The 72,089-nt window shown below is 36.1% G+C and overlaps 1 protein-coding gene across 5 annotated transcripts; it reads left to right on the top strand.

Moving 5' to 3' along the window:
• Window positions 1-12,054: 12,054 nt before the first annotated feature.
• PARP11 (poly(ADP-ribose) polymerase family member 11) lies at window positions 12,055-66,797 on the top strand. 5 transcript variants are annotated; one of them, XM_079142010.1, is made up of 9 exons: window positions 12,055-12,258; window positions 37,873-37,993; window positions 39,523-39,651; window positions 40,523-40,643; window positions 43,480-43,555; window positions 46,588-46,660; window positions 46,741-46,871; window positions 61,990-62,141; window positions 63,885-66,797. In XM_079142010.1, the coding sequence occupies exons 3-9, from the start codon at window positions 39,526-39,528 to the stop codon at window positions 64,199-64,201; spliced, it is 996 nt and encodes a 331-aa protein (XP_078998136.1). In that variant the 5' UTR covers window positions 12,055-12,258; window positions 37,873-37,993; window positions 39,523-39,525; the 3' UTR covers window positions 64,202-66,797. The 5 variants fall into 5 exon arrangements, with proteins under 5 accessions (XP_078998136.1, XP_078998135.1, XP_078998134.1 ...); XM_079142009.1 differs by having other exon boundaries at window positions 37,870-37,993; XM_079142008.1 differs by lacking the exon at window positions 37,873-37,993.
• Window positions 66,798-72,089: the final 5,292 nt, after the last annotated feature.

Genomic DNA, 72,089 nt, shown 5'->3' with positions numbered 1-72,089 from the left:
TCACTTCATAGACAGGGAACAAAAGAGAGAAAGAAGAAGAGGCTGGGGTCCCACAATCTCTGTCAGTGACCTGGAGACCTCCCACGAGGTCCTGTCTCTTAAAGATTGCACCACCTCTCAATAGCACCTATCTATGGACCAAGTCTTGAACCTACGGACCTTTGGAGTAGTACTACCTCATCGTCACAGCAACCATGATCAGGAGTTTCCCAGCCAGAGAATGATCCTTAAGAAGTCCTCTAACCCATCCCTTTTCTGCCTGACACTTCAATCCAGGGGATTTTGGGCCACCTTTGAAATTCCTCAGCCTTACTGAGAATCTCTGTGGTAGGAAGGAAGCTGAAGTGGAGCAATTGAGGCTCAGCCCTTGGCAGGGGGCAACTCTGAGACTAAGAAATTAGACCTGAGCCCTGCTTCTGAGCCCGAGTCCTACCAGGCCCTTTCTGAGACATGTGACCTTGGATAAGTGACTACATTTCTGTGGGCCTCAGTTTCTGAGGTTGAAGAAGAGGGTAGCCTCACCTTTGCTCCCCAGCCCCACGGGGATCACAACCTTGAGGGATTCAGCTGGGAAGTGAGACAGAAAGAAGTTCCTCCCAATCTTCAGGAGGTGACAAAGTAGGAGAAGACAAGAGATTGGTGGGGAAGCCATGGTCCAGTCAATGGGCTGACCTGGAACTGATTACCAGAGTAAGGCTGGGTATCATGGGTTCAGGCATACAAAGAATATGGTTGGCTTCCAAGGTATAAAATTTCCCCGGGAAATCGCTTTCCTTGACAAGGTTAGACAGTGCTCTTTGGGGAGGTATAGTTTAGGTGGATGATTGATGCTTAAGATGGGGCTACGAACTGAGAGTTGATGTTCCCACGCCTGATGATGGTCATGGCAGTCTAGGTGGCTGGGATGTTTCTTCACACATGTTTACAAGTTCCAGCGTTATCATGACATTTAATGGTCATATGCACTCCTATTTATTCTGAGCTTACTAAGTACCAGCTTTATTTATATTTGCCTGGGAAATTTGTGCTTATCACGGCCAACCAGAGCAACAAAGGGTCCAAATACACACTGCCGTATGGGCCTTGGACTGACTAGGTGGCTTTCAGTTTTTCCCTATAATGTCCACATCTTGGCCTTTTGACTTCATTTCCTGGCGATTGAAGATGGATGGCCTTGAAGGCAGAGGTAATGACCACAAAAAACAAAGCAAAACAACAACAACAAAAACTCAGTGTGCCTCTTTTGGGGAAGTGTCCAGAATAGGAAGAAGGATGAGAATTTGCAAATGCCAGGCAGGGCCTGGCCCATGAGAGGAGATATGCTCACGTAAATCATTGTAATAGCATTTCTCATACTACACAGTGTTCTGCATTTATTTGTCCCCCACCCCCACCAAGACTGAACTTTTTCTAAGCAAGGCTCATGTATCTTTTATATGTTTCCACTGCATAGGAGATAGTCAGCATATGTTAAACAAACAAAAAATTTCCTGTCTCAGCTGTTCCCGACATGTTTTGCAAGCTTATATGAAAGCGATTTCTGGAAAAGACTTTATATTTCCTGCATTAAAGTCTTATCACAAGTGTTTTCTCATGCTTTAGTACTTATGACACTTGTGCAATTCTGAGTGCTCTGTTAAGATTACTTATTCCACCTATCACAGATGTTGGGGGGGCACTAATTCTCCCTTTATATTCACTAACATTTTTGTACAATCTGTTTGCTGGGAGGTACACCTGGTATGATGTAGGGTGCACAAAAATAGTTTCCCCATTCCTAATAAATGTAACCATTCCTCTTACTAGTAAAATATAAATCTGGCTTCTAATCCAAAGATTTAGGCTGCTTTGGGACTGGAGTTGTAACTCAGTAGTAGAGCATTTGCTTATCATGCACAAGGCCCTGGGATCCATCCCCAGCATTGTCAAAAAAGAACCAAAAAAAGGAGGAAAAAGAGAAGAAGGAAAGGGTTGAAGCTTCTTTGGCCAATATAAGAAAGGTTAGGTTAGAATAGGCACCAATGAGTTGAACTAGCAATTTTGTGTATTCTGCAACTTTTCTCAGATCTCTCATCAATTGTATTCTCGTCTTATCTTTAAAGATGTTATTTTAGTATAAAGTTACCTGAGCAATGACCTACCTTTCTATGAATACTAAGATGAAAAAGAAACTTCCATGCATTAGATAATTACCCAAATGTTCTGATTAGGGAAGAAACTGATAATGGCTTCAAATCCATATCATTTTCCTCAAAGGTTTATTGAGCATCCCCAGAGGAGTGCTCAATAGGGAGAAGGTAGAAGGGCAGGGAGGGAGGGTCCCAAGCATTAAGTCAATAAAATACAACCCAACAGCACACTCACACCCAAATGCCACAGGACATTCTTTTTATTTAAGTATAAGATGATCTGCAGGGAATGCATTGGAAATATAGAAAAAGGAAGATCCTATCACTTGAAGTGGTTACAAAACAACTTCAGAAAGGAGAATTATTAACTACATGGGTCCCCCAAGAGGAGGTGGGGTGTGACTGAGAGATGTTTGGGCAGATTCTCCACTTGAGGCAGAGATGATCTAGTAAAAAAGCCCAAGGAGCATTCAGGAATGAAATAGGGAGACCAACTAGTTTTGTACCCTGATTGCCACAGTAAGGTGTTTGGATCCTAAATAAAATTAAAAAGGATGAAATTTTATGATGAGGATACTGAAAGCTAGGATAAAGGAGAAAAGTCAGTAAGGAAATATTCGGTTACAAGAGACATAGAGCAGAGGCTGCCTGTCAGACCTTGAAATGACCTTCAATTTCATTTGATCCAAATGTCTTATTTCACAGATGGGGAAATTCAGGCTAAAACAAAACTAAAAGCTGCCCATGCTCCCTCAGCTAGTAAATGGCAAAGCCAGAGCTAGAAACCAGAGTGGCGCTCTTTTCACCCCCTTAATAAATTCAAATTTCCAGACTTAGACAAATCACGTCCCAGGTTTGCTCAAAGAACTCCCAGAACCATTGTCAATAATCTTTGAAAAAGCATGGAGAATAGGAGAACTGTTAACAGACAAGAGAAGGACAAAGTTGTCCCCATTTTCAAAAGAGGGGAAAGGGGCATATTATAAAAACTATAAGCCAGTCAGCTTGACAATTATCCCTGGCAGAATTCTAGAACAGAATTTTAAAAAGCTATTTACTCCACAAACATTATTATAATAATAGAAACGAAGGGGGAAATAACCCACAATTTCACCACTTTAGCCCATCAACTGAACAGATTATTAAGTAGACTCTTTGTACGTCTTTAGAAAAGCAGAGATCACTCAGAGCCAACCCCAAATCTGAGAAACAAAACATGTCTTCATTTATTCCTTTTTTGATAGGGATATTAGATTGGTGGAAAGAGGAGGCATCAAAATCATCCTTGCTTTCAGCATGGCCTTTGACGAGATCTGTCATAATTACCCTGTGATAAGACAAACTGGCTGATGGCCCATGGGGACAACCAGGACTTGGGTAAGAATTACACCTACAGAGGGAGGTTTAATGTGCAGATCAGTCTGAGGGAAGAACTGTGGAGGTGAGCCAGGGAGAGCTCCCTTCGGACTAGTGTGTGAGGCTGTGTGTTAGAGAAGACGTTTGTCAGATTTTCCTATGACATAGACAAAGAAGGATGATTAATATAAAGGATGATAGGCCATTAATAATAGAAACAAACACTTACTGAGCACTAACGGTGTAACATCAATTGTTAAATATACTTTCCCCACAAAATTATCACATTTAACCTGAACCACCGGTGGAAGAGTAATAGCAAGTAATAGCATCTCCATTTTAGAGATGAGGAAACGGATGTTTTAAGAAATCTAGTGTTTTGCTTAAGATGATACACACGGCTTGTGAGGGGAGGAACAAAATTTTGGACCCACGTATGTCTGGCCTCAGAGGCAGACTGAAAGATTCTAAGTAATTTTGACAAAAAAGAGTTTAAAGCCTTTTAATTTCATAGGGCTGTGTTAAGCCCTGCATTTTAATTCTAAAAATTAATTGCATATACAAAGATGGGGAAGATCTTGCAGATCACACCGATGCCCTGGGAGTTTTAGTTGACCACAGGTTCCAAAGAGAAGGCACTATGTGACATAATTGTATGTAAAGTGAACGAAATTTTTGCTTTAGTCTTAGAAGTATAGTGGGTTTTGGTTTTGATTTGCTGTGCAGGAGATTAAACCAAGGATCTTGCACATCTAAGCACACATGCTCTACCACTGAGCTGCATCCCCAGCCCAAAGCTTTGTGTTTAAAGCAAGGCAACTAACAGAGGCCTGTTGGCTATGTGATCTGAACACATTTAACGGCAAAATTGCCACACTGTATCTCTAAGGAAGACTAGTCTACCTCTTGAAACTGCCTGATATGCTTCTCTAAGTCATTTTGCTGTTACTTTAAGAATTTAAAGAGACTGGGTCACCCCCTATAATGTGGAGAAGATTACTATGGGAGCAGAGAGGAAGTCAGAGGCTTTGTAAACTTTCCAAATCCCAAATTCTAACTTAAATATTAGCTTATCAGAACTTGCTTGGTGGTTAAAGTTCAAATAGTGAATTTCTCATCAAATGACCTAGAAAATAATCCTCAAATAATTACTCACAAACAATTAGTTTGTTAGAAAGTACAGAGTTCACTTAATTGTAAGCTACCTGAATCCACTTTGGCAATAACTAGCAAAGACCCATCTCATATCAGAATAATTTAAAACAGAATAAAATTTATAATTTACCATCTCAGTAAAGTTTCCTAACCTCTGCTTTGGACACTGCAAAGAGAGTTAAGGGATTGAAAGTTCCTATTAAATACCTTTACTCTAAAATATGCATTATGCCACTTTTTTTCAGCCTTGATCATTGGGTTGAGGCTAGAGTGGCACAATTTGATGATTGCTGGGACAGAAATACCTTCTTAACAAAAGGTGGTCTTGCCCATCTGACTTATTAGAAACTTTGTGCTCATGGTTTGTTTTTATTTATGTTTTGTTTTAATCGGAGTTGTTGCCTGTGCAACAGCGCCATCTTGTGTTGAAAATGAGCACATAGTTCAGTCCTGAAAGGGGAAAAAATTCCAGTTTGGGACAATGCTAGGGACCACTCCTCCTTTCTGCATCCTGTGATATTTAGAATGGATGAAACCCCCAGGGATCAAATTCTGAATGCCCCTGTGTCGCCTAAGCAAGAATTCCCCAAAACCCTACTAGAGGTGGAGATCTTTAGTCCCCACGACAAGCATAAATTTTGGAGGCTAGGGTTGAAAGAAATTCTCCCAGGACACATGAAAATGAAAGAGTTGATTGCAAGAAACTGCATCTTTTCTATTTCCTTTTAGTTTAACCTTCTTAGAACTGGCATGTTAAGGCTGGAGTGAAATGAAGGGATGACAGAAAATGCATTAAATGCCCTACAAGAGAAGAACAGAACTTTTTAGGGCAATGCTTTTTGAGAAGTGGTGACCATGCAAATCTTGTTCAACCCTGTACCAATGATAAGACTTGTATTTAAATTCATTCCATATATAATCCATTGGGCTTTGAAGAGTAGGATATTATATACATTCATGTTCCAGTTTCAGGATTATTTAGCATTTGGGATAATGTTAACAATCTTCTACCAAATAAAAATATTATAAGCTCGAGAGAAGCATTATCCCAAATTTTCCATGTGGATGAAGGCATTTGGATTGGATGATTGCTGAGATTTTTTTTTTTTTTTTTTTTTTTTTTTTTTTTTTTTTTTTTTTTTTTTTGCTCAGAGTGCTCCATCACTTGGGTCCATCCACACTATCCAGAAGGAGTGCCTCTGGGTCAGGGTGATCTAGCGCTAAGGATCTAGGGGTTGGCAGAGTAAACCTCCATATCACTTTAGTTGCACCAAAGCAAGCCTCAGGGATCTGATCATTCATTTTTCTGAGCTGCTTCTTACCCCTAGTGTTCTTCAGATGGCTTGTATATTTACTCTATATTGTTCCCAAGTCCTATGTGGTAATGACTTAATCTCCTTCAGGATACGGAAAATTCCTCAAAAAAAGGGACTGCATCTTTTGCTTCCCAACTTTCAGGGCATTTTGGTGCAGATGTATCTGAGCTTTGCATCTGATTGTATCTCAATATGATATTAAATTATGGACTTCAAGAGATGGCAGCAAACTTAGAGATCACCTGATCCAATTATCTCATTTTTAAAAGCTGGGAAATCAAGTTTCCAAAATGGGATGAAATTTGTTTGATACCATGCAGCTAATTATGGTCAGCAGCTACTGGGGCTCCTGACTGTTTTAGCCATAAACAGTGCATCTTAGCCTCTCTCCTCACTGTGGCAGAGACATGTGCCCTCCTCTCTAAACTACAGCAGCTAGCCACCTACTTTAAAATCTCATGTATGTGAATATTCTTTTTACTTCATAATAAGCACATTTGTATTAACATAAAAACAATATTATAATTTTTAAATTTTTTTTTCTTTTTTGACTACTGGGGATTGAGAGCAGGGGTTCTCTACCACTGAACCATATCCCCAGTCAGTTCTTTCTATTTTTTTTATGTGACAGGGTCTCACTGAGTTTCTGAGGCTGGTCTCAATCTTGCAATCTGCCTGCCTCAGTCTCCCAAGTATCTGGAATTATAGGTGTGCGCCACCACGTACAGGGAAAACTTTTTTTCTAATAAGGAAAATGGGTACTGAAGGTGTAATGGGAAAGAGTCATTTATTTTTCTTGGCATAATGGTGTAACCCTGCAGTCAATAAAAGGTTGTAACATGGGTGGAGCACTTAGAGCTTAGCAAAGGTGAACATCTTTCAGAGTATGGTTCTGCACCTCCTGAAGCTATGTGAAGGAGGACAGTGGTCAGAGGCAGGGTAAATAGGGCAGGAGAAAGTCAAGATTCCTATTTTTTAAAATGAATTGTTTCAACAGCTTTATTGAGGTAAAATTCACATGCCTTACAAAGCACCCATTTAACATATGCAGTTCATTGGCTTTCAATATAAAAGTGCAGTGTCTTAAGAGAACAGGTTAGAGAACATAAGAAGCCAGGAGTTGGGAGTTGGTAAGGGTTGTTATAAACACCCCACCACCACTTAGTACCTTCTGGATTTGAAGACAGAGCAATACCTACTTTCAAAATTCAACTTGTGTGATTCAAGTGATCTGTAGAGCATTATTAATTCACAGAAGGGCATCCCAATCCCACAAACAACCAAAGCTCTGCCTGTAGACCTTAGCTTGGTTTGCTAGGCAGAAGCAATAGACTCCAGGAATTAAACTGCAGAAAAGAGCAGTTCTTGAGTTGGGGGTTGGGAAAGAAACAAAGGGCCAGGGAAAGAGTCATTTAAAAAAATCATAAATTTATCATACAAGGGCACTTAAGTCTAAATGAGGTTGAGCACTCAGGGCTGGTAACAGAAGTAGATGGCTTAAAGTCACACTGAGAGATGACACAAGGTGGCAACTTAGGTACAGGTTCTGGAGTCAGGCACCAAAGCAAGGCTCCTTCACCTTAGGTGAGATGATTTATCTCTCTGTGCCTCAGTTCCCTTGCCTGTAATATGGGGCTAGCAAGAATAGTTACCTCATAGGGTGGTTGGGAGAATTTTATTTGTTAATATATACATATACATTTGTATATGTGTATGTATATGCACACTTACAACAGTATCAGGCACATACTTAGTGCCATGTAAGTATTTTCTAATACTGGCGTGTAATTTTCATGATAGCAGGGATTTTTTTTTATCTGTTTTGTTTAATGACCTATCCAAGAGACAGAAGACGGTGTCTGGAACATGGAGGGTGCTTGCTAAATATTTGTTCAATGAAGAATTGAAGAGCAATTCATATTAGATAATCTGCTGTAATTTCTTCACATCCCTGGGTGTGCTCATTAGGAAAGACTAACCTTCCAGATGCCTGGAGTGACCTAAGCCCAGGCGGTACACCCTCTGGCTGCCCTTTTCACCCACCAAGACTTTTATTTGCCTGCCTCTCTTCTAATTTTTAAAATATTTCTTATGGTAATGTTTTCCTGCTTTCTGCTTTTAACCTCAAAGCTTCTAACACTCTTTTCTAAGTCCTATCTGTTGTCCCCTGTTGGATCATTCCTATTAAGTCCTTTTTTTTCACAATGTGATGACCAAAACCCTAATGTGGCATTCCTGGAAGGAAAGCCCCAGCCAGGAATGTCACAGCTCCAGAGTCTTTTCAGAATTCTCCATCCTCTAATTAGGATGGCCACACATCTCAGCTGCTGCTTTTGACTGCTGCTGTGAGCTGAATGTTGATGCCCATCTTTGTGCTTAGATAATTTCCCTGAGCAGCTAAAACTAATAATCAGTGGTATTTTCAATAGAGCCTTTCCATTTAGTGTGGCTGAGTTATTTTGCACATTTTTTTAGGTTGAATTTAATTCCTTGTCATGTTTCCCAATTAAGAAGATTTGTGAGATTCATTTTGATTTTTTCGAAAAATTCCTTCCCAGGAATGCTTATCTCGGCTTCAGTCAGTGTTTCATCTGCTTATTCCACCTCTTAATTCCTGCTGGGGTTGTTAACGTGTCAGACTTCAACAGCAGGGCTGGTTCTGGGGCCGCCTCATTGTTGGCTCTTTTTCAGACAGAGGCTGGGTCTTTATATTCAAGGCTGATGGGCACAAATGCAGCTTTCTCTCCCCTACTCCTTCACCCTCTTTTGGCCCCTAGTCTCTCTTTTTGCGCCTTCTTGAGGGTTCCTGCTTCTCCTTTCTGTCTAACCCAGCCTGTCTCTCATATCCATTCCTAGTGCTCCCCAATTGCTGGCTGTAAATGTGGCCTCTAAAAACAAAAACAATTATGATCATAACATTATGAAGTAATAGTTAATATTATATCCTGTCTCGCCATATCTTCTCTTTGGTTTTCTTCTACTGTCTTAGGGGAGATTGACCCTCCCTCTCCCCAAATTCAACTTGCCCTACTCTTCATTCATCAATCTGTTTTCTCCATCTGATTATTTTCATGTTTGCCAATGAGATGTTTCCTCTGCTCTTTTTCTTCTCCTCTCTCCTTACTCCTAAGGTATCTTCTCCTAACTCTCTTGGCATTGGAAGATCTAAAAAAAAAAACAAACAAACTTACAACCATCCAAAAATCCCTGGGCTGGGTTTAGCAGCACACAGAGAGAAAATGTGAAAGATAAAGCCAAATGTCTGATCTTCCTGAGAAAACTAGTGTCCAAGGTCAGTATACACAGTTTCCACTGATGTGGCACCCTGCCCGGAACAATGACACAGAGGGAAACGTTCCTGTCTAGGTGCTGTGTATCAGGGGGAACTGCAGGCATGACATACAGAAAGTAATCTTCTGAAAGACAGAGAGAGGTTAGGCTCAAATGATGAGGCCATCTTTGAGAAAGCTGGGGGAGAATGTGGGCCAAGTCATTTTCTATGAGGATAATTTGGAAAGTCCTAGATCCATTACATTTCCTCAGCAAGATGGGGTGGATCCATCATAGCTTTCAAATTAAGATACCTAAAATGGCCCAGGCAGGTAATTTTGAGAAACAGAGAGTCCATTCCTAGTGTAAAATGCTCAGCCTAGATCCATCCCGCTGTTGGCACAGGGGAATACAGTTCCAAGATGAAGCTGGAGTTGCATAAAGTGTGAAATTTTTCAGTTTCAAAATCATAGCCATTTATAAAAAAGATTTAAATATTCTCTGTGCATTCATTAAGGCTTAATAATTTGTGACCCTAGTACTAAGTAATCATTTGCACAATTCTTTCCTATACTTAACTCTTAAACCCATTAGTCTTAAATCAGTAATAATAAGAAAAAAGTTAACACTAGAATTTGTACTGCTATTTTTAGTTTCCTTCATGTTACTTTGGTATACAGTAGCATATTTTAAAGGTCTATCCACCTAATATATATTCATATTCTTTGCATTTTCTCCATCCCACGTTCCTATCACTAGCCCAGTCAACACCAACACCAAGTCTTCAAGGAAATGAAGTATAGTTCCAACCTCACAAAAAATAAAAAAAGAAGAAGAAAGAAAGAAAAAGAAAAAGATAGAGGACCTGCTCCTAATCTTACTAGATTTGCTTTGTAAAAATCCACTCCACCTTTAAAAAAGAGCTAATTTCTAAATTAAACTGCTGCTGTTCACTAGCATTATTCTAACACCAAAACTTGTTAAAGATAATCACAAAAATGACAGTAGTGATGGAAGATTTTCATTAACTGTTAGTAATTATTTTTCAGTGCTAGGGATTGAACCCAGGGATTCATGAGCACACTAAGCACATGTTCTGCCACTGAACTACACCCCCCAAAACAATTACAAATGCATTTTAATCCAAAATAAGAGATGACCAAATTGAACCAAGTGTGATATTCAAAATATAATACAACAGAGAATGAAATGTAAGGATGTAATGGAATGTAAAGATGGTTTGAACATTAGCTATATTAGTGTAATTCATTACATTTACTTAGAGTAAAAATATGAACATATTAATAGAGTCTAAGAGACAGTTGGTAACATTTAACGTCCTTTTCCAATTAGATGCTTATAGTAAACTAGGAATAGAAAGGAATTTCTTTAAAGATAATAACATATTTAAAGAAAAGATATCATCAAGTAGGGGCACAAGCTTGTTTTATTGCATCAAAACCGAGTGCCAATTATCTAGTTCTATATTATTCAAAATTTTTCTGGTGTTTTGGAGAATGCAATAGGAAGAGAGAAAACTACATTAATCGCAGGTAATATAATTACCTATATAAATTTAAGAGAAAAGCTGATAAGTTATTGAAATCAATAAGATATTTTCACAGTAGAAAATGCTAAGTACACAAAATCCAATGGTCTTCCTAAATTACAGCAGTGAAAAATATCTCATTCACAAAACTGTAAAATATTTAGGAACAAACTTCACAATAGTTGTGCAAACTTACCTGGAAAATATTTTTTAAAATACATTTAATGATATAAAAGAACTTGGGGCTGAGATGTAGCTCAGAGGTAGAGCACGTGCTTGGATGCATGGGCTGTAGGTTCATTTCCAAGTACTGAAACAAACAAACAAACATACAAACAAAAAACACCTAAATATGTGAAGGAATGTGTTCCTGAAAGGGAAGACTCATGATTTTGAAAAATCTGAAAAAGTCAGGAAAGGAATTCTTTAGGAAAGAGCAAATATATTACAAAGCTATAACAGTGTGGCATGGCATAGGAATAAGAAAATATTTAATAGAATAAACAATAAAAATGCCTAAATCAATAGGTATTCTTTGAACACTTTTAGAAATATGTTAAAAGTATAAAAATTTCCAGGAGGATATATCAAGTTGTTTCTTTTTCATTTTCTATGGGTAGATCCTAATTCTTTGCCTTTCTTTTAGCTCTCTTTACCCAGGTAACTTAAGCAGGAACACATACTTGTGGTAATAACTTCAACTTCTTGCAGGAGCTCTGAGACATTCTACCTTAGGTAAGAATATTCTCATAGAACCCTGAATTTGCCATACTACCTGTGAGCCATATTGTACCTTTTTGCTGCTTCTCTGGATTCCAAATCCATGAGGCAGTGACTGTACATTGGTCAGTGTCATTTGAGAGCCTAATAATATCTGGCCATTAATTGTCACTTTTTCAACTTTTACTATACGGCAAACATTGTGCTAATACTTTCAAGAATCTCAATACATTCTTATCTTCCAAACAGCCACTGGTCAAGCTGTGATTAATTCCTAGGCCTGTGTGACTCCTGGTCACTACACTCACTAAAAAGTGATCAATAAATATCGTTTCTACAGGAAAGAAACACAAGTAGCCACAGTTCGGTGGCGATGTAGCGGTGGAGGCCTAGCGTTGGAGGGCGGTGATTGATTTAAATACCTTCTAATCTTCTTCACAGCCCAGGTATTCCCAAGCCCCGCCCACGAAGACCCGCCCGAGGAAACCCGGAAAAGAGCGGCGGGGGCAGGGCTAGCTTCCGGGAGTGGGGCGGGGACATCGCTGATTGGCCAGTTTCGGGCGGAAGTCGGGATGTTCGGTGGTCTGAAGACGCTAGCTTGTGACAGGGAGGGGGAGAAGGCAGGCCTGCGTAAACTGTGCCTCTCGGTCCCTGCGCTCCTGGGGACCCTCGGAAAAATCACAACACCCCGGCCCCGCGATTAGCTCCTTCCCCCAGGCTCTCTCCGCTCGATTTCGCCACCGTTATGTGGGAAGCGAATCCAGTGAGTAGCCGGGCGGGATGGGGCGGACCCAGTGGGCGGGGTTGATGGGAGAGGGGCGGGAGGGGGTTCCCGGGAACTGCCCCCCTCATCCCTGTCAGGCTGGGTGTTTGAGTTCCGAAAGCGCCAAGGTCCCAGCCCTTGTGGAGGGGCTTTTGCCATCTTCAGTCCCTGCCTTTTTTAGTGGTAAAGATAGCTTTGTGGGTTCTTCAACGCTTTTTTTGCTTTCTTTATTCCAGTTATTTATTTTACTTCCGGTGGTTTTTCCACCTTCCTTCCTTCCTTCACGAGTCTTTACTTTTTGAAACTTTGTGTTTTGCTTTCTAATTGGAACCCGTTAGTAGTTCTTCCTTTTCCTCAGGAGTACCTTCCAGCCCCACCCAAAGAAAGCGAGGGAATTCGATCCCTGTATTTTGGATAGACCCAAGGAGAATAATCAGTACCCCTTTTCCCTTTTTGGCAGACAACCACTTAACACTCGGGGGAGCAACTGTTTTTTCTAAGCTTCTAGATGGTGAAGTTTTTAGATGTTTTCTTTCAATAGTTAGACTGATGATCTAGAACATTTCAACTACAAGTCTGTCTCCTTGTTTGACTCTGGCATTTGCATTATTCCTGCATGTGTTTTGTCTACTTTGCTTTTATCCATTTATTTTAAAGGTGCAGCCCTCAAGCAGTGGGATCTGTTTGCCAAGAGTATTCCGTTTCTCTCTTGTTAGGGTTGAAACCACCGAGTAATATGGCAAATATACACTTTACAACTTAGGAGTTGATTTGGAAATAACAATCACATTTCAACATGTTTCTGGACTCAATATGTGAAACTACCCCATATGCTGAGATAACTGCCAAAATTTACTTTAAAACCCCTCAATATCCATACTTGAATTCATTTACCATAAACAGTACTCCTCCCTTCTTTTTTCTGTAATGTATTTCCAGATAATTAGCTTATCAATACATTTCTTTATGTTTTTGTCCAGTAGATACTAGTGTGTTGATGTGGATTTGATAGTTGCCTGTTGTAGTTCTATCCCAGTCCATCATATACAAGTAGTCATCACTGAAGTTTGTTTTTTTTTTGATCCATATATATAATACTGTAATCAGGTCATATTAAAGGAAAATAATTGCTTGTATTTGAGTTAGCAAAAATAATTTGGAATTATGAGAATGTGCTCATATATACTTACATATTCAGTTTCACTGTCAACAATCTTCATTTTATATGCATACTCTATAAATCTATGTGTGTATATTATAGACATGTTCAATTTTTATTAGCAGTCATAACAACTTCTTTAGTCACCCTTGTAGAAGTCTTGCTCAAGGTTACAGGTTTTAAATTCTTCACTATATTGTAAGCTCCAGAGGAACATGAATTTTTTGTTATGTTTGCTATAGTACTTTCATCTAGAGAATAGATCCTGGCATTTAATAAATGAAGGTGATTGGATCAGTACTGTACTAGAGTTCTTTGCTCTTTAATTTTCTTCCTGTATCCCACACCCATCAAAATTTACAGATCATTTGTATGTCTGTGAGAATTATAAAGCATTTGTGAATGTTTCATGTTTGTTTTGTGAAATGATTATCCAATTTCTTTGTAAGAAATATTCAGTTTTCTCTGAAAATTACTTTTTTTTGAGCAGAAAAAGGTGACTTTTGCATAATAGTAGTGAACCTTCCACATTCTTCTTTTGAACTTTATAGCACCCTTCAATATAGCTTAATGCTACTGTGTTTTGTTACTTACTGGTAATGTTTTTCTTCCTGTGAGCATAGGAATGCTGTGAACAAATAAAGTTTACTTTTTTACTTTTTTTATCTTAGTTTTTAAAAGATAAATATTCTACTTTGGACTTTCTCTAGCAATTTGTTAGCTTCTTTTAATAGAAGGGGCATCTAGGTTGTCCAAATGTACTCATGGAATAAAAATTAATGGTACCCTAAGCCATACACAATTGTAAAGATTTCAAAAACACCACTGAAACAAAAGCCACAATGGATAAATGCAGATGACTTTTGCATCACAAACCAATATAAGTCACTGTTTATCATTTCCTTCCTTTGAATGAGATAAATGCTATTTTGTGAAGGAAGGCTATTGTTAACTACTTTAATTGAAGAATTTTGCATAGCTTCTTCCTTTATATTTTGGTAGCATCCATGAACTTACCACTGTGGCCTGCAGATATACCTCCTATTGCTCCTATTGCAAATATACCTACTGTATGATACTGCACTCCACTCACAAATATTCTGAGAAAATATTACATGGCCATGTTCCTACTCAGAATCAGCCTCCCTTTCCCTGTGAAAAGTTCCCAGGAAATGGTTTGAGCATGGAAAATCACCACTGACCTTGCAACATTTCCTTTGGGATTGTGGAGCCCTAAAGCAAGATAACCAAGGAACAATAAACCAAGGAATATATTTTAAATAAATAAATTTTATTTGAGTTCATGATTTTATTTTTGAAGACAGATATAAGGTCTGTGATGATACCTTTCACTGACTGGGAACTTTGAGGTAAGCATAACATTCTGCCCAAGGTAGGTCAGATTGACAGAAGCAGGAGGCAGTTCTCATGTGCGCTCTTGAGATTTCTCTATCCACCTGGGGGAGGGAGCCCATGACTAATATCTCCCAGTTTAGGAAAGTGATGTAATCTGTGGAAAGAAGTTGGAGGGGTTGCCCTCTCTGCTTTGACTCTATATACCCTGATTTTATCCTGTTTCTCTCTTTCTCTTTTCATTCTTCTCTGTTTTTGCTGGGATTGGAATAAGTAGTTCCCTGGAATTAAAATGAACAGAAGGGAGTTGGAGCTTTTTGTTATCACACTAATGAGGAGAACCATACAATTACAAACATTTGTTCATGAGTACAAACTGTCAATTTGAAAAATAGTTTCTTATTCCATAGAAAGTACTAAACTCTTCAAAAATTCTTTCTATTTATTAACTCATTATTAGAATAATTGGATAAATTAATTAAAGGAGAAGAATATGATTTTCCCAAAATCATGCTGCAAGTAAACAGTGTATTAATACCCAGGTCTTCTTTCCACTGCATTCTGACCCTTGCTAGTGGCAAGGATAACGTTCGTTTATAGCATCATGTTGTATTTGCAGAGCCAACTTTTGCCCTGTTATTTTATATTCATAGCTGCTTCTCACCTACCTTGGAGATATGACTCGATCTCTTTTTTTCTGTTAAACTGCTTGAAAAAATAATCTTTTGCTTTTGTCATTCTTACCCATACCTCAGGTCCTTCAGCCTAACTTCTTCCCCTAACACTTTACTTGCCAAAAGGTCACCAAGAACTTTGAATAGCCACATAAAACAGCAGCTTATTTTTATCTTTTTAGCAACTTGATGCCATTTCATGTTTCCTTAAAACTTTTCCTTTTGGTATTCTTGGTATTGTATTCCTTTGGGTTTCTTCTTTCTATGATTTGTCTTTGAATTATAATCCGGACTTAGCTGCATGCTCTCTGCCCCTGAAATATTCTAGCTTTTATCTTTTTTTTTTTTTCCTCAGCATATCCTCTTTTGGTCCTCTATAAGGCTTGAAAATATTACTATAGTAAATATTCCTGTTGGGTGTACATCTTTAGTCCTAATTTTTCTCCTGATCTAGATGGTGGACAACTCTATTGGATGTCACTCTGATAGTACAAACTTAGCATGTCACTTTGATAGTACAAACTTGGCATGTATAAACCAAACTGACTCAGTCATTAATTCCTTTATTCATTTCACTCAGCAAATAATTTAAGTATCTAACACATGGGAAAGAAACACTATTCTAGACTCTAGGAAGGGGAAATATAAATGTGGATCAAATCATATTTGGGGACTAGGAATGTTCATTGAAGTGAATTACATTTGATAACTCTTCAAGTTATAGAAATGGTCTTATGGGAAGGTCAAAGGATGCAGAATGACCAAGGCCTATGAAAGTAAAACAGAATTGCAAGTACACTTTGGATAAAGGAACGAAGTGGAGAAATTAAATGCCTAGTGTGAGAATCATTATAGAATGAAGATGAAAGGGTATGGGCAATGGTAACTGACATGGAATATCTCTCCTAGAGTCTGGCAGTATGTTTTACAGATTAATAAGCTGAGGTAAGAAGAGGTAGGATGTGTTCCTTGAAACAACAGTTCTTTAGGGAACATAGTATCTATGAAGATATGGTCCTGACTCTAATTTATTACGTAGAACCAATCAGTGGTTCCTTTAATCATATCTTTATTTTCTTGGGATTCTTTGTAATTGTTCTAACCATGATTAGCTAAGCTTAAAGTTTGCCCTATATCCATCTGAGGCTCAAAACAAATTATTTTCTGGGAAATAGAAATCCTTCACCAGGGAGTTAAGATGTCAGTGGCAGAAGAATGTCCACCCAGGAGTGAAATATTTGGTGGCTGGGGCAGCGCTAAATAAGGTTCCTCTGAACCTGAATCATCTAATACTTCTATTTTGGAGAAATTATTAAATATTCTTATTTTTCAGTGATGATACCAAGTTTCAAAGTTTGGTGAACTTTATGAATAAGACAGAGCCAAGTTTTAAATCTAGAACTTTACAGCTCTAGCATACATACTCTTTTTAGTCTAACATAGGATATAAGATATGTGGTAAGTAGAAAAGGATCTGAGGAAAATCACAGGTCATCAGAGACTAAAAGAAAATTCTTCAGCTGCAAAAAATACATGACTTATATATGTGGCACCAATGTTTGCATGTTTTTGGAACATGTTTTTCTAGTGGTACAGCACATGAACAAGAGTGGCAAGAATTGGCATGGCAGGTCCAGTGCAAGGCCAAGGAAATGAATCTAATAATTTTCAGTCAAGTAAGAACAGAATTTGGAATATAGGCTGAAGGCTCAGGTTTGTAACAGAAGTTTGAAGGGATCAGGGTGGGGGTATGAAAGATCAGCTGAGTGTAAACCACTAGACCTGAAATGCTGAAGTAGTTTGAGGTCTTTGGCTTATGCAGTAAACCTTCTAGGAGTTATACCTGCTGTTGTAATAACATCTTTGGCACTCATTTATTTACTTAGCATCTATTTACAGCAAGCCAGTTAGTGCTAAGTCCTGGAGTTTATTGTGGCAAATAGAACAGATTAGGCTTCAGCCCTCATGGGTTTCCTTTTTGATGCGGGCAGGCAGACATTACACAATAACTACATAAGTAAATTCAACTCCAACTGTGGCAAAAGTATGAAGGAAAAAGTACACTGACAATGTAGAAAGAGCTAACATAGATTGGAAAATCATAGAAGGCCACACCATGTGAAAGTAACTTACAGAGATTTGAAGGATCAATCAAAAGTTAGCCACATGATGATTGCATGGTGGGTGGGAAGATTGTTTAGACAGCAGAAACAGAGTGAACAAAGACCCTGAGGCCAAAAGGAGGCTGATGTGAGAGAATCAGGAGAAGCCTGTGTGACTGGAGCACAGTGAACCAGGGGACGCCCAGGAAGTGGAAACCAGGCCATGCTTGGTAAAAGAGAATTGAACAACTAATCAGTTTACTATAAAGTAGGGAGATTATTTTGTATTGTCTGGAGAGTTGGAGGGGACTGATCTAATCAAAAGGTCCTTAAAAGTAAAAAATGGGGGTAAAAGAACTAAAAGAAGTGACGTGACTTTGTAAAAATGGTCAAAGAGATATAACATTACTGCCTTGAAAGGGGTACAACAAGATTCTAGAAGTTTAAAAATTTGTGTTGTTTTAAGCCACTAATTTTGTGGTAATTTGTTCCAGCAGCAATAGAAAACTATTTTAGAGGAGTGTGAGAGGGTCTGGAAAGAGCAGTAAGGAGACTATAGCTTAGTTCCAACATAGAGGTGAAGAAGATTGAACTAAGTGGGTGGTATTGTGGAAGAGAGAAAGAAGTAGATCAATTCAACTGCACTTTAGATGATGAATGCCAGGTTTTTGGCACAGGCAGCAGAAAGTAGGAGGTGTTTTCACTGAGTGAGGGAGCCTGGAAAGGGGAAGATAGATTGAGGATATCAAGAGTTTGGTTTTGGATCCATTAGGTTCATTGTGCTCATATGGTTTGGATATGATCTAATTTTGTCCACCAAAGGCACATGTGTTAAAGGCTTGGTCCCCAGGATGACACTGTGAGATCATTTAAGAAATGGGACCTAGTGAGAGGTCCTTAGGTCATTGGGGTATAAGGAGTTCTTGCAACCTCTTAAGTTCTTGCAAGAGTGTTGTTATAAAAGGAGAGAGCCTGGCCCATTTCATCCTCTTTGTTCCTAGTTTGGGATATAATTCCTTGTACTTGAGTGCTCCCACTATTGCCATCTACCATCCACTATTGGTGAAGAAGCCCTCACCAGATCTGAACTGATATAGATGCCTTGCCCTTGAACCTCCAAAACTGTAAGCTTTTTCTTTTTAGGTTGAGGTATTTTGTTGCAGCAATGAAAAGCTAACTTATCTGTGCACCTATGAAACATCAAGTAATAAAGTGAGGAAGGTGATTGGATAGGTAGTTAAATGGAGAAGACTAGACAGTTGAAATTTAGACTTCAGCATCTATAGATGCCTTTAAAACCATCAGAGTAGATGAGATCGCTAGGAAGGTATTTTCCAAATGTTCAGCACCCATGGAGACTACAGATTCTAAATAATAAAGCAGTATTTAAAAAACTTAACTTTTTTATTATCATCAAAAATGGTCGGGCTGGGGTTGTAGCTCAGTGGTAGAGTGCTTGCTTAGCATGTATGAGGCTCTGGGTTCGATTCTCAGCACCACATACTAATAAATAAATAAATAAAGGTTCATCAACAACTAATAAAAATTTTAAAAAATGGTCTTTTTGTTGCCTTTTATGAAGTACCTATGTCTAATTTGATTATATTGAGATGTAGGTTAGACTCGGACATTTTGATTTTTTAATCCCATGTATCTACTAAATTAGGAAATCCCATGCCACAATTATAGGTTGTCAACATTTATAATTATAAATTATGATTTATAATTTTAATTTATATTTATTTTGTGTTTCCTGGCTTTGAGAGTTTTGAACTATCAAGATCAAACAGAGCCTGAGAAATTGAAGGATTTCTCCCTGAAGATGATTTCTAGTACTCTATCAGTTGCCAAATTGACAGACTTACAATGTTAAACTATAGGTATGAATGTTTTAACCAGCCAGAGTATTTGGAAAAAGGAGAAAATGGATTCTTAAGTCATTTTTGACTACTTCCTTTTCTGAAAACTGTTTCCTCATGTTGCAACATTTGGATGTATTCTTTATATATCCACAATAATGTTATTGGCCTCCCTCCCCGATGAGTGAAGAAAACCATTAGTTTGGGCGAAGGAATCACATTAGAGCAGTAGAACCATTTGTACCATAGTTTGGTGACTTTGAAAATCTTATCTCTTATCCTCAGCATTAAAAATTGGGGTATTTTAACCTCAAAGTAATAGTTTTGGGTTATTTACAATTCTAAATCTGTCTCCACTCTTCCTCCACATAAGCAAGTCTCTAAAAATCATAGAATGATTTTGTTGTTATTACCAGCATTATGAAGAAATGTGTTTATTATATCCCTCATTCCAGAAACTCATGTCAGCACTTTTTTTTTTGACAGCTAGCAAATTTAAGTGGGAAGAGGAGTGATCTTGCAAACATTGCCATTTCTTTCCATATCTGAGAGCACACACAGTTGTCAAGATTTGATGATGTTCAATTTCCATTATTTCTTTCAACACTCATTTATAATCAGGGGGCATATTTTTGTCTCCTGTTTCATATGTTTAAAGGTTCTTTTAGTAATAGCAGCACCTATCCTTGCTGTCTATATAGCTCATGCTCTGTTAGTTTTGAATGTGTTAGACCTTTACCAGCCTGTGCCATAGCTCATAAAAATGTTATTATCTAAATTAAAACTATCATCCCTTATACTATGGATTTTCACTGATAAGCAGAAAAAAAGTTGCACAGAACTTTTAACTCAATACATACTGTACATATATATGTCGTATTTTCTCCACAAATAGTTTGGTCATTTGTCAAACAGTACATATGCTGAAAAACTCATGTGAATAGTAATTGCTTTTCCATATCCTGTGTCATTGACAGTATATGACATCCAACAGAATCATTTAATAAAGAAATTTTTGCCAGTATCCCCCACCCCCGGCATTAAATTTGAATTTACAAGCTCCTCAGAAATATCAAACTCTTATCTATTTTGTCTGAGAAAGACTCCCTTTGTCTTGGTCTTTTTTCTGTCCTTGTTAACAAAACAAGTGGATTTTGTGCTTTGTGTGAAAATGATATGAAAGTTTACTTGGTTTTATTCCACCATATTTAGTGACTACTAGGTAACATGAACTGACCAACAAGACCAAACATAATGAAATTTTGTAGTGAGTGATATCTTTAAAGAAAATAGATTTTCATGAAAATCTTAATTAATTTTGCATTTAAACTGTGTGAAGTGTATGTGAACAATTTTCTTTCATTACTTTTGTGTCAGAAGATGCCCTTGAACTTTTTTATAATCCCTGAGGACTGCTTTTTAAATTAGCACAGTATAGTTGTGCATAATAGTGTTTTGACAAAATCACACATGTATGCAATTTAATTTATTTCATTTCAGTCCCTTGTCCTCCCCCCACTCCTACCATGTCCCTTCCCCTCCTCCCTTCCAGTATTTTCCTTCCTGAGGACTGTGTTTTAAGAGTGCTGAGAAAGAAAAAAAGAGGGGCTAGTCCTCAGGAGCTCTAAATATTACAGGCTAAATAGAAGTCAAGGTACAAAGGAGTTGAGAGTTTGTGAACAAAGATATAAAATAATCTGGAGAGCACTCTGTCATGGAAACCAAGAGAAGAGTAATTTAGGACAGAGGTTAAAATTGTAAAATGTTACTGAGAGATTAACATGAGGAGTGAAATTTTTACTTAGGATATAATTTCATGAAGCTTTTCACAAACCCTAGCAAGTAAACTTTTTTTGTTTGTTTGGTTTTTGTTTTGTTCATTTGTTTGTTTTAATTTTAAATGATGTTGGGGTTGAAAGAGGTTGGGCCAGAAGTTAGAAAAGTTAAATTGGAGTAGATGTGAGAGTGCATAGAAAGTGAAGAAATTAAATGTAGTATGTATGGACAAACAAGAGTTAGAGTTACTAAACCACCAAAGAAGATAAAATTGAATCCTGAAAGTACTCAGTCTGAAAGAAGAAAGCAAAAGATCAAACAGGGAACAAAGAGCAGGTGGTACCCAAACCAGCATATAGCAAGATGATAAACTTAAACCTAACCATATCAATAATATGTAAATGCTCTGAAGACCCCAATCAAAAGACAAACTGAATTAAAAATAAGACCTAAATATACATTGTTTATAAGAAGCACATTTTGAGTGTAACTAAACATATAGGCTAGAAGTAAATAAAGATATACAATGCTAACACTAGTCAAGAAAAAGCTTCAGTGATATTAGATTTCAGAGATAATATCATTAGATAATGACAAAAGATGTCATTTCCTCATCATAAACAGGTCAGTTAATCAATAAAAATCGTAAACATTTATATACCTAGTAATAGAACTTCAAATTATGTGACAGAACTAATAGAATATCAATAGAGAAGAATCATCAATTATGATAGATTTCAGTAGTTCTTTCTCACTGATTGATGGAGTAAATAGAAAGAAAATAAGAAATGCTAGAGAAAACTTGAACAACACTATCAAATAGCTTGACCTAATTGACATTTGTAGAACATTCTGTCCAGCAAAAATTGAATGTGTTTGTTTTACCAACTACAAAGAGAACATTTAACAAGATAGATCATATTCAGGGCCATAAACCATGTCTCAGATGTGAAAGAATCACATCATATAAGATGTGCTTTTGGACCAAAATTGAATTAAGTTAGGATCAATAACTGAAAAATACCTGTGAAATTTTCAAGTATTTTGCAAATAACACAGTTTAAACAATGGACCAAAGAAATCAAAAGGGGAAATATGAAAGTACAGCCTATCAAGTTTGCACAATGCTGAGAAAACAGTAATGAGAGGGAAATTTATAACTAAAAAAAGAAACCCCACAAATCAAATGACCACAGCTTCCTGTTGAAGGAATGAATAAAAGAACAACTCAAGGCCCCAGAACTAAAAAGTTAGAGTAGAAATCCTTGAAACTTAAAACAGTAGTGAAAATCAGTGAGATCAAACGCTGATTATTTGTGAGCATCAGTATTGTTGATGAACTTCTAAGCCAAGACATATCAGGAGGAAAAGAAGATACAAATTACCAATATTGAGAATAAGAGAGGTCACATCACACATACTCTAAAGACATTAAAAGAATAATAAGAATACATTATAAACAACTTTATGTCAATCAGTATGACAACTTGGATGAAGTGGACACAGTCCTAGAAAGACATGAACTAACAAAGCTCATTCAAGAAGTTTTCTTTTTTTAAAGAATTTAGATTTGTAGGAAAAACCTACTTTAAAAAAAAAAAAAAAAAAAAAAAAAAAAAAAAAAAACTCCAGGTCCAGGAAGTTTGACTGATTAATTCTACCAAATTTTTAAGGAAGAAGTTATACTGACTCTATACAAAGTTATGGAAAATTAAAGCACAGATAATATTTTGAAATGGGTTACAATATGTCAAACCAGTCAAAGAAAACTGCAGATGAAGACAAATGCAAAAATTTTAAGCAGAAATTTAGCAATTGAATCTTAACAGTATATAGAAGGATTAGTACATCATGACTCAGATGTTTATTTCAAGAATACAAGGTTGTTTTAATATTTGAACAACAATCGTGTAATTCACCATATAAAATAAAATGAAAAAACTATATGATTGTTTCAACACATGCAGAAAAAATATTTGACAAAATCTGTTTATTTATTTACTTTGGTACTAGGGATTGAATCCAGGCATACTTTACCACTAAGCTATAGCCCCAGACCTTTTTACTTTTTGTTTTGAGACAGAATTTCACTTGTTGCTCATACTGCCTTTGAACTTGCTATCCTTCTGCCTCAGTCTTCCCAGTAGCTGGGGTAACAGATGTGTGCCATCAGCACTTGGCCCAATGTCCATCCTTGAATAAAATTCCCAGTAACCTAGGAATAAAAGAGAATTTGCTCAACCTGATGAGGGATGTGCAGAGGGGCTTAACTCCAGCAAACCAGAATTGCCCAAACTGCACATTCTTGAGAAAATCTCATTTCCATCTTTGTCCTTTCCCCAACTCCAGGGAACTAAGCTATTAAAATGTTTTGTCTGATAAAAGTGTATTTGCATTCCCGAGGTCTTGAACCTTGTTATTCCAGTTTGTCCAGATAGTTTAGTTTTGTGATTTATGGTGGACATTTGCTTTTTCTCTGTAAATCTAGAGCTTCAGTAACAGATGAATCAAGTAGGTGCCATGTGCACATGTGTCTGATTCTTGGTAAAAATCTTGGACACCTAGGCTCAGGTGAGCTTCCTTGGTTGGCAACACTTTGGTTGTGTCGTCACACATGCTTTCTGGGAAAATTAAGTGAATCCTCTGACTCCATAGAAAAGGAACAATGAAGTTTGCACACGATTTCCTCTGGACTTTACCTCATTTTTAAAAAAAATTCTTTGTTAAATTTACTCTGTACCTTTTTACTATAATAAACTACAACTGTGAGTAGAAAATTTCTGAGTCCTGTGAGTTCTTCTAGCAAATCATTGACCCTGGGGGTTGTCTTAGGGATGCTAGGCACAGGGGGCATCTGCAAAACACCTATGTATAATATCAACTTAGTAGTGAAAGACTAAAAAATTTCTAAAATCAGGAATAAGGTGATGATTCCTGTTCTTTATTCATCATTGTACTGGAGATTCTAACCATCGCAGAAAAGAAAGAAAAAGAAATAACAGCCATTTAAATGCTAGAAGAAAAAATAAAAATTGTCTTTATTCTGATTACATGTATAGAAAAAATGATGAAATCTTCAGAAAGTTCCTAGAGTTAATAAATGAGTTTAGTAAGGTCATTGGATAATCAATACACAAAAATCAATGTAGCACTACATACTAGTAAAGAAGCCATCAGAAATTGACTTTTAAAATGTAATTCCATTTATAATAGTATAAAATATGAAATACTTAGGCATGAATCTTGCATTAAAGATGAGTAATATTTGTACATTGAAAACAAACATTACTGAAAAATTTAAGGAACACCTAACTCAAGAGATGTGACCCATTTATGGTTTGAATATTATTAGTTGGGTGTGGTGGCACATACCTGTAATTCCAGCTACTTGGGAGGCTGAAGCAGGGAGGTCACAAGTTCAAGGCCAGCCTCAGCAACTTAGTGAGACCCTGTCTCAAACAATAAAAAGGGCTAGGGATGTAGCTCAGTGGTACAGCACTTGTCTCTCCACACACATACAAAGGGGGAAAAAAAAAAAAAGAAATAGTAATTCCTTCCACATAGAGATAGATTGATAGATTTAGTGAAACCCCAATCAAAATTCAGAAGATAAAAATAGGGCATTTCTGAAAAAGAACAAATATGGAAAGCTACTACTATTGGAGCTAAAGATTCAGCATAAAACTACAATGCTTGGAACAGTGCACTCTTGGCATCAAGATGCTAAGATTTACTAGTGGAATCCAATAGAGAGCCAAGAAATAGATTCACAAACATATAAGCAATTTATTTTTTCAAAATGGTAAGATTTAGTGGAAAAAGTATCATTTCAACAAATGGTGTCAGAACAATAGGATACACATATGCAAAAAAAATGAACTTCATACTTTGCATCATATAAAAATGAACCAAAAATGGATAGTAGACCTAAATACAGAGTCTACAACTATAAATTTTAGTATAAACATCTTTGTAGCATAGGTAATAGTTTCTTAGCTACACCACAGCACCATGATGTACATAAGAAAAGAATTGGTAAATTAGAAATCACCACAATATTAAAATATTATTCTATTGAAAACACAGGAGAAAAGGCAAGTCACAGATGAGAAGATATTTATAAAGCATAAAAATCTTGGGCCTGGAAGGTATTAAGAACTCTCAAATTGCAAGAAAAAGAAAACAACCTAATTAAATTTAAAAATAACTAAAAACTTGAATAGACATTGCATCAGAAATGACAAGCAATAGGAAAAATAAGCACGTGAAAAGATACTCATCATCATTAATCATTAGGGAAGTGCAAATTAATTAAAATCAATAAAGTACTATGTATCAACCAATTAGCAAATACTGAAAAGACTATTTATACCAAGACTTGAGGATGTAGGGCAATTTATATTCTATAGTTTATTCAAAGAGTTACAGTTTGGGCTCTTACATTTTGAGTTAAGTTCTGTATATGATGTGAGATAGAGGTTCAACTTCTTTCTGTTTGTGTGACCTGCCATACACACTGATGGTGGGAATGTAATATGATACATCCACACTGTAGCAGTTTATCCATTTCTTAAATATATAAACATATCTTTGATATGGTCCAACCATTGATCTCCTAGGTATTTACTCAAGAAAGCATACATGTATACAAAAACTTGAACATAAATGTGATAGCTTTATTTGTAACAATAAAACCGGAAATAACTCATAGTATCCATCAATATATCCATATAATAGAATACTGCTCAGCAATAAAAAGAATTAACTCTTAATAGTAGCACGGATGAATCTCAAAGAAATCTTGCCAAATTAAGGAAACCAGAGGGAAAGAAACATACTATGCATATAAATCTATATAAGTCACTACAATATGCAAGCTAATTTATAGTGACTTATAGTGGTTGCTTGGAGGCAAGTGAGGAGGGGCATGAAGGAATTCAGTGGTTAACTTGATGGTGATGATGGCTTCACAGAGGTACATGTATCAAAATTTATCAAATTCTACATTTTCAGTTTATGCAGTTTCTTGTTTGTCAGTATAACTCAAACTGTTGCAGACACCTATTGTTTTCTAAAACTTTAAGCACCCTTCATGGTGTTTGGGGCTAAATAGAAGATTCTGTGGTTTCAGATGGAAGCACATTCCTGGCAGAACAGAATTTGGAGAGTGAATTTTTGAGACTTAACCCTTTGCTTTTTTCCTACATATTGACTGAATTTTATATCTATCTGGTGTATCCTTTCAAGTGATTTATTCATAATTTTGTAGGAGTTTTAATCAGTTATCTATTCACTCTAACCTATTGTTTCCTTCAGAATCTTTGCCTTCAAAGTATCTTTTCAGAATATTTATATTTTACTTCATTGTGAGAATCAAATTTTTGGTTTATTGGCTTTTAAATGAAATAGTTTTATTGATATGTAGTTCATGTACCATATAATTCACTCACCTGAATTTTACAATATAATATTTTAAAATATTTTCTTGGGGTGGTGTGTAACTATTACCAGTTTAATTTTAGACTGTTTTTACCACTTCAAAAAAAGAAACCCTGATTGTAGGACCATGCCTATAATCCTAGCAATTTGGGAGACTGAGGTGGGAAGATAGCAAGTTCAAGGCCAGCCTCAGCAATTTAGCAAGGCCCTAGGCAGTTTAGTGAGACCCTGTCTCAAAATAAAAAGTAAAAAATTCTGGTAATGTGATTCCATGGTTAAGCACCCCTGGGTTCAATACCCGGTAACCATCCTGTAAAAAATAAACCCTACCCATTAGCAGTTATTCCCCTTTGTCCCATTCCTTGCCAGCCCTAAACAATCATAATATACTTTCTGTCTGTATAGATTTGCCTATTCTAGATATTTGGTAGAATTACACAATTTGTAGTATTTTATATCTTGCATCATCAGTTAGAAAAAGTTCACAGGGTTCGACTATGTAGCATATATAAGTACTGCATTTATTTTTAAAGCTGAATGAACAGTACTCCACTGCATTGAAGTTCCATATCTTTATCCATTCATCAATTGATGAACATTTGGGTTGTTTCACTTTGGGGCTATTATGAATAATGTGTCCATGAACATTTGCATACGTATTTTCATGTGGATGTATGTTTTTGCTTCCTGGATATATACATGGGGTGGAATTGCTGGGTCATATAGCAATTCTGTGTTTAATTTTTTGAGAAACTGATAATCTTTTCTAAAGCAGCTACACCAATTTACATTTTATCAGTAGATAGCTTACAATATATGAGGGTTCCAGTTTCTCCACAACACTTGTTATTTTCTTCTTAAATTATAGTCACCTGGTAAGTGTGAAGTAGCAACTCATTGTGATTTTGATTTGTATTTCCCAGATGACTTGTAGAGTTGAATATCTTCTAATATGTTTATTGGCCACTTGTATTTCTTTGTTTGGGAAATATCTGTTCCTGTCATTTGACCATTTTGGGCCAATATGTCTACTTTCGATTGAGTTAATTTGCCTATTATTGAATTTAAGAATTCTTCATATATTCTTATGCAAGTATTTTATATTACAAGGGAATATTTGCAAATATCTTTATTTGGCTTGTCTTCCACTTTCTTAGGAATGTCATTTGTGGCACAGAAGTTGTAAATTTTGATGTAATCTAATTTATCTTCTTCTTTCGTTTCTTGTGTTTTTATGTTGTAGCTAAGACTACACTGCCTAATTAAAGATCACATAGATTTATTCAAAGAGTTACGGTTTTGGCTCTTACATTTTGAGTTAAGTTTTGTATATGATGCGAGATAGAGGTTCAACTTCTTTCTTTTTGCCTGTGGATATCTAGTTGAACCAAAGCTAATCTGAAAAGATTATTTTTTCCTCCATTAAATTGTATTGGCACTTTTGTTGAAAATCAGTTGACCATAAGTATAAAGCCTTATTTTTGAATCTCAGTTCCATTTAATTGATTTATATTTTTGTCCATATGCCAGTACCATACTATCTTTATTTACTGTAGCTCTAGTAAATTTTGAGATAAATAAGTGTAAATTCTTCAGGTTTATTCTTTTTCAAGAAAGAAAAAGAATTTTTCTTTTTGGTTTTTTTCCTTTTCTTTATGAATTTTAGGGTTGTCTTATCAATTGTAAATAGATGAGCAGGAATTTTGATAGGGATTGCATTAAATCTTTAGATCAATTTAGGTTATATTTCTTAATGCTAAATCTTTGCATCCATGAACATGGAATATCTTTTATTTATTTACATTTCCTTTCATTTTCAGCAGTTTGTGAAGTTTTTCATTTTACGTGTCTGGAATATCTTCTGTTAAATTTATACCTAAATATTCTGTTCTTCTTGGTGTGGTTTCAAATGGAATTTTCAAATTTTTGAATGTTCTTTGTTAATGTATGGATATATAATTGAGACAGTTTTATTGATCTTGTATGTTGATTAACTTGTTTAATAATTCTGTTTTTTAACTGGATTCTTAAGAAGTATCTACACAAAATTATGCTATGTGCCAAGGATGGTTTTACTCCTTCCTTTCTAGTCCAGATGCATTTTATTTCTTTTTCTTGAATAATTGCCCTGGTTAGCACTTTCAGTACAATGTTAAAGAGGGGTGATAAGAGCAGACATTCTTGTTTCTACTTTTAGGGGAAATATATTCAGTTTTTCAATAGTAAGTATGATGTTAGCTCAGGATTTTTGTAAATGCTTTTTATCAAGTTGAGGAAGTTTTATTTTGTTTCTAGTTTGATTATTTTCATTGTGAAATGGTGTTAGATTTTTGTTGAATTATTTTTCTGACTATATTTAGATGATAAGTTTTCTTGTTTTTTATTCCATTAATATACACATATCTTACTCTGCTCAGGCAGTCAGAACAGAATGCCATAGACTGGGTGGCTTATAAACATCAGAAATTTATTTCTTATTATTCTATAAGCTGAGAAATTAAGATCAAGGTGTTGACAAATCTGTATATGGCTGGAACCTTTTTTCTGGTTCATACATGGTTGTCTTTCATCCTTATGTACCAGAAGGGACAAGGGAGGGGAGCACTCTCTGGGGTGTGTGTGTGTGTGTGTGTGTGTGTGTGTGTGTACTGGACACTCTATCACTTGCCTGCATCCCCAGCATTTTTTATTTTTTATTTGAGACAGGTCTAATTTGTCAATGCTAGCCTCAAACTTTCAAATCCTCCTGCCTCAACCTCCCAAGTCATTGGTATTATAGGCCTGTGCCACCTTGCCTGACTGGGATGTGTTTTATATGGCCCTTAATCCCATTCATGAGGGCTTTGCCCTCTTAATCACTTCCTAAAGACCCTACTTCCAAATATCATTGAGGTGAAAATTGAGATTAAAACTTGATATTATAAGGGCCTGAACAGACAATGGTATTTAGTCTGTAGCAATTCTGCCCCTTGCCTCTCCAAAGTTCAGCTTACTCTGGCATGCAAAATGCATTCACTTCATCCCATTTACCCTTCAAAGTCTTAACTCATTCCACAAAGTTTGACTTCTCATCTAAATATCTTCTAAATCAGATATGGGTGAGACTCAAAGTAGTATTGATCCTGAGGCAAATTCTCTTCTAGCTAGGAACTCTGTGAAACCAAATATGTTATGTGCTTCCAAGTTGCAGTGGTATGATAGGATAAGTATTCCCATTCTAAAAGGGAGATTAAAAAAAAAAATGAACAAGGTAACAGATCTCAAGCAAGCTCCAGAGATCTTAAGACTGATGAATAATTCTCTTTGGCTTGATGCTGTGTCTTTCAAAGCCCATTGAGCTTTGGATAGTCCTGCCCTTGTGGTTTTGGGGAGAGGCCATCTGATCTTTTTAAAGTAAGATGATGGTTTCCCTTATGAGTGGAAGAAGCAGTCCTGATCTTTGAGTTGCCTTCCGGGTCATTCTTTGCTTGTCTTGAAATATAGTACATATTTGAAGCTGAGTAGATTTAGGGTTCTATCCTGTAAAATCCATGACCAACAGCCGTCCTTCAATCCCTTCTTGTCTCTTTCCTCTTCAGTTCAAACTGGCATTTTTCCTGTTGTGATGACTTTTTAAATCTGTTATGTCACACACATCCATACTAATCTTATCAAATGGATATTTGGCCATGTCATTAGTGTGATCTTCTGACCAGGCTTTCTTAATTCTTTTCTATGTGGATAGGTTAAGAATATTCTAAATCTTTAACTACCAGCTCCCTGTTGCTTAAAATTTTTTTAAGTTATTTCTGTCTTTTCAAATTTAACTATAAGCAATCATTAAAAGCTAGGCTGCTTCATCAACACTTTGCTTTGAGACTACTTCAATCAAATATCCAGTTTTACCACTTGAATATTCTTCCTTCTACAAAACAACTAGAACACCAATACAATTCAGCCAAATTCTTTGCCACTTTATAACAAAATGCACCTTTCTTTCCAGTGCCTAATAACATGGTCCCCATATTTATCTCAGACCTCATCAGAATGGCTTTTACTGTCCATATTCCTACCAATATTCTGTTCAGAATTACTTAGATATTCTCTGAGGAAATTGAAGCTTCCTTTACAGCTCTTTTCTTTGTTGGTCTTCACCAGAATCACCCTGATGGTCCAAACACAGTTAGTGTAGACTTTTTCGAGCATGCACCTCAAAACTCTTCCAGCTTCTACCTATCACCTTGCTTCAGAGCTGATTTTACATTTGTATGTATTTGTTGCAATAGCACCTCATTTCTAGTACCAATTTCTCTGTTAGCCATTTGGGCTGCTCTAACCATAGACTGGGTGGTTTATAAACAACAATTTAATGCTCACTGTTGTAGAGCTCTGGCATATTCAGTGTGTTGTGAGGACATGCTTCCTGATTCATAGATGGCGATGCATCCTCACATGGTAAAAGGAACAAGGAAATACTCTAGGGTGTGTTACACAAGTACTGTTCCAATTCATGAGGGCAAGCCCTCATGACTTAATCACCTCTCAAAGGCCCCATCTAAATACCATCAATTCGGGTTAGGATCTTAACATATGAATATAGGGTAGCACAATTTATAGCAGTATTATTTAATTTAATTAATTAATGTATTTGTGAGGGAGGGTATAGTAAACCAGTCTTGCAATCTCATTTGTGATATATATTCCAACTTATATGTTGCCAAATTCAGTTTGTTGAGGACCCTTTTGCCTCCAATATTCATAGGGATACTAGTCTCTAGTTTTGTTGTATTGTGATGTCTTTTTCTGGTTTTGTGTCAGGGCACTACTGTTCACCTCATAGAATGAGTAGAGAAGTGGTCCTTTCTGTTCTGTTTTTTGGGAGACTTTACGAAGCATTTGTATTGATTTTTTTCATGGAATATTTGACGGATTTTATCAGTGAAGCCATCTGCAACTAGATTTTTCTTATTTATTTATTTATTATTTGTTGCTTTTAGATATACATAACAGTAGAATGTATTTGACATATTATACATATGTGGAGTTTAACTTATTCTAATCAGGATCCCATTCTTGTGGTTAAACATGCTATGTAGTTACACTGATCATATATTCATATATGAACATAAGAAAGTTATGTCCAGTTCATTCTACTATCTTTCTATTCCCATCCCCCTCCCTTCCCTTCATCCCCTTTGTCTAATCCATCAAACTTCTATACGTCTTCTCCTTACTCTCCCTTGTTATGGGTTAGCATCCACATATTGGAGAGAATATTCAACCTTTGACTTTTCTTTGTGAAAACATTTAAACAACTAATTTGATTGCTTTATTTTCAATAAACCTATTCACATTTTCTTTTGTAAATCAGTTTTAATAGTAGTGTTCATCTAGAAATTTGTAGTTTTATGTGAACTGGCATTTGTGGCTTTATAATACAACTAGTATTAATTCATAGTATTCCTTTATAATTCTTTTTATTATGTAAGATCATTAGTATTGCCCCCTCTTTTTTCCTTATTTGAATTTTTTGAGTTTTCTGTTTTTGTTTCTGTTCAGTCTAGCCAAAGTGTCTTTTTTTTTTTTTCCCCAAATAAAGAAACTTTGGGATTTGTTGATTTGTTTTTCCTCTGTTTTTCTACTTCATTTTTTCTACTTCATTTTTTCTCCTAGCGCTAATACTTATTGTTTTCTTTCTTCTTCCTTTGGATTTAGTTTGCTCATCTTGTTAGGTTGTTTATTTGAAATTTTTCTTTCTTAGTATAGCCCTTTACAACTATAAATTTCCTTCTGCGCACTGTTTTAGCTGCATACTATAAGTTTGTTGTGTTATAATTTTATTTCATTCATCTCAACATATTTAAAAATTTCCCTCAAAATTTATCATTTTACCTTTTATTTATAGTGGTCATTTAATTTCATGCATTTGTGAATTTCTCTAGTTTCTTTTTATTATCAATTTGTAATTGAAATACATTTGGTTAGAAAACATATTTTGTATGATTTCATTCCTTTTAGATTTATTAAGACTTTTTTTTTTTTTTTTTTTTTTTTTTTGTGGTGCAGGGGACTGAACCCAGGGCCTTATGCATGCGAGGCAAGCACTCTATCAACTGAGCTATATCCCCAGCTCTAGTGTATGTTTTAACATGGAGAATGTTCCATGTGCAGTGAAGAATTTGTGTTCTGCCATGTGTAGAGTATTCCATACATGTCTGTACATCCTGTTGGTTTATAGATTTTTTTCCTTCAAGTCTCCTAATCTTGATAATCTTTTCCCTAGTTTTTCTCTCCGATGAAAACTGGGAGTTGAAGTCTTCAATATGTTTTGGAGGGTAAGATAGAACTTTCATCAAAATTAAGCTAACAAGTTTTTAATAAGAGGTATATCTATGGAAACAGAAGAAAAACAAAACAATAATTAGAGCTCTCTGTAAACTCGTTGAGTCTGAAGAGCAGTCAGCTAAAAAGATTTTTAGATTTCAGATGAGGTATCTTCAGTTGAAGTGGTAGAAAGCAGTGAAAATATAGGAGAATGTCCTGGATACAGTTTGTGTGATTTCCATGGAGTCTATATTTATTGATCTGCCTCAGCTTGTAGGGCTTCAGGAAAAGCAGTTTTAATTTCTTTGAGTCCAAGTCAGAAAATTTTGAAACATTATATTTATAGCTGGAAGGAATTGAGGATACAGCCCAAATGGCAGGAAAATAACAATTTAAAAAAGCAAGGCTGGAATATAGCAACAAATACACGATAGTTTTCTTCTGAAACATAATTTTCCTTTCTCCAGGCCCTTAACCCAATTTTACCATAGATAACCACAGTAAGATCAATTTGTAAAATAAGTTTAGTCTCATTAGTAGAGGTTTATTTGCATAGAGTATGGCAAGAAATGATTAACTATATAGGCTCTTTTAAAATTCGCTTTACTGGAACTTTTAATAAAGAATCTCAGATTAGACTTTTCAAAAAGGCAAGAACTTGTCATTAATTTTTACATGTAGTACCTCAATGAATTCTTTTCCCAAAGTTCCTGGTCTGTCAGAAATGACTTTATTTTTTTTTTAAATGGGGTCTTCCTAGATACCTAGGCTTGTCTTGGGTCTTGAACTCCTGGACTCAAATGATCCCCCTGCTTCAGCCCACCATAGTGCTAGGACTGTAGGCTTATGCTACACTATCTAGCTGAGGTGACTTATTTAATGAAAAGTCATGAAGCCTATAGGGGAAAATGTCCAGGGCATTTTTTCTGGGGCTCCTGTTGGCTCTGTAATAAAACTGTGATGTTCAGATTGTTCATTTCTTCCTTTAATTCTGTCGGTTTTTAGTTTCGTTTTATTTCTCTGTTGTTAGGTATATGCATGTTTTTAATTATATGTTTATGGTGGATTGACATGCTGATGATGAGGTGGTTCTGTTTATTTCTAGTAATTAGTTTTAGAATCAGTTTTGTCTGACTTTAATATTGACACTGTAGTTCTTTTATGATTGTTGTTTACATGGTATATAAACTTTCCATATTTTCATTTTCCACCTATTTGTATCTTTGGATCTAAAGTGTATTCCTGGAAATGGCTTATAGTTGGATCTTTTTAAAAAAACTAATCTGAACTCTGCCTTTGAATTGGATTAATTCATTTACATTAATTCTATTAATTGTTTGCATGTTATATTATTATTTACTTGTGCCATTTTGCTTTTGGTTTTCCATATTTTTATATTGTTTTGTTTCTCCATTTCTCCCTTATTTCTCTTTTTATATTCAGTAGATATTTTCTGATATAACATTTTGATTCTGTTTTTTAATTTTTAAAGTAATATTTGGAAGCATTTTCTTAGTGGTTGCTCTAGGACAAAATCTACATCTTAGCTTATTGGAATATTCTTCAGACTTATACTGACTTTAAATGAAATATAGGAATTGTACTCCTGAGACTTGAATTCCTTCTCTCCCTTTATAATGTTGTTACTTCTGTATCTATTATAGTCCTGGGTGATATAATGATGTTTTAGTCAAGAGTGAATCACATAGATGAGAGTGGACCCATAAGATTATAATGGATCTGAAAGTTCCTATCACCTACTTATGTAACCACTGTAACATAGTAGACATAACAACATTACTCATGTTTTTGTAGTAATTCTGGTGTAAAGAAGCCTACTGCACTTGGGTCATCATAAAAGTACAGCACAATTAATTATGTAGAATACATAATACTTGATAAGTGCCTGTACTGCTGTTTTGTTTACTACGCAATAGTTTTATCATTATTTTAGCGTGAAAACTACTACTTATAAAAAAGAGTTTACTGTAAAACAGTATTCTCCATTACCCCAGCAACAACCTCAAACATCTCATGTTTAATGTCTTTCTTAATTGCATCAAGAGGCCACATCAAGTGACTGACCTATACTATCTAGAGGTATATAAGTATACTCTATGATGTTTGCATAGCTATAAAATCACTTAATGACATTCTTAGAATGTACCTATGTCATTAAGCAATGCCTAACTATGTATATGCAACATAATACTTATTCATCTCTTCCAATTTTGCAACTTCCTTCTGAGAGCTCAAATCTAGTATTGAGCCTCTCTGGTAACATTTTTATATTGGCTATTGTATTTTTCAACTCCAGAATTTCTGTTTTAAAAATTTGTATTTATTTTTTGTTCTAATTACTTTTAAATGACAGTAGAATGCATTTTGACACATCATACAAAAATGGAGTATAATTCTCATTCTCCTGGTTGTATATGATATAGAGCTACACCAGTCATGTAATCATATGTGCACATAGGGTAATAATGTCTGATTTATTCTACTGTCATTCCTAGCCCCATTCACCCTCTACTCCCTTCACTCCTCTCTAATTCAAAGTACCTCTATTCTTCCCTAGCACCCCTCCCCACATTATGAATCAGCATCCACACATCAGAGAAAACATCCAGCTTTTGGTCTCCAGATTTCTATTTGGTTGTGTTTAATAATTTATATCTCTTTATTAATATTCTGTATTTTATGAAACACTGTCATCATTGATTTCCCTTAATCCTTGAAAAATGCTTTTAATTAGTCCTTTTAACATATTTGTAATAACTTTCTTTAAAGTCTTTGCTAAGTTCACTATCTGAGCAGCTTCTAGTAGCTACTTTTTTTTCTCAGTTTATTGGTCATATTTTGACTTGTTTTTTCTTTTTGTATGTCTTCTATTTTTTTTCTTTGAAAACTGAGTATTTTAGATTATATACTGTAGCAGCTTCCACCGTCTGGGAGGTGGAGGGAGAGAGAGCTGAATATGCCAGAGGTAACAGAGCTGGTGGAATGGGGCAGTGGTGCAGATCATAACTCAGATGTCACAGATGTTGATCTATTCTGAGATTGAGCCAGTTTTTTTGAATGGATGTTTCTCCATTTGTTGTATGTCCTTAGGACAATTTCCAGAGAGTTCAAATGTTTGCTTTCAAAATAATTTTCACCAGTTAAAAATAGATTTGATGGGGAGAGGGTCCACAGCACTCCTTACTTTGTTGTCCTGGGAATTACACTCCATTTTGCATCTTTTACTATGAGATTTTGGATCTTTATTTATATAGAGGCAAGGGCTTATTTTAGCACCAATTATGATTTCCTCAAGGTATTCTGTGTATGCTCTCAGAATAAATTATAGTTAGTTGTCAAAATCTTATCAGAAACTTATAGTCAGTTTGGAAAGCAGCATTATTTTTCTTATACTGATCAGCATTTTTACTTCTAAGCTAATTTTGCATATAGCTTTTCAATTTGATGATCCCAACTGATTGTATCCAGGTTTTATAAAGTTTCTTCTTAAAATAGATAAAATTATGGACAGGTTCTACCAGCATACCCATTGTATCTGAAAATTTGCAAAATGCTTTGTCAATTTATGTTAGCTTTTTTTTCCCTTCACACCCACTATGCAGGAAGTGTCATCTTCCAGTTAAAAGCAGGGAGATCAGGCAGAATATGATATTGTGACTGAAGTAACTCATTCATTTAACGTTTATTAGATGCCTACTCTATGACTGATAATTTGCACATATTATTTTTGTTACTCAAATGTTTTCTAATTAGAGCCATTATTACTGTGGTTACATTATTTAACATTTATTAAATAAAATTGAGTTTCTCTTTGAGTCTAATTTTACAAAATAGCCACTACTTTGGAGAGAAAACTATTGTGGAAAATTGCAAGGTTTTATATTATTAAATGAATCTTTTGAAAAAAAAGCACCAGCATACCTGTGAAGCTAAGCAATTAAATTAAGCTTTGGCAAAAGGAGAGAGAAAAAGTAAATATCAATCTGTGAAAGATAGACCAAGGGCATGGTGACCTAGGGAAGAAGCAGTGTTCAGGAAGCCTTGGGTGTTTCTTTAATCTTCTTGGTACTGTTAACTGTGATCATAGACAAAATAATTGTATTATTCTCGGCTTTGCTTTTTTTCTTGACTTTAATTGGAAAATAATGACTTCTCTTGCAGTTTGGGTTGTGGAAGAAAGAAGTAGTGTAAATTTGTGACAGGGAGTTCAGAAAGAATTTTGTTCACACTCCTTTTTTATGTATTCATTCATTTATTTTGTGTGTGTAAGAAGGAGTCTTACTATGTTGCCCAGACTAGCCTCAAACTCATGGTCTCAAGTGGTCCTCCAGCCTCTTGAGTATTTGGAACTGTAGGCATGCAGCATTGCACATGACTTGTTAAAACACTTCCAGTTTTAACCTAGACTAAAGTGAGCATAGGTACAATGTTATGTACCAAAACACTGACATTGTATGCCATATAAAGGATAATGTTCTATATTCCATTCCCTTTTCTAATAGAGAAAATATAGAATTCTTAAACCAAATATTAGCTTCTTAACTATTAGCTTCACGCTTATCTTTCCAAATTTTCTGATTCTTTTCAGAAGAAAAAAAAAAACTAAATTTAGGTCACTCTTACTTTCTTTCCCTCTCTCATAGTGAAATGGCCAAATGATTTGAACTAGAAGGAAGAACCAGGAATTGTAAATAGTTAACTGGATGAAGCTAGGGGAGTAACTCAGTAGTAGAGCACTTGCCTTGTGTGCTGGAGTTCCTGGGTTCTAACCCTATCACTAGAAAACAAAAAAAGAGTAGTTAATGTACGGTTTATCTTAAATTTTAAATCATTGTCTTTATTGTCTGGTTAAAATATTTAAGGAAAATAGTGAGCTCTAAACCTGAAGCTCTTGATCCTAGGGTCTTGTATTTTATCTTTCTTAGCAGCCAATCAACTTTAAAACATGAAGGAATAAAAACCAGGAAATAATCATAAGGCATTCCTTGGAGAGAGTTTTCAAACATGAATAAAAAATCAAAACTAAAGAGCCCCCTTCACTGAGCTCAGGTACTGTACTTGGTACTTTATTGCATTATCATTGTCATTCTAACATCCACCTAATGAGGAAGGAGCTTTGAATTTTGTGCTTTGCAAAGAGGAAACTGTGGCCTAGACAAATAAGGGAAAGTTACCTTGGATTGTACAACTTATAGAAACAGGATGGACATTTGATATATGAAATTAAAACCAAGTATTTCTCAGTTTATCCTGTAGTATATGTTTGTAGAAAAAAATCAAAGATACAAGAAATCAAGTTTTTAACAAATCAGTAATAACTGTATATGTTTGCATATGTATCTATGATCATACACAGTGCCCTCACACAGATCTGAAAAATACATAGTAAATTGATAGCATTTGGTGAGCCTGAAGATAGGGGTAAGAAGGTACCAGGAATAGAGTTGGTGGTCAAATAAGTCTTTATCTTTATTTTGAGTGTTTTGATTTTTTAAAGGAGAATGTTTTCCTGTATTAGTTTGCAAATTTAAAGTAATATTTTATAAATCCTCATAAAATGAGAATAGAAAGCCAAATTCCAGATAGTTTAAGCTTTTTTGACCAGCCTCTTTGTCCCCTCTCTAGTAGTTTCTTCTTCATCACAATATCCACCCAAAGATATTTAAAACCTTTATAATAATGTATACATGAATTGATTGGTATAATTAATTTTATTAAATCATTCATAATGAAGTATAAGGCAATATTACATGGTAGATAAGTGCACAGACCCTGGAGCCAGACTGCCTCAGTTTGAATCTTGGCTTTCCCATGGCATTACCTCTGTGCCTCAGTTTCCTCATTATACTAAGAGTACCTATCTTATACAGGTTGTTGTTAGGCCTAAATGAGTTATCATCTTCACAATTCTTAGAACAGTACTTGGTAGATAGGAAGAGCAATGTAAGAGCTGTTATATCATCATCATCATCATCATCATCTTAACACTTGCAAAAACTATGACAAGTTATATTTATCTGTGTATGTGTGCATATACACATATGCATGACTTCATGTGGATAAATAGACATATTTTTGTTAAAATTGGATCATACTATTTCTGCATTTTATAACCTTCTTTTGTATCCAACTCCATATCTTAGGAACACCTTTCCATGCCATTAAATAAAGTCATGAGCGTTTAAAACAAAAATCAGATGTACTGGGTCTTAAGTAGTTGTGATGGTATGGATCCTTTTGACAATATATAAACATATGAGAAAATAAAAATATCTTGGGGCTATACTGAAAAACTGAGGCGTTCATAAATGTTGATATAGCTTATTTAGAGGATTCAGTGGACACTGTTATATCTCGCCTCAGATGATGATTATTTGCCTGATTTGTTAAGCAGTAATATACAACGTTTTAAAATGCTTTTCTTCAGAGTCAGTATGCAAGATAGAATGCTGTTTTAAAGTGCCACTCTGGGAAAGGCATTGAAATACTGTTCTTTGTTAAGAAGTAAAATGATCCATGAAAAGGACATTGTTTATTAATAGAATTATTTCTTCTTCCACTTCTTCCTGGCTTTTCAGGAGATGTTTCACAAAGCAGAAGAGTTCTTATCCAAAACGACGGATAGTGAAATGGATGACATGGACACGTCAGATACCCAGTGGGGCTGGTTTTACCTGGCAGAATGTGGGAAGTGGCATATGTTTCAGGTATTTCCCACCCTTGAATTTTAGCAGAAGGGGTTTAGATTCACTTATAGCATCATCTTGCTGATGTATAAATGAGCATGAATGCATAACTTCAAATAAATCAAACATTAAGGAAATCAAATGTCTTAAATAAAACTTAGAAACTCTTCCAGTTCTTTTCCATTTATTGCTCCCAAGTTTCACAATATTTTATTTAGAAGAGACAGTATGTTTGCTGTATGTTCAGAGACTCAGTGTTATTAGAATTTCATGATATGCATACATCTGAGCCAACTCCACGCTTGACTTGGTAGACAGAGACAGGGAAAGGGAAGAGCAAGTTCACGTTAAACACCTTCTGTGTGCCAGTATTATGTTAGGTGCCATATACATATTTTTTCTCTTATTCTCACAACCCTAAAGGAGATGTTAAAACTCTTATCTTCTAGTCAAGAAAGTGAAACTCAGGAAAGTTAACACAACGTGTTCAAAGTCACAGAGGAATTAACTGAGATTTGAACCTGTACCTAAAAGCCTGCATGTGTGTGTGTCTTATTTTGCCTCACTAAGCTGTTTAAAGACTTAAAATTTGAGCCATTTAGAAAGTGTAATTATTGGAATAATTTGTGAAGAGTGTAATAATTTTTATAAAGGAACTATACCCAGGTGTTGAAGGGGACCATAACTAGTTGTTTCTTTGCTGGAAATCTTTAAACCATTTTCAGTGTGAGGACTTAGTTGAGATCTTCCCTGTGAGTTGGGAGCGAGAACAGATGGTTAGTAAGTTTCCCTCATTCTTCCATTTTCTGTTGCTGTGATCACAGTATCACTTTTCTGGCCAACTTGCTAATATGAACAACTGATAAATGAAACTTTCTGATTTGTCTTAAAGCCGGATACCAACATTCAGTGTTCAGTTAGCAGTGAAGATATTGAAAAGAGCTTCAGAACAAACCCTTGTGGCTCCATTTCTTTTACTACTTCCAAATTCAGCTACAAGATAGACTTTGCAGGTATGTTTTTTTCCTTACTAGTTATGTTTTTAATATACTGACAGAGTACAATCTACAGCTCTGAAGATCAGGATTAGTTGTTACATTTACAAATAGTGAAACAGTGAAGTAAATCTTTTTTGTTACACATGAAAATCACTCCATAAATATTCAAGATTTTAAATCTTCTTGAGCAACATTGCCTTTAAAAAGGCATGTTTGTAAATGTTTGTGAAGATTTTCATGTATGTTGAGTTCATGTATTACTTGTTTTCTAAAAAACATAGAATATTTTATAGATTTTTGGATTTGTTTGTTTGTTTTTGAGTTGGAGGTCTTGCTGTATTGCCCGGACTGGCCTCAAGCCCTGGGCTTAATGATCCTCCTACCTTAGCCTCCTGAATAGTTAGGACTACCGGTAAATGCCACCATTCCCAGCTTATAGCTCTTGTTTTATTCATCATCCAATCTATCTGGAAATAAGTTTGAAACAGTTAGGAACTATTTAATTTTAAAGATCAAACAGATGTTAAATGAGAAAGTCATAAGTGACTGGTCATAGTTTCAAGACCAAAGTTTAGCTGAATGACCCTTCTCTTGGTGTCTTGGCCAGAACACTAGTTCTTTAATGGACATTGCCTTCTGCCATTTCTGATTTAATTAGTTCTTTCATAGATTAGCCAGCTAATCTGTAAATCAGTCACACTTTTGATTTCATCCTTGATTTGTTGTCATGTTTTTAGGTAAACCATGAAAAACCTGTTGAAGTCAGAAAGATCAATAGAGGGAAAGGAGCAGGGGGTCGGGGGGAAAGGAGAATATGAGGTACGGGGTACTGAATTAGAACAAGATCTATTCTGTGCTTTTATAATTGTGTTAAAAGGAATTCTGTCATGTGTAACTAAAAAGAACCAATAATTTTTAAAAAGCCCCTTACATTTCAAGCTGCTAGCACCCACTATTTAATGCTTAAGGGCAAACAAGACCTGGATGGGGAGGCTTTCTTAACAAAAGTATGTTTTGATTGCTGTACAGCTTGGTCATCTGTTTCTTCTTTCCCAATTTCTGGGAGCAGTGTCTTTCTATGTTAGTAGTGCACTGTGGTTGGGCAGGGTGCTAAAACCTTTGAAATTCTTTTGGATGAGCCAACATCTAGAAATGGTGAAGGAGTTTTGACCAGGGAGAGGTTGATGCAAGCAAATATCTAATAATTACTGTCCCACCTGAATTGTTTTTCTTGCTTTTTTTTTCATTAGTAAGAGTTAAAACTTAGATTCCTAATCCTGACTAATGATAACTTCTTTTTAATGACATAAGGCAAATAGGCTTCCTTTTAGGGGATTCTGACATTTGTCTTTCTGCTGCTGTATAAGCAAGCAGTGTCTGGTAAACATTTGTAGAGCTTTTTTTGAAGCAGTACTAAAATAGAATGATATACCCAGGCTTCAGACTTCATGAAGAGGATTAAGTTTATTAAAGCATTGACAATTCAGCAGACCACATTAATTCTAAAAGAATATTTGCTAGTAAACTACGTATTTTGAAAGCTTCCTGTCCAAAAATTCAATTTATCAAAAAAGATCTTGCCTGGTATGGTGGTAATGTAATCCCAGCAACTGAGGCAGGAGGATCTCAAATTCAAGGCCAACCTAGGCAATTTAGTGATACCCTATCTCAAAAAATAAAAAGGGCTGGAGATGTAGCTCAGTGGTAGACTACCCCTGGGTTCAATCCCCAGTATCACAAAAAATTAATATCTTTATCAAAGAATAGGAGTTATATATGCTAATAACTCAAGTTTCCCAACTCTCTATATAGTGATACTGTTTCAAAGATGTAATTAGTACTTCATATATACTATTTTCAAATTTATAAGCCCCAACCTTTCTGCCACTAGTCAACTCAGCTTCTCTCTGTAAACTGAGAAAAGTAGACTCAATATGAGATGGTTTAAGAAAGTGGCACCACAGGTTTTGTACCATGTGCTGCAATTATCTTGCTTTTTCCCTTGAACAGTCATAATGCTAGCATATGCTGAGTTTAGGAGAATACAGAAAGCCAAAAGACACTTTACACTAGCATTTGCCTGGGTTGGTGAATCTCTTTGTTTAGGAATGGAATGCTGTCAAGTAGACAAGATAACCTGGCTAGAATCTTGTATTAAGACTTACGTGGGAATGAAAATATGGATCTGGTAAATATTTCAAAGGCTGAGATATAAATGAAAGAAGAAAATGATACCTCTAGTTATTAGATAGTCTTTTATCGCTAGAAATGGTTATATAAGTATGTGTTGGGTCTCGCCAGGCTTTCTATTTTTTTTGGTTTAGGTATACAATTTAAAGAGAAGGCAAGAAATGTACAAATTTTTGAAATTCTGTGAGTTGTGCAAGTTTTATGATGGTAATGTATCTCTTTTCTCATTTCCAAAATTCTTGGAGAAATAAATCAAAGTATATTTTTCCACTTAATAAGCCAAACAGAAGGTTTAGTATGATAATTTCTTTCTCTTTCTAGTACTCTTAACTTTGCTAAGCTTAGAACTCTTGTGTTTTATTATCAGTGTAACCTAAGTGCAATACAGAAAGTAATAGACCCTGCAATACTGAGCAGTGTATAAAATTAGCAACTTTATGTGTGAGCTTAGATCATGCAATGAAGCTGTGCTCTCCTGAAGAGCACCTTTGTGACAAGATATATAGATGCATGGTAAAGTATCCTAATATACTCTGCTTGTCAGCTGCTCCCAAATCTCCATGATTCCTGATGATCATGTAGTGTGGCTACTAATCTTGATGATATTTTATAGTACAGTATGTTTCTGTGGCTTATCTAATATCTTTGTCTTTGTGTACAGAAATGAAGCAAATGAATCTCACCACTGGAAAACAGCGCTTAATAAAAAGGGCTCCTTTTTCTATCAGTGCTTTCAGGTATTGTAAAGAGAATAGGGACAGAAAGGGTATTTTGCCATTTGATGGAGAAACAAATAGACTGTGTTTTAGTGGGTCATTTAATGACTTTTTAAATATTAAATTGACCTTTTAAATAGTAAGTCTCATTTGTTGATAAAATAGCAAATCATCTTCTGTCACCGTTTTTTTCTTTTCCCTTTTTCTTGTATATTTATTGTTTTCAGTTCTTGAGACTAGTGTGTGTGGTAGTTCCAAAATGTCTTATGGCCTCTGTAATATACTCTTAAAATAATATAATGAGGTAAGTTTGAATTTTAACTGAAAATACTCTCAACAGAACCATTCAATTATTTGAGCCCTAAGTCCCAGGTAATTGCCCACTTTGTATCTCCACTGATCTCCACTGAGCAACTCCTAGAAGTAATTTCAAGTCTGCAGCAACTAAAGGAAACCTAAGGAAAATGCTTGTACAATGGGGCAACAGAATGGTTCCCTGTATCTGGGCTGCAGATTTTCTTTTTACTCTCTCTAGCTGTACATAGTCTGAAAAAAAGAGGTATAAATGCCAGAATAAATATTTGTTATTCATATGAATAGAGAGTCAAAGGGAAAAAACTCTTAGAGCACATCTTCTATTTTTTTGGAATGATTCCTTAAGCAAATATTGAAATTCTTTTTGTTCAAAGAATTTAAAATGAAACAAACAAACAAAAAAAAAAAAAAAAAACAGGGGTAGTTTGTGAATTGTAGGGAATGCCCTTTTGTTTCTTCCAAGGAGATCCTTTTTTTTCAGTGCTGGGTACTGAACCCAGAGCCTTGTGCTTGCAAGGCAAGCACTCTACCAACTGAGCTATCTCCCCAGCCCCCAAGGAGATCTTTTGAAAGGATTTGAGCAACAGAAAGAAATTGAAAGAATTAGAGCAAAGGAATAAATATTTTAAGTTCTATCAGTTTATTTTTTGATTTTTTAACTTATAATTTTGTATTATCATTTAGGTTATTCAAGTATTTATATGATAAATGTGCTAATACATCTATGGAATATAAAGAATATTTTTTCTGTTAGTTACATCATAGTCACATTCTTTAGTACCAGGAATACAAAAAGGCATTGCTTATCTTCAAAGAGCATGTAATCTTGGAGAAAAATGAGACATAATAATGGAAAATGTTATTGTGTATTGTTTTATCTGGTATGCCTTTGATGGGGGTAAGAAGCACAAGTTGGGGTCAAATACTGTTCTGTCCCAGACTGTACAAACAATAGACTAATGGCAGAAGAGGGAGAGAATTAAACAGAATGGAGGACAGCATGCAAGATAAGAATAAAAGGGAAGGATTAATTAAGGAAGAAAAATAGAGTGATGAAGGTCAGTAGGTGCTGCCATAGAAATGTTTGTTCATTGCAGACTGTATTAAACATTTATTTCAGGCAAAGCAAATAATTCATGCTTCCTGTTGACAAGGCATTAATTAAGGCCATGGGCTATAAATTTTGCAATAGCTAAAAGATACATTAGGCAAACAAAAAAATGGGAAATTGTTTTACTCATTATTATAGTGGAAGGGCTATTTCGAAGTTATTTTAGGATTCTGTAAGACCAACATGGGCAAAGAATTTGAACACTACACAGCTGCAAAAGAGAAATACGAATCAGTATCAGGGTTTTTAAAAACAAAAAAACCTATCAGTTTGACAAAATTGAAAGCTTAATATCACACCTTTTTTGAGAGGTTTTTGGAAATAGGCATTCTCTTCATTTCTGGTGAGAATGTTAATAAGATGGCATTTGTGCAGTATCTGTCAAAATCATGAATAAATATATACTTTGACCAGAAATTCAATTTCAGAATGTTATTCTACAGATAAACTAATGAACATGTAAAGTGATAAATGGACAAACTTGTTCTTTGTGGTGTTCTTAATACAGTAGCAAAAAGTGAAAGACAAGCTAAGTAACATCAGTAGGAGTCTGGGTAAATAACCCCCCCGCCCCCCCCCCCCCACACACATCCATACAGTGAAATTCTGTGCATCTTAAAATAGAATGTGTTTATTCATTCGACCAGTATTTATTGAGTGTCTACCATGTGCCAAACTCCATTGTAGACACTGGGAATGAGGATACGTTTTATGTGTTGATATGGAAAGATCTCAGTAAGAACAGATTAAGTGGGGGAAAAAAGATGCAGAAAATGTATGCTTTATGCTGCCATTTGTGTGAAAGAACAACTTGGCTTATATTTACCTAAAGAAGTTCCAAAAGAATGAGCAATTAAAAACAATGATTACTTGGGAGTTGGGGCAAGAAGAAAGAACTGGATAGAACAAGGACTAGAGTGTGAGGGAAACTTCCCACCATATTCTACTTTATGCCCAGTCATTTTTAATCATGTTGTTTTTTCTTAAAGTGAGTTTGAAAAAGTAAACTAAGGATAGGTTTAAAACTTACTAATTTTTTCCATTTTCAATCACTAGAGAGGATTAGAGTGTTAACTTTTGCTATTAAACCTCCCATCATCGCTGTCTTTCTTTGTTCACATCCAGTGGCTTAGACACTTAAGTTTTAAAAAGATTTCTGACTGACTTCAGTAAGTGAATTAATGTGGACTGTGAAAGAGAACATTTTAGCTTTGACTCAGATCTTGGAGTACATAAATGGCTGGTAGAGTTTCACTGTTATTCAGTAGGCAGTATAAATAAGAGCTTGGGCTTTTTTTTTTCCTCAGGGTTTAATTTTACCTTAGAAATTTCTTTAATCTTCCTTACATTTTAAAGAAATTTTGGAAATTTTAAAGAAAACAAGACAACTATACAATTACTTTTAAAATTTTGTTGGTGTTTAAGGTTGGATATTTTTCATCAAAGTTCACTATTTAGCACCTGCAAAACAGCACACAGTAAGCATTCAATAAATATTTGTAAATACCCTTACTGCATTTGTCATAATTACGTGAACATGAAAATTTAGCTTTGAAGAAAAGGCTAAATCACTAACAGTAATTATAATCAACTAATTATATTTTGTTTTATCTTTTGCTGTTTAAAGTTATATCTGTGAAAATGAGGCTATCCCTATGCCACCACACTGGGAGAATGTGAATACAGAAGTACCATATCAGGTAAGACCAGGACTGACTATCCATCCTATTGAAGAAATTAGAAGGGAGCCCAATAAAACCATGTACTCTTCTGTTTCCAGCTTATTTCTCTGCACAATCAAACACATGAATATAATGAAGTTGCCAGTCTCTTTGGGAAAACAATGGATCGTAATCGAATTAAACGAATTCAGAGAATTCAAAATTTAGACCTATGGGAATTCTTTTGCAGGTAAGATGATCTCTCGTCTGAACCTTCTTATCTATAAAACTTCAGTAGTCTTAGAGATAGTTAAACACCGGTGTTTAATTGTATTGATTTTTAGTGGTGTAGATATGCTGTTTTATTCTTGGCATATTTCTATCTGGCCCCTCAGCCTGCTTCTTTAGCCTTCCTGGGGAGTCAAAAAGAGCTGCTCTGCAAGTGAATCCCAGGCATTATAATGTGGAGAAGCTTTTTTCTCCCTCCAGGGTTTAAAGCTGTGCATCTTGACTGAAATGGATATTATAAGTCTCAGGAGCTGGTTAACTTTGTTGATAGGATTTTGTTTGACTCAGTCTTTTATGTTGAATTGGAAACATAGTTGACCTTTTTTAAAAATTTTGATTCATTTTATACAAACGGGGTACAACTTTTGTTTCTTTGGTTGTACAGGAAGTAGAATCACACCATTTGCATAATCATACATGTACATAGGGTAATGATGTTTGTCTCATTCTATTATTTTTCCTTCCCCCCATCGTTTCCCACCCCTCACTTTCCTCTATACAATCCATCCTTCCTTCATTCTTGCCTCTGTCCCACCCCCTGTTATGTCATCATCCACTTATCAGCCATTGAGTATATATACCACAGTTTCTTTAGCCATTCATCTATTGAAGGGCATCTATGTTGGTTCCACAATCTAGCTATTGTGAATTGAGCTGCTGTAAACATTGTTGTGGCTGTATCTCTGTAGTATGATCATTTTAAGTCCTTCAGGTATAGGCCAAGGAGTGGGAGAGCTGGGTCAAATGTGGTTCCAGTCCAAGTTTTCTAAGGAATCCCCATACTGCTTTCCAGAGTGGCTGCACTAATTTGCAACCCCACCAGCAATGTATGAGTATACCTTTTTCCCCACATCCTCACCAACACCTATTGTTGCTTGTATTCTTGATAATAGACATTCTAATTGGGGTGAGATAAAATTTTAGGGTAGTTTTGATTTGCATTTCTCTTATTACTAGAGATGTTGAATATTTTTTCATGTATCTGTTGATTGCTTGTAGATCTTCTATGAAGTGTCTGTTCATTTCCTTAGCCCATTTATCGATTGGGTTATTTGTATTCTTGGTGTATTTTGAGTTCTTTATAGATTCTGGAGATTAGTGCTCTATCTGAAGTGTGGGTGGCTAAAAGATTTTCTCCCACTCTGTAGGCTCTCTCTTCACATTGTTGATTGTTTCCTCTGCTGAGAAGAAGCTTTTTAGTTTGAATCTATCCCAATTATTGATTCCTGCTGTTATTTCTTGTGCTTTGAGAGTCATGTCATTTTCTGATGTCATGATTTTATATTTAGAGGAGCCAAAAAATTCCACCAGAAAACTTCTAGAACTCATAAATGAATTCAGTAAAATAGCAAGATATAAAATCAACACTCATAAATCTAATGCATTCTTATTCATAAGTGATGAATCCTCTGAAAGATAAATTGGGAAAACTACCCCATTCACAATATTCTCAAAAAAAAATACTTTGGAATCAAAATAACAAAAGAGGTGAAAGACCTCTACAACAAGAACTACAGAACACTAAAGAAAGAAATTAAAGAAAACCTTAGAAGATGGAACAATCTCCCATGTTCTTGGATAGGCAGAATTAATATTGTCAAAATGCCCATACTACCAAAAGTGCTATACAAATTCAATGCAATTCCAATTAAAATTCCAATGACATACCTCATAGAAATAGAGAAAACAATCATGAAATTCATTTGGAAGAATAAGAGACCCAGAATAGCTAAAGCAATCCTTAGCAGGAAGAGCAAAGCAGGTGGTGTTGCAATACCAGACCTTCAACTATACTACAGAGCAATAGAAACAAAAACTGCATGGTATTGGCACCAAAATAGACAGGTAGACCAATGATACAGAATAGAGAACACAGAGATAAACCCACATAAATACAGTTATCTCATACTAGACAAAGGTGCCAAAAACATTCAATGGAGAAAAGATAGCCTCTTCAACAAATGGTGCTGGGAAAACTGGAAATCCATATGCAGCAAAATGAAACTAAACCCCTGTCTCTCACCTTGCACAAAACTCAACTCAAATGGATCAAGGACCTCAGAATTAGACCATAGACCCTGACCTAATTTAGAAGAAAAAGTAGGTTCAAATCTTCCATCATAGTTGACTTTTAAAAAATAATAATTACACTATATTGCCTGTAGTAATTTGCATGTTTTGATTTATAGAGCACTTTAAAACATACCTTCAAAATTATTGCTTAGCTTAGGATTTATATAGGTTTAAAATTTCAGTGCAATACTAGCTTTAAGTTAGAAATGACCTGTTAAATTGCTCAGTGCATCCTAAACCTAAAAATAAAGCCATTACAGAAAACTTGGAAATATTGTCCATGTTAACCTTTTGTGCTGTAGTTTTATAACAAATATTACTTAAAATAAGTGGTTCTCTGAAATCTTTTAATTAACATTTGTAGATGAGATTAGTTTCTAATATTTTTACTCTGACTTTGAATTTTCTTTCAGAAACATTTCAAACATAAAAGTAGAGTCTAATATAAGGAAACCTATGTATTCATCATCCTGATTCAACATTTATCAAGATTTACCACACATAGTCTATTTCCTTTTACATTATTGTTGTTGATGAAGTGTTTCAAAGCAAATTCAAGATTATAACATTTCATTTCCATACACTTGAGATTTAAACTGTCTTTTGTTTGGTAATAGTACATATAATCCTTTCTTGGTTCTAAGTGATTAGTTAAATGTGGCCGAGTAGGTCCCAGGTATTGTTCTCAGAGTTATTTATAGTAAAATAAGCTATGCTCAGCTTGTGTTTCTTTTAGTTTTGAATCTTTGTACCAAATCAATTTTTATTTCTGACAATAATGGAGTCCAACTGACTTTGGAACGTTTCATTTGGTTCTTTTTTGGAGGATTCTCTTTATAGAGGAAGATAGAAAAAAGACTTTGACCCCTTTGATTTTAGTCTCTCATTGACTATGTTTTTCTGAAATTGGTTGATGAAAACTTGATTCAGTATTTTTAATCAGACCTCTGAAGTTGAGTTGATAATGATTTCCTTCATAATTTGAGTTTTCAATTAAAGCCTACTAGTAAAAAACAAAAACAAAACAAAAAACGTACCACTGAATCCCTAAAACATTTGATACCAAGAATTTCACTGCAAACAGTCATATGTGGTGATGTCCTCCATGATTATTTTGTATTGTCAGCCTATACAAATCCGTGATGGTAAATTAACTTGTCACCTCCTGTGACATTGCGAAAATACTAGGTCTCACTGCAAGGGCAGCCTGTCATGCTGACATCTCCCTGCAGAATTAAAATAACTTAGTCAATCTCATTATCATGTAACTTATGACTCACAGTCAGGCCCACATGAGTCCATCAGGGTTCAGTTTACATGCCACTTGGGTCTGTCTTTCTTCTCTCCCTTCTTCCAACAAATATATTTTTAAGCACCTGTTTTGTGACAAGCACTATTGTAGGAACTTGAGATATAATTGTGTACAGAACTATAAGTTAGATGACAAGGCAGGCCTCTGCTACCCAGAAATATAGAGATGAGCACAGGGTATCTTGGGCACCAAAGTGAGGGTTTCTATCCACCTTGCCAACAAAAGCAGGGTATGAGTTATGGAGTGGGGGCTGTTAGGTAACATCTTCTAAGGTAGGTGTCAGTTAAGCTAGACACAGGTAGAATCGAGAAAGGGCATCCCAAGTGTTGGAAGCAGCATGGGCCAAAGTTTGGATATAAGACAGAATATAGAAAATTGAGAGAATTTCAAATAGAGTAGAAAATTAGGATGAACGGTGAGAGAGGAGGCTAGAAAGGTAGTCAACAGGTAGAGCATGCAGGAGTTCATAGTGGAACCACTGTGTGGTTATATGATTTTATTCAGTAACTTTAGTTGAATTCAGTTGATCCAGAGAGTTAGCAGGTGCCAGACCATGCAGGGCTTTATAAGCTAAACTAACGGGTTTGGGTTTTCTTTTCTTGGAATGGTAGAAAACCCTCGTAATACTTTAAGCAAGAGGGTGATGGATCTGTTTTGCATTTTAGAAAAATAATTCATCAAGCCATACCATGGGGAAAGTTTTGAAGCAGTGATTCTCAACTGAAGTAATTTTGACTACTAGGAGACATTTGGTAATGACTAGAGGCATTTTTGATTGTTTTGTGGTAGACTGGAAGGTGCTATTGTCATCTACTGGGTAGAGACCAGGAATGCTAAACATCCTACAATACACAGGACTGTTTCCCACAATAAAGGGTTATTGAACCCAAAATATCAATAATGTCAAGGCTGAGAAACTCTTAAAGGATCAGTTTGAAGCATGAATATCAAGTTAGAAAATTATTTCAGTAATTAAATTGAGACACACTGGATGGCCTGAACCAAAGTGATATCTGCTATGTAAGAACAAAGGGGACATTTTTCACACACTGAGTATGTAAAATGGGGGGCCTTGATGCTTGAATTAATGTGTGCCAGGTGATACATAAAGGATACAGAAAAGGTTACTCCCACATTTCTGGACTGTTTGTTTTAGTTAACTAAGGGATATGGGTAGGAACAGGCCTAGGTCTTTATAGGGACAATGGGGGACAGTGCCATAGTGTTTGATGTACAACATTTGATACACAAGTCAAGAGCTCAGGCAAGTAGTTTAAAGACAGAAACTTTAGAGTTGTTAGAAAATATGGGGGGGGGGTGGCGATCCAAGATGGCGGACTAGAGGGTGACTGCATCTCCAATCGCTCCAGAACCCAGGATTCAAGAAGGGGAGGCATTGAGAGACTCGGACTAAAATAGAGCCACGGGGTGAGTCTCCCCTACCTGGTGAAGCACTGCCCGGGTAGCAGGCCCAGATTCAGGTGGCTTATTAGAATAGAGCAGGGCAGCTAGAGTCTTCCCCAGGCAGCCCTGCGCACTCTGGCGGTGGGCTCCTCCCACAGGGCCAGATTCTCCAGCATCTCGGAGCAGGACCCCCAGTGAGAGCCTTTCTGCACAGAACCAAGCTTCAAGTCCCTGAACCAGGGTGGCGAGTTCCTGCCCGCAGTTTGCTTCAGGGACCAGGACAGGGCAGCCAGGGACTTCCCCAAGCAGCCTGCAGTCCAGCCCCCTCTGGCAGGAAGCGCCTTTCCAGGCTAGCTTCTCAGAGCAGGTCCCCCAGTGAGAGCCTTTCCACACAGAGCCAGCTCCAAGTCCTGGAACCAGAAGCAGGCTAGGGGCAGCTTTTCTTGGAAGCCCTGCATTATCAAGTTACTCCAAGACTTCAGGCTATTGAAGGCAGGAAGGTGATACACTGGAAATCTACAGGGACACTATAAGCCAATAGAAGAATTCTGCAAAATCACAAAGTCCCACTGACATCTGATCAATATGAGAAAACAAGGGAAGAAAATGTCCCAAACAAACCTAGATACTATATCAATAAAACCCAGTGACAGCACAGCAGAAGAAATGTCAGAAAGGGAGTTCAGAATGTACACAATTAAAACAATCAGGGAAGCAAACGAGGAGATGAAAGAGCAAATGCAGGCATTGAAGGAGGAGATGAAAGAGCAAATGCAGGCATTAAATGATCGCACCAATCAACAGTTAAAGGAGCAAATACAAGAAGCAAGAGATCATTTCAATAAAGAGTTAGAGATATTGAAAAAAAAACAAACAGAAATCCTTGAAATGAAGGAAACAATAAACCAAGTTAAAAACTCCATAGAAAGCATAACCAATAGGATAGAACACCTGAAAGACAGAACCTCAGATATTGAAGACAAAATATTTAATCTTGAAAACAAAGTTGACCAAACAGAGAAGATGGTAAGAAATCATGAACAGAATCTACAAGAATTATGGGATATCATGAAAAGGCCAAATTTAAGAATTATTGGGATTGAGGAAGGCTTAGAGAAACAAACCAAAGGAATGAACAATCTATTCAATGAAACAATATCAGAAAATTTCCCAAATCTGAAGAATGAAATGGAAAACCAAGTACAAGAGGCTTATAGGACTCCAAATATACAAATATATAACAGACCCACACCAAGGCTCATTATTATGAAAATACCTAACATACAAAATAAAGACAGAATTTTAAAGGCTGCAAGAGAAAAGAATCAAATTACATTCAGGGGGAAACCAATAAGAATATCAGCAGATTTTTCAATCCAGACCCTAAAAGCTAGAAGGGCCTGGAAAAACATTTGGATGCCAACCAAGAATCTTATACCCAGCAAAACTTACTTTCAGATTTGACGATGAAATAAGATACTTCCATGATAAACAAAAGCTAAAGGAATTTACAAAAAGAAAGCCAGCATTGCAGAACATTCTCAGCAAAATATTCCATGAGGAAGAGATGAAAAACAACAATGCAAATCAGCAACGGGAGGAACTAGCCTAAAGGAATAGCCAAATAAAGGGGAAACCAAATCATGTCAAAAAACAAAAATGAGTCAAACGAGTGGGAATACAAATCATATCACAATAATAACCCTGAATGTTAATGGCCTGAACTCATCAATCAAAAGACATAGACTGGCAGATGGATTAAAAAGAAAAATCCAACAATATGCTGCCTGCAAGAGACTCATCTCATAGAAAGAGATACCCACAGACTAAAGGTGAAAGGATGGGAGAAAACATACCATGCACACGGACACAGCAAAAAAGCTGGAGTATCCATCCTCATTTCAGATAATGTGGACTTCAAGCCAAAACTAGTCAGAAGGGATAAAGAAGGACATTACATACTGCTTAAGGGAAGCATAAATCAGCAAGACATAACAATCATAAATATCTATGCCGCAAACATTGGCTCATCCATGTACGTCAAACAAATCCTTCTCAATTGCAGAAATCAAGTAGACCACAACACAATAATATTAGGCAAGTTTAACACACCTCTCTCACTACTGGATAGATCATCCAAACAAAAATTGAATAAAGAAACCATAGATCTCAATAACACAATCAACAATTTAGACTTAACCGACTTATATAGAATATACCGTCCAACAAAGAACGAATACACTTTCTTCTCAGCAGCACATGGATCCTTCTCTAAAATAGAGCATGTCTTATACCACAAAGCTACTGTTAGCAAATACAAGAAGATAGAGATACTACCTTGTATTCTGTCAGGCCATAATGGATTGAAATTAGAAATAAATGACAGAATAAAAAACAGAAACTTCTCCAATACCTGGAGATTAAATAATACACTATTAATGATGAATGGATAACAGAAGACATCAGGAGGGAAATAAAAAAATTCTTAGAAGTAAACGAGAACAAAGACACATCATATCAAAATCTCTGGGACACTATGAAAGCAGTACTTAGAGGAAGATTTATTTTATGGGGCGCATTCAACAAAAGAAGTAGAAATCAACAAATAAACGACTTAACACTACAGCTCAAAGCCCTAGAAAAAGAAGAGCAGACCAACACCAAAAGTAGTAGAAGACAGGAAATAGTTAAAATCAGAGCCAAAATCAACGAAATTGAAACAAAAGAAACAATCGGAAAAATTAACAAAATAAATAGTTGGTTCTTTGAAAAAATAAACAAAATTGATAAACCCTTAGCCACACTAACAAAGAGAAAGAGGGAGAAAACTCAAATTACTAAAATTCGGAATGAACAAGGAAATATCACAACAGACACGAGTGAAATACAAAACATAATTAGAAGCTATTTTGAAAATCTATACTCCAACAAAACAGAAAACCTCGAAGACATCAACAAGTTTCTAGAGACGTATGAATTACCTAAACTGAATGAGGAGGACATACACAACTTAAATAAATCAATTTCAAGCAATGAAATAGAAGAGGTCATCAAAAGCCTACCAACAAAGAAAAGTCCGGGACCAGATGGGTTCTCAGCAGAGTTCTACAAAACCTTTAAAGAAGAGCTCATTCCAATACTTCTCAAAGTATTCCATAAAATAGAAGAGGAGGGAACCCTCCCAAACTCATTCTATGAAGCCAATATCACCCTGATACCTGAACCAGACAGAGACACATCAAGGAAAGAAAATTTCAGACCAATATCCTTAATGAACATTGATGCAAAAATTCTCAACAAAATTTTAACAAATTGCATACAAAAATATATTAAAAAAAATAGTGCACCACGATCAAGTGGGTTTTATCCCAGGGATGCAAGGCTGGTTCAACATCCAGAAATCAATAAATGTCATTCACCATATCAACAGACTAAAAGTTAAGAATCACATGATTATTTCAATAGATGCAGAAAAAGCATTCGATAAAATACAGCATCCCTTCATGCTCAAAACACTAGAGAAAATTGGGGTAGTGGGAACATTCCTTAACATTGTAAAGGTCATCTACACTAAGCCCATGGCCAATATCATTCTAAATGGTGAAAAACTGAAAGCATTTCCCCTAAAAACTGGAACAAGGCAGGGATGCCCTCTTTCACCACTTCTATTCAATATCGTTCTTGAGACTCTAGCCAGAGCTATTAGACAAACCAAAGAAATCAAAGGGATACGAATTGGAAAAGAGGAACTCAAACTATCCCTGTTCACTGATGACATGATTATATATTTAGAGGAACCTGGAAATTCCACCAGAAAACTCTTAGAACTCATAAGTGCATTCAGTAAAGAAGCAGGTTACAAGATCAATGCTCATAAATCCAATGCATTTTTATACATAAGTGATGAATCTTCAGAAAGAGAAGTTAGGAAAACTACCCCATTCACAATAGCATCAAAAAAAAAAAATAAAATACTTGGGAATCAATCTAACAAAAGAGGTGAAAGACCTCTACAATGAGAACTACAGAACACTAAAGAAAGAAATTAAAGAACACCTTAGAAGATGGAAAGATCTCCCATGTTCTTGGACAGGCAGAATTAATATTGTCAAAATGGCCATACTACCTAAAGTGCTATACAGAGTCAATGCAATTCCAATTAAAATCCCAATGATGTACCTTACAGAAATAGAGCAAGCAATTATGAAATTCATCTGGAAGAATAAGAAACCCAGAATAGCTAAAGCAATCCTCAGTAGAAAGAGTGAAGCAGGGTGTATCGCAATACCAGATCTTCAACTCTATTACAAAGCAATAGTGACAAAAACGGCATGGTATTGGTACCAAAATAGACAGGTAGATCAATGGTACAGAATAGAGGACACGGACACAAATCCAAATAAATACAATTTTCTCATACTAGACAAAGGGGCCAAAAACATGCAATGGAGAAAAGATAGCCTCTTCAACAAATGGTGCTGGGAAAATTGGAAATCCATATGCAACAGAATGAAACTAAATCCCTATCTCTCACCCTGCACAAAAATCAACTCACAATGGATCAAGGACCTTGAAATCAGACCAGAGACCCTGCATCTTATAGAAGAAAAAGTAGGTCCAAACCTTGAACTTGTTGGCTTAGGATCAGACTTCCTTAACAGGACTCCCATAGCACAAGAAATAAAAGCTAGAATCAACCACTGGGATAGATTCAAACTAAAAAGCTTTCTCTCAGCAAAGGAAGCTATCAGTAATGTGAAGAGAGAGCCTACAGAGTGGGAGAATATCTTTGCCACTCATACTTCAGATAGAGCGCTAATTTCCAGAATCTATAAAGAACTCAAAAAACTCTACTCCAAAAATACAAATAATCCAATCAACAAATGGGCTAAGGTAATGAGCGGACACTTCACAGAAGAAGATGTACAAGCAATCATCAGATATATAAAAAAATGTTCAACATCTCTAGTAATCAGAGAAATGCAAATCAAAACTACCCTAAGATTCCATCTCACCCCAATTAGAATGGCGATTATCAAGAATACGAGCAACAACAGGTGTTGGCGAGGATGTGGGGAAAAAAGGTACACTCATACATTGCTGGTGGGGTTGCAAATGAGTGCAGCCACTCTGGAAAGCAGTATGGAGATTCCTCAGAAAGCTTGGAATGGAACCACCATTTGACCCAGCTCTCCCACTCCTTGGCCTATACCCAAAGGACTTAAAATCAGCATACTACAGAGATACAGCCACATCAATGTTCATAGCTGCTCAATTCACAATAGCCAGATTGTGGAACCATCGTAGATGCCCTTCAGTTGATGAATGGATAAAGAAACTGTGGCCTATATATACAATGGAATATTACTCCGCCATGAAGAATGATAAAATTATGGCATTTGCAGGCAAATGGATGAAATTGGAGAATATCATGCTAAGTGAGATAAGCCAATCTCAAAGAACTAAAGGACGAATGATCTCGCTGATAAGCAGATGAGGACATATAATGGGGGGGTATGAGGGGTTAGCGTTAGGGTTAGGGTTAGGTTTAGGGTTAGGGATAAGGAGGGTGGTAAGAATGGAGGAAGGAAGGACTGTATAGAGGGAAAAGAGGGATGGGAGCGGTGGGGGGAAAGGGAAAAAATAACAGAATGAATCAAACAATATTGCCCTATGTAAATTTATGATTTTTAATTAAAATAAATAAATTTAAAAAAGAAAATATGGGGAAATAGAAACTATAGGGATGAATAAGATGACTAAGGAATGTGTATAGATTAATAAAAAATAACCAAACTCTGGAAGGAATGAATAGAGAAAGAGAAAACGTAAGGAAGAAAGGGAGAACTATCAACCACAGAAGGTAGAAGAAAACCAAAAGAATGTGGAGTTGTAGAAGCTGAATGAACAAAGTGGTTTATGCAAATAGACATCATCTGCAAGGTCCCATATTGAAGAGATGCCAAGAAAGATAAATATTGAAAATGTCCTTTGGGTTTTGCAACATAAAGACCTTTGGTAACCTTGATCAAAGCTTTGATAGATGCTATATTGTATGTACAAACACATGTCAGCAACTCTTTTAAGAAGCATGGCAGCGAAGAGGGATGACACGTGAGGAGAGAGGGAAAGTTCATAAGAAAAATGTTGTTGTTTTTTAATTTAATGAGTGAGATCTGAGCCTTGTATAGAGAAGGAGAGTTTAGAGACATGAGAAAAGGGAGAAAGGTAATTGAAAGATTAAGACTCCCAAAGAGGCATGACAGAATGGAATTCAGAGAACATATATTATAAAGATGGTAGAGAGGGTGTCTGTCCAGTTAGATTGATGGCAAGTAGAGATAGAGGATGAGAGGAGCTAGGTTAGAGCCTTGTCCCTTCAGTTTCCATTGTGAGACAAGAAGTGAAATCACCTGCATTGAATGAAGTGTTAGGGAGGTGTGGATAAGAGGGAAAGAAAAAGGGAAAGGAGAGATTTGAAATGGTGACTGTGGGAAATGAGAAAGAGCTAACTTGGGAACCATGGGATTTCCATCAGTGTTGACGGGTTCACTGAGGTTGGAGTATGTGAATTTCTAGTGTAAATGATGGGAAATTTTCTGTGATTCACTTCAACAGTACATATGTAAGAATGAATGGGGGAGATGATGAGATTGATGCAGGGTTGTCAAGTAAAAGGCAGCTAGGAAATAAGATCCATGAAAGTTGCTGTCTCCTTAAGAATGTGTATATTGATATCCTCAAAACTGACTGCGTATCAGTCTCTGTGGAGCTCTTTAGCAATTAGAAATGCCTGTTACTTATCCCAGATCCAGCGAATCAGATCCTCTGAGTTTTGAAATTTTTAGCTTTTAAAAGGTCTACAGGTGTTTTTGATGTTCATCCAGAAAGGAGGACCACTGATCTAAACCTAGGTAACCATCATTGCAGAACATGAAGACATTCCTACTCCAGTGCAGAGCATGTGGCATACACAATTTAGCTTTTTTTGGCACTCTGGTCCCGAAGATGGAGGGTAATTTTGAAATGTCTTTGAGAAATTTCAGAAGTAATTGTGGGTTTAGACACAGGTTGGTAGGGCTGTGAAGAATTTAGAGTAGTCCTGTGTCTTTCCTTGCAGGTTTAATCGACGTTCAAGAGGCCCTGAAACTCAACTCTAGCCTTTCTGGAACACCAAAGACATAGTCTGTGAGTGTCCACATTTCTTGTGTGCCTTCATCCTGGGCACTAAAGTAAATAAACCCTTCTGTGGGGATGTAGAGCTTTAACCACCTGCCCAGCTCTGCCTCTAGCAGAGATGTTTGCTCTATCTGATCCAGTAACCAAGCAATTTATCATTGCCTGCTGATGGCCACACTCCAGGCTGTTAGAACACAGTTTATTTATAATATCTAAGAGACACTTAAGTAAATTTTCAAACCAAGATTCATTTTAATCTGTGCCTGAAATATAGTGACACGTGAATGTCCTGAGTTTTTAGAGTGGATTCTAGTCATCATATCTCATGGAACTTGGCCTTAGAGGGATGTATATTAAACACATTTTTACTTTTAAAAAATGGTATGAATTCATTAATGCCAAATTAATAAGGATTGCCATAGTGATAATTTGGAAAGCCCCTTAGATAGTCTAGATTGATTTTTATTAAGTAGTTGAAAAAAATTTTTATATTGAAGACAATGTATGTCATGTGATAGTACAAAGAGAAAGATTAGTAGAAGTCATGCAAAGAGTAACTTGAATGGCATGCATGCTTTCTTCTTCAACATTTTTATCAGGAACTTGGATGAAAATGCTTATCATTCCTATAAAAGATTCAAAATTAGAAGGGGTAGATTATTTGTTTTGTAAGTGAATCAGCAATCAGAAAGACCTTGGAAGGTTGTAAGTAGGTCAAAACAAATACTATCTTTTTATAACTATTTTTCTTAGTTATAAAAGGAACAGATGTACATTGTAAAAAAAAATTGAGACAGCACATAAAGTTCTAAAACATAAAGTTGGTATGTATAATTTGTCCTCAGTGAAAACCTGTGTTTTTTGTGAAATAAATAATTGCTTAATGCATATCCCTTTAATGTCAGACTCAATGATCTGGAATGATTGTTGCAATAGATCAAAGCATATGCATTTATTTCTATCATTTAAATACAAGTATACATTCATCCATATATTCACTGAGCTGCATGTTGATAAAATCTGTCAACCTGAAGTATGGATATTTTATTTTATTATTTAATTTTTACTTTTTAAATTACTGTATCAAGTAAAGCTACACTGCAATAAGTCTACAGATTAGGTTTATAAATTAGTTGTACAAATTCAGTAAGCTGTAAGAAGTCTGGCTTGAAAAGTCCTGGGAGTTTTAATTGACTGTGCACATTAGATAAGCAGTTTCATGCCTCTGCCACAAAACTGAATTTAGTGGTGCTGGTCCAGTCAGTGCTGTCTGATGATATCTGGACTCTATTTCTATTTCTTAACCCACAGTTACTAGCCTGAAGGCATCCAGCAGATTCTCATTAGTTAAAGATGTTCCCATATAGAGAAAACCTGGAAGTATTGCTGTGTGAGGAGTAATTGAAGGAATAGTATATGTTTAACCTAGAGAAGAAAACCTAATGAGGTGTTCATACTTATTTGGGGGTGTTTATAGAGTTGTTTAATAAAAGTGATTCAAATTGTTCTGTGTTCAAAAGAGAATAATGAAGATCAGCCAGTAGAAGTAGTGGGAAGGCAGATTTTGGTTCAGTGTTGGGTGAATGTACTTCTAACAATTACAGATGATCATAAATAGAATGTGCTGTCTTGCAAATTATTAGGTCCTTGATGCTGGAATGGACTGAAGCAGGCATTAAATAGTTAGCTATCAGAGGTATAGGGGGCAGGGATTATTTTAAATATCTTTTTAATGAAATATTTCAAAAGCAAAATGCAGCAGATAAATTTGCAGATACCTACCTGTATGCCTACCAGATTTGACATTTTAATACTTGCTCCATTTTTTTCATCTTTGCATCTTATTTTTAAAAAACATGAAACATTACAGATACAACTGAAGTGTTTACTCCATCCCTTTGCACTCTTCTTCCTTACTCTTCTATAATGCCTTCTTCTATAATGCCTTCTTGTTTATATTTTTATAGTTTTATAGTTTTTACTACATACATATCTATATATACAATATACAGTATTATTTTGAGAAATGTATGCATATTTGCAATATTCTTTTTACATCCAAGATTATTTCTCATATCTGTTAATGCACATCAGTCTAGTTCATTACTCTTAACTTTGATATGTAAATAGATAATTATATATTTGTTTTTCTGCACAAGAATTTGGGAATTTTAGTTTTTGTCTTTTCAGTTATAATCTGTTCTACATTGAATATCTTCTTATGTGTTAAAAGAGATGTGTCTGTTGGAAGAACTGGGTGTGATAGTGCATGTGTGCAATACCAGGGATGAGGATGGTGTCGGGGGGTGGCTCAGGCAGCAGGATTGCAAATTTGAGGCAATTGAGTGAGAATATGCATCAAAATAAAACATAAAAAAGACTGGGCATGTAGGTCAGTGGTAGAGCACCCCTGGGTTCAATCCCCAGTACCAAAAAACAATGAAGAGATGTGTCTGTTGGAAAGAAAGTTAAACTGGATGACTTAATGTTCCTTCCATCCATAATATTCAAAATTCAATTCAATTCAACTAATGTACTGTAATCTCTGAGGATAGAAAGAATAAGATGTGGTCCCAGCTCAAAGAATTCACTGTTTAATGATTCTGTGAACTTTGTATTTAATTGTTTATAATCTCATTTATAGGCATCTATAAAACTTAACCGGTTTAAGCAATCAATTACCTTTACTATAATGGGACATAGTCTAGGATATCTATAGTTTTCTGGAAAATTTTTTGTTTTTATTTATTTCTTGCATTTTTTTGTTGGTGGTGGTAATGGGTGGGGCAGGGGGAGTGCTGGGATCAAATCCAGGGTTCTACACATGCTGGGTGAGCATTCTAATACTATGCTACATCCCCAGCCCTTTTTAGTGTAATTTTCAACCTTCAGGCTCAATGTTAATTAATAATTTTTAATGAGATGATTTATGTGTCCAAGAGTATTGGAAATTATCTCTCTTCCAAGACTGCTTGTCTACTTATGATTTATACTAAAATGTATTTTTTGTCTTAGCCTTTCTGTTGAACATTGTTTTTCAAAAAATTAATAAATGCCACTTATGGTCTATTTCTGTGTATGCTTTGTGTCCTTATGTGTATTGTGTTTTTAGGAAAAAGGCTCAGCTCAAGAAAAAAAGAGGTGTCCCTCAGATTAATGAACAAATGCTATTTCATGGTACCAGCAATGAATTTGTGGAAGCAATTTGCATTCATAACTTTGATTGGAGAATAAATGGTATACATGGTGCTCTCTTTGGGAAAGGTAATTATCAGAATTCCAGGTCCAAATTGAGTCCTAGGAGTATTTCTCCTCTTTAGAGATAATTGACAGTTTTGTAATTCAGGGGTTTGGTAGTAGTTAAAAGTTATTGTACTGGGTTTCAGGCACATCCTCAGAGTTTCTGAGCTGCAGATAAGGCAATTCTTTCATGCACAAGATGAAATAAGACTCTTACACTTCTGCCAAATTAATCAACTCCCCAAGTCCCAGTTATCCATGTCGAAGAATTTTTGCATTCTGTGTAAGTCTGTGTAAGTCTATTCTGTGTATAGTCTTTTATATGTATAAGCCTATGCACTACATTGCTTTATGGAAAATATAGAGAGAGTGATAAAATAAGTTAAATATATTATGCACTATTTTAGGTACTAGTGTTTTTGTGTTTTTATTTTGTTTTGTTTTTTAGAAAATAATAGATAAGAATATTAATGGGCAATAAAAAATAACTGGGGGAAACTTTACCTTATTTCCAATGTTATAAAAGTCTAAATTCTCTAATTTATGCTCAAGGAAATTAATGAAAATTTACTCAAGGAAATTAATGAAAGAGATGAAGGAAAAAGGTCAGGGATGGATATTTATTTTTCTAGTCCTTATTCAGTACCTTACCTCCAGCAAGAGAATTACCATGTAGAATCAGGATGCGCTACATTTTGAAAAAGTAAATTAATTTAAAAATACCTACAGAAAAGGCCATTCCACTTATTTAGCTCTAAGAGGGTAAAAAATTTCCCTCTTAGAGCAAATTCTACTGATAGTAAATAAATATGACACTTTGTAATTCCAAAAATTTTTAGAGTAAGTATTCTCCTAATGTCAATTTCTACTGCCTACCATTTCTAAAGAGTCAGCATTTGTTGAGTTTTCATGTTTAGGCATTGAACTGGTCAAATTGTTATGAAATGTTCTGATAGGAGCAGCTTTATTAGTCAGCTTTATGTTACTATAAGAAAATACCTGAGACAACTTAAAAAGAGGAAAGCTTTGTTTTAGCTCACACTTTCACAATTCCTTTTGAGAGCAGACCCCTTGTGACCTAAGACCTCCCACTAATTTTCACCTCTTTCTATCACTTGCTAGTAGTACCAAGCTGGGAACAAAGCCTTCAACACATGGTCTTTGGGGAGCATTTAATTTCCAAACTATAGCAATAGCTTTGTACTCTCTCAGAAATCTTTTTTTTGGATATAAAGTTCTGTTATTTCCGGAATTATTATTGGATGGTTACCATGTATCACAGAAGTATGATTTCTCGGGATTTGAACTTATCTCTGTATACTGAAATTTTTGTTGTCATCTCCAGAGCTTAGCTGAGGGAGGAGACTGGTGGAAGGAAATAAAAGTGGAAAGGAGATCCACATGATAAAAATTCAGGTCTTTCCACACTTTTAACCACAGGACAGTTTTTATTTGTTTAATTTACTGGGCTTCTTTGTAAGATTTTTTTTTGAAAACAGAAGTCTGCTATCTGCAGTTCGGGGGTGTGGGGGAGGGTATTGGCAAGGTCTGGTCTATACCAATAAATCTATGCCTCTGGCAGTCTGCACTGCAGCTGTCCCCAACAGATGGATTTCTATTCTTTCCTTAAGGATCTGCAGATGAGGAAATTCCACATCTATTTTGTTATACAATTCCATGAGTCTATTCTCCTGACAGAATGTTTTTGTTTGTGTTTAGTATATTCTTAGGAGTAATCTTGGCTCTTTTTGGTCCTTTTTGTTCAAGGAACCTATTTTGCTAGAGACGCTGCTTACTCCAGTCGCTTCTGCAAAGATGACATAAAGCATGGAAACACATTCCAAATTCATGGTGTCAGCTTGCAACAGCGGCATCTATTTAGAACATATAAATCTATGTTTCTTGCTCGAGTGCTAATTGGAGATTACATAAATGGAGACTCCAAATACATGCGACCTCCTTCCAAAGACGGGAGCTATGTGAATTTATATGACAGCTGTGTGGATGATACCTGGAATCCAAAGATCTTTGTGGTTTTTGATGCCAACCAAATCTATCCTGAGTACTTGATAGACTTTCATTGATTTCACTTCCAAATCTCAGTGGTCAAGGAAGTTTTGTTCTTTCTTGCAGGAAGATTTGCTCTCCTGTCATCTAGCCACTAAATGTTAAATATCTGATACTTTTGAAACAGATATGAAAAAAGTGGCCTCCATGTAAAAAGACATACTGACTCTAAGGTTGGTTTTTTGTTGTTTTGTTTTTGTCTGTTACTCATAGTCTTGTTAAAAATTAATACCATTGCCATTTTAACAAACAGAATGAGAGATACCATTCCAGATTGAATTAGCTGAGTCTCAGTTACCATGGTCATGCAGTCTTTAGAGTTTACACGTGTGTGATCAGGATAAATGATTTTAGTACAAATGGACTTATTCATCTATGTTCAAAAAATAAAAATATAGACATATGTGTCCCTTTAGAGGAACTGATCCTTTATAAATTAAATTCTGGTATTACTGTCCAGCAGTCAACACATTGTTTTTTTGTGTGTGTTCTGAAGGGGATATTTAAAATCCTGAAACAGTCTGGGCACTTTGAGAGAAATAAGAAACAAGAACATTATTTGCAGTGTTACTAAACAAGCCACAAGGAGAAAACCAAGACAGTGCCCTGCTTCTAGTTGCCTTAGGATACAAGGTGTAGCCTCTGACTTACTCATGTTAATCTCTTCTGTCTCCTACATTTGGATTGACAATTGCTGCAGACTGTAATTAGCCTACAGTCCATCCACCAGGGCTCTTGAATTCTTGAATCGAGACTTTCTATACAAGGTTTTTATTACCTCTTCAAAGTGCTGCTTTTACTTATCTTTTAAAACATTTATTTCTCTTTGTGTTAGAGTCCCTCCAGTGATCTCCTCTAAGATGTTTTTATTAGCCCTCCTACAACACACCGCTTTTCAACAATGATTTCTAAAATTCACATTTCTAAGTGGTGTCACTCCATTTTGAATGATTGCAGAAGTGGGATGCTTGGAACAAATCTGATTTATCCTTTGGAATAGCACTTGACAACCTCCTAACTCTCTTGAATAGTTAGATAAAATTAATAATTGTTATTTAATGGTAGTTGGTTTACCTGTTCCATCTATTTTGCTATTCTTTTGTAAGGAAGAATATGTAGTATTGGATCAGCTTCCTTCCTGTAGGTGTTCTAGCAGAAGCTAGACAGTAACTTGGCAGGATGTTGTGCAGTTCAAGTATAGAATGAGGAATTGCCCATGATTGTTAAGAGTTTTTCCAATATTGATTTTTCCATGATTCTTCCTGAAAAGGAGAGCAGTCGTGCCAAGCCTTTCCCAGAAAACCTTTTTCTAACTTAATAATATTGAATTCTCTTTTCATTATCCTCACCTAGTGAGGCCGAGTCTTTGTGAACACAACTTAACTTTAAATAAGTATCCATACTTGTATTGTTCTAATCATTTTAATGGGGGGGCATCTAGAAATAATAAAAGTATAGTATAAGAATAGGGATGGTAATTCTTTAAGTGCAATATATCAGCAGATTTTCGTTATAGCCCAGAATATATGTAATTGTGCATTGGGAAGAACATAAGTAGTATGCAGGAAAGTGTACACAAGACTTTGAAACAAAGCAGCAATGAAGATTTCCTGACTCAGAGATACAGATTCACTCCTGGTTTAGATGAAGTGCTGTGAATATATAGAAAGAACCCATTTTAAAAACATGCAGAGATTATCATGGAAATCACTGGAGGCTGCCATGGCGAGGTGGCCCACCAGGTCTCTAGACTAATCCAGAAAAAAGCAATGTCAGAGATATTAGGAATTCAGATTTTCAAAATCTTTCTGTTCCTTTTATTTATTTATTTACAAAAAATGTTGAAACATTTTCAACATGTCTATCTCTTCTCTCCCCACCCAATTTAACATGCATACCTATCTCAGCACTTGAATAATTGTTAAAGTATTGGGGAGTTATTTTTCTTTTAGACATGTGCAGATCTTATCTCAGGGTGACTAAGAGCCCAGAGTTAAGTATTTGCAAGCATACTTTTATGAACTCTGAGCCTACCTAGTTGGTTTATGTGAGGTAAGTATAGTGTGCACTGCAGCAGCCATTATAAGAAAGTACTGTACTCTTCTTGTCTGAGAATGTTCTGCCAACTCCCCTTTTATAAGAAAACCGATTTTGATACGTATTCTAAAATATGATAAAGTTAACTGAAGTTAAAATCTTATTTCTTTGTTTTGGTCAGTGAGTTGAGCTGAAAAACATACAATTGGTGTATAATCAGACTCGACGTATCTGTTTGCCATCATTTCCTTTGGTCATTACATAGTGTGGGCGGGGAGAGTGAAAAGAAGCTATTCCAGATTAATGATAAAAGGTTTTTTAAATTCTTCATTGCATAAATCCCAGCTAGTAGTGACTGTCCTGTTTTTCATTTTGGTGATACCAGCCTCAGGGTACAAATAAATGTGTTTATAAAAAACAATTCCCCAAATCTTTTAGTTAATGAATAGGAAGGTTTTGTATTTAGCACTTATTTCATTGCTGGACTATTGATGGTGATAATGGAAGATTTGGAACCAATTTAAATATATGAATATGTTGTTTTTACATTTGGTGATTAAAGCTTTCTGTAGCAGGTTTTGTTGTCTGTGTATGCCATATATTTGTTTCTGCAATCTCTCTTTCTCATCTCCACCTGGCATTATTTAAACCTAAGTTTTCAGCTCGAGCTTAATGGACTCTCAAGGAGTTTGTTGCCGGTAAGCACCTACATACCACACTTGCTGAAGGGGAATGTCCCTCATTCTTAGTTTGAATTATCATGAGCAACAGTTAATCAGTAACCTGTGGAGAAAATCATTTACTCAACCTATGCTGTTGAGAATTCCAAAGCAGATCAAGGCTGGGAAGCTGCAATACATCCTTTCCTCTGGGGGTGCTCCCCTGGCTCAGAGGAGTGGTTCTGGAGAGGGTACCCATAGTCATCCAAGTAGTACACTTCCTACAGCCCTTCTAACCTCCAACCACTCCCAGTATGTCTGTGGTCATTCCTGTTGACAAAAGTTAACATTCCATTTAATCTTAATTCCATTTAAGCTTTGATTAGCAAACAAGAAAGATCTCAAAGGATATCCTAATTTTAGATCTGAAAGCATTGAGGACAGAATGATTGAGGTCCGCTAGACTAGTGGACACCGTCTAGTTTCTTACTTGCTAAAAAGTCATGTCTCAAATGTGCATAAATGTTGAACTAGTTTCTAAGACTCATTGTGATAAAAATCAATTGAGCTTTGATTGATGGTGAGAAGCATGACATCTTCAAATTCATTGCTAGTCCAGTTAAGTAGTTGAGGTCTCCTCCCAAGTTGCCAGGAGTAACATAAGGAACAATCCTATAAAGGCCCCAGCCATGCTTTGGCTCCCAGATTTTTCTCTGTTGTTGGGAAAGAATGTTTTTTTTTTTTCCTGTTCCCATTTTTTATTGGTATATTATAGTTGTACATAATGGGTGGGATTTGTTATATATTAGTACGTGTACACAATATGACAGTATAATTTGGCCAGTTCATTTCTTTTTAAATACATATATATATATTTTTTTGCCTAAAACAAAAAATCAGTTCTTGATGAAATTATATATTCTGTATGGTAAAAGAGAAAAATAAAAGATAATGACAAATAGCAAAGAAAAGAGAAGCAAGAGCATTGTCAAAAAGTATTATGATTATTTTACTTTTTAAGAGATGAATCACATCCAAGTGTGGTGGTCCATGACTACAATCCTAGCTACTCTAGAGGCTGAGGCAGGATGATCATAAGTTTGAGGCCAGCCCATAGGTCAGTGGTATAGTACTTACCCAGCACATGTGAGACCCTGGGTTCAGTCCCCAGTATGGAGGCAGGAGAACCAGAGAGAGAGAGATGGGGGTCTCACTATGTTCCCTCAAACTCCTGGACTTAAGTTATCCTCCCATCTCATCTTTCAAGTGACTGGGACTACAAGTGTACGCTACAATACCTGGCAAAAATTGTTATTAGAAACTTGAAAAAGTGATTTTACTTTCATAGGCAGAGTTTTGATGAAACAGCCTGCCTGGCTTCCGTGTATCTTTGATGTAAAACCCATGTTCTGATCTCATGAGAAGCCATTTAAAAATGAATAAGGCCAATACTAAGTTCTTAGATGCCTAGCCACAGAGCAAAAGAACTCAGCTGAAAACTCAGTTTTTATTATGATGCTGCTTGATATAACATGATAGAAGAAATGAACATTTCAAAGAAGTATGAAGTACACAATTATTTGGGGACTGCCTGGTTAATATGAGTCTTCTATACAAGAAGGGATGAGCCATGAATATCTGGGGAAAAATTCATCTTTTCACCTTCATTTGTGCCAGAGTAGTTAGTTCTTATGTCTTCAGACAGGGAGATGAAAGTGGTTTGAGAGCTCTTATAGTTTATCTTTTCCCCCGCCCCTTCCTATACTGAACTGTGCTTGATCCATCACAGGTAAAAAGATGCCTAGTTACTGCTAACACCCAGACAGTGAGTCCTGGCTATGGCTGATCTAAGTTTCCTGCTGTAAGGTTACATAATCCATTTTCTTAGCTTTAATTGCTTGCCTGTCATTCTCCAGCAGCGCAGATTAAGAACTGGCTTTCAGTTGAGCTTTTTTGCTGTGTGGCTATGTATCTAAGAACTTAGCATTAGCCTTATTTATTTTTAAATGGCTTCTCATGAGATTGGAACATGGGTTTTATGCCAGAGACATTAGTGTTTCCTACAGTCCTTAGCTTTGCTGCACCCTCTACCAAGAGGCTTCTTCTTACTCTGTGGTTTAAACAGACTTCACTGTAGTAATTTAGCTTAGTTGAATCACAGTACAGAATTTAATTAAAGTAATTTTTGCCATATTAATTATAAATCTGTACTGGTTCCATTTAAAAAATCTATTCTCCTGAAAGCCTTATTATGCTACAAAGTGTCTCAGATAACATGGAAGCCTCAGGTGTTATAAATCTGCAGCATTAAAAAAAATTTTTTTTTTCTTTTGATATGAGGACTCACTATGTTGCCCAGCCTGGTTTCAAACTGCTGGACTCAAGTGATCCTCCTGCCTCAGCCTCGCTAGTAGCTGGGATAACAGTAGGCACATGCCACCATGTGAGCTATAAGCCTGCATTCTATGGGCACTCTCAGAAAAGCAGGGTTCAGACATATTTCCTCCACAAGCACCAACTTTAGAGCCAAGTGATATGAATTTTATATTATTTTATTGATTTATTTTTTGGTACCAGGGATTGAACCCCAGGGGCGCTTAACCACTGAGCAAAATCTCCAACCATTTTTGTTTTTGAAACAGAGTCTCACTAAGTTGCTCAGAGCTTTGCTAAGTTGCTGAGGCTGGCTTTGAACTTGGAATCCTCCTGCCTCAGCCTCCCACGCTTCTGGAATCACAGTCATGCACCACTGTGCCTGGCCTCTAATTTTAATTTCTGACTTTGGTATTTGACTCATTATGACCTTGGACACCTCACCAGAGGGGGAAGGGAAATCCATGGAAGACCACACTCTTGTTAACAAGACCTGATAGAGCACAATTAGATTTTTCTAAGTAACATGTGACCCAACTGAGGATGTTTTTTTGAGTTTGGGTCAGGAAAATGTATTAAGAAAGAAGTAACAGCTTGGCATAGGAAAGAAAGGGGATTGACCTGGCTCTCTTTGAAATTTTGCCACTAATCAGCACCCCAGCTCCCAGTTTACCACTCTAAGTTCCTGTACACACTGCTCCAGGCAGAGAACAAATCAAACATGGCCTCTACTCTCGTGGAACTTCAGATCTAGTGGGGAGGACATACTGAACTGGTAGGAGAGTGACAAGCTTTATCAAAGGGAAGTTCACCACAAGAGCCTGAGGCAAAGGGATTTAGCCTACCCTAGGGAATTTGGGAAGGCTCCCTCATGAAGTGACATTTGAATGTGGAGATGGGAAGATTCCTGGGTGTTAATTAGATGAAGGATGGTTCATTCCCCCTAGCACACCTGTGTGTGCCATGTCAGGCTGTGGGGAGATGAAAGAAACAAGCTATGGGTAAAGGCAGGTTGGAGCATTGTTGTCATTACAACTCAGGGCCACAGAGTCAAAGCCATCAAAATATCTTACCCTGAACCCCTGTGCCAGCCTTAAGGCATGCATGTGTGGAGAGGGGAAGGGTGTAAAGACCTGTGCAACTTACAAGAGGATCAGGTGCTTGTTAGGTTGAGGGGTTCATTCTTGTCTCTACCTTTGCTCATCCCTTTCCATCTCCACACCAGGACACACACTTTCCTCCCCTCTACCTTGAAAATGCCATTTATCAAAGCATGGCTCTACAGTCAAATGTCAGTTTGATCCCAGGCTCTACCACTTACCAGCTCTGTGACCTTGGGGAGGTTACTGAAACTCTTGGTGCTTCTGGTTCCACATCTGTGAAATTGGGATGATAATAATAGTGCCCACTCCAGAGGGCTGTGAGAATGAGATGAAGTACTCTCTGTGTTTACAATAATGCCTGGCACAAGCCTCCATTAAGGTTGTGGGTATTAATATGTATGGCCCCTCCTCTTTCAGAAAGAATTCTATATCTAGAACAACCCTCACAAAGCTAGGGTTCACATGAGATTCGTATTATGTTTGGAGTTAGGGTCATACTTTCCCCCCCCCCTTAGCATTTACTTAGTCAATGCATTTCAACCAAAGTAGCAACTCTGGAGTTAAATTAGATTATTGTTCACTGCAGCAAAGGAGAACACACACCATGCGGGAGTTGTGGGGGATGGTCCAGAAAAGGGTGTGAGAAAGAATTTTTGGTAGGATTTGAGCTTTGGTTTGGTGATTTGGGGGAAAGTCTGAGGAATCAGGATTTCACTCTAGATTGGATGCTGTCAGAAAGCAGGAGGAATTCTGTGGTTTGGTTTGTCTATAAATCTTATCGGTAGGAAAAGAATGCTAGCTGAGGATAAGGTATAATTGGTAAGGGAAAAGTAGTCACTCATTTTGGCTGAGAAAAGGAGTGGCTGCACAGTGACCTTATTTTTGTCTGTGCTTAGACAAAATTATGAAGTGGACTTGCTTTGTCTTATTTTCTTGTGGTCTCAGAGTAACCTTGTCTGGGGTTGGTTTTTGATGAGAGTTTACATTCAACAGAAGAATGTAGCTTATCTATGTTTAGCCAGTTTCTAAATGTCAGGGCTGTTCTTTCTTCCACTACTTGTCTAACTTTTATTTGGTTTAGTTTGTTCCTCTATGGAAATTATATAATAGACAACACCACTTTGTCTACTATATACCAGACCATGCTAAACAGAGGACACACAATAACCCTGCCTTCAACGAACTCAAAGTCTAGGATGACAGATTTGGAGATTTTCTGGTACAGTTATTCATTTTCATTGTTTAAATGCCTTCTTCAACTTTTTTACAATGTAGTCTATCCTATATCTGGATGCTTCCAACGGCAGGAAACTCCTGCCTACAGTGGACAATGCCAAGTGTTAGAAAATGGATTCGTACCTGGATCTAGAACCTCCCTACCCATATATTCCAATACTTGGACCAAAACCTACCCATTAAGGCACACAGATCAAGTTCCGTGCAGTGCCTCTACATAATTGACTCCTAGATGGTATAGGTAAACTCTGGATTCTCACATTTCAATACAGTACTACCTACTCTTACATTCTTCTCAAAAGAATACTTTAGTTCAATACATACATTAATGTCATTTGCATTTTATGAATGGCTTTACTGTTTGGATCTATTGGGTCCAAGGGTGAAGACTACATTATTGGGGGGTTTTCCTAATAAGATCAGTGACTAGGCAGTTAGATGTTATTGTGGCAGTATAACCACTAGATGGCAGCATCTCATTTCTACTGGCACCACAA

This window comes from Sciurus vulgaris (genome assembly GCF_902686455.1).
Source record: "Sciurus vulgaris genome assembly, chromosome: 5".
Classification (NCBI taxonomy): Eukaryota; Metazoa; Chordata; class Mammalia; order Rodentia; family Sciuridae; genus Sciurus; species Sciurus vulgaris.
Note: the sequence above shows the minus strand (reverse complement) of the source record. Positions and strands in the feature narration are given on the sequence as shown.

Excerpts from the sequence above, each read along its gene's own strand:
- PARP11 (XM_079142008.1), top strand. Across the intron at positions 43,556-46,587 it reads TTTTCTATCAGTGCTTTCAG|TTATATCTGTGAAAATGAGG; the intron begins GTATTGTAAAGA and ends TGCTGTTTAAAG. Across the intron at positions 46,872-61,989 it reads CTATGGGAATTCTTTTGCAG|GAAAAAGGCTCAGCTCAAGA; the intron begins GTAAGATGATCT and ends TTGTGTTTTTAG.